The sequence below is a fragment of the Carassius auratus genome, chromosome 9 (assembly GCF_003368295.1).
Source record: "Carassius auratus strain Wakin chromosome 9, ASM336829v1, whole genome shotgun sequence".
NCBI lineage: Eukaryota > Metazoa > Chordata > Actinopteri > Cypriniformes > Cyprinidae > Carassius > Carassius auratus.
Genome location: NC_039251.1, coordinates 7,618,408 through 7,690,496, shown reverse-complemented (window position 1 = coordinate 7,690,496; position 72,089 = coordinate 7,618,408). Strand labels below are relative to the sequence as shown.

General features: G+C 35.7%; 2 protein-coding genes across 4 annotated transcripts in view; both read right to left on the bottom strand.

Moving 5' to 3' along the window:
• Nucleotides 1-18,040, bottom strand: part of LOC113108264 (beta-1,3-galactosyltransferase 1-like) — a 144,410-nt gene extending 126,370 nt beyond the window's left edge. For all 3 annotated transcript variants that reach the window (XM_026271193.1, XM_026271190.1, XM_026271191.1), the window contains exon 1: nt 17,991-18,040. The gene's annotated coding sequence lies outside the window, so the exon portion shown is untranslated. The remainder of the gene's footprint in view (nt 1-17,990) is intronic.
• Nucleotides 18,041-25,521: 7,481 nt separating this feature from the next.
• LOC113108263 (xin actin-binding repeat-containing protein 2-like) lies at nt 25,522-62,251 on the bottom strand. The gene is made up of 9 exons (XM_026271189.1): nt 62,088-62,251; nt 52,149-52,279; nt 47,564-47,692; nt 40,904-40,990; nt 39,399-39,468; nt 39,183-39,277; nt 28,803-38,001; nt 27,299-27,429; nt 25,522-26,214 (listed from the first exon to the last, which is right to left on the bottom strand). Exons 2-8 carry the CDS (start codon nt 52,203-52,205, stop codon nt 27,338-27,340), a joined length of 9,729 nt encoding a protein of 3,242 aa, XP_026126974.1. The 5' UTR covers nt 52,206-52,279; nt 62,088-62,251; the 3' UTR covers nt 25,522-26,214; nt 27,299-27,337.
• Nucleotides 62,252-72,089: the final 9,838 nt, after the last annotated feature.

Genomic DNA, 72,089 nt, shown 5'->3' with positions numbered 1-72,089 from the left:
GCACACACAAACACGCACACACAAACACACACACACACACACACTCATGCTAATCCGCTAGATGTGTCACTTTATGCTTTCCATGGTGACGCGTCATTGCTTGTCACGTGACATACCGCAGCAACAACAGAGCTGAATGAATGATCTGCTTTTGTCATTTTTCCTTTTTTATTCAAAATATTAACAAATTTGTTAGATATGGCATGAAATAGCTGATATTCCGATTGTCAAATATATGCAAGTAGAAGTGTTTTGTCATTTAAACACCTTTATAACGATCGCGTTAGTTGAGCTGTATGCGCGATGGACGCCGCCATCTTAGTTTGTGCCGCAGACGCAGTTCAGAGAATCAGATCTGTTGGATTTACAACACGTGAATGCATCCACTTCTCCCGAAATACATAAAAGTAAGTGGCTGGTGAACTGGGAGAATAATGGAGTAAACTTTAAAGTTACTTACACAATGTGTATCTGATATGAATAAAATGTGTCTAATTATAATGAAAAAGATTATTATTGCCTCTTCCTTTGACATCAGTGTGTATTTTACAAACTCTAAATGTATTGTTTTTTCTAGTACTTATATGTCTGAAACCTAAAATAAACATTATGTGGTTGAAAACACTGAAAAGTTGTGATGACAGCTCTGAGCGCACTTGTCTCTGGCTCAGCGCCAGCCAACTCGCGAGAGCACATTTGAATTTCACGTCATGCACTGACCGGTGTGGTCGTACACTCCAGGGACTAGCCTATACTGATCACACCGGTGTGATCGTACGTGCGATGCGAAAGAGTTAAATTAATTGAAACAAAAATATATAAAGCCTATATCGAAATCATCTCGCGACCCCTGCGCCGGGGTCCCGCGACCCACCGTGTGGTCGCGACCCCTACTTTGGGAACCACTGGTCTAGACCTCAATCCTTTAGAAAATCTATGGAAGGATCTACAACTTTGAGTTGACAAATGACAGCCAAGAAACCTTAAGTATTTAGAGAGGATATGTAACGAGGAGTGGATCAAAAGGGGAGCAAACTTACAAAATCAGCAGGGGATGATCAAATAAATATTTTCCCCAATGTATATACTGATAAAAAGGTAACCAAGGCAACCAAAATGTCTATTGGATCGAAAATCATATACATTTATGCATTTAGCAGATGCTTTTATCCAGAGTGACTTACTTTGCATACTTTTTATAATCAGTTCATGCATTTCCTGAATTGAACCCGGGACCTTGGAACTGAGCTACAGGAACAAATAAAGAAATATTAACCATATAAAGCCTGATGAATCATAGTTTATACATAATTTTCTGAGTCCTCTAAATGTGCATGAATAATAGTTTACTGAAACACCTGTTACACACAAACTACTCAGTGCCTTCATATGTTTTAAGTGAGTAAAAGGCCTTTTAATATAGGCCCAGTGGTACAAAGGTCTTAAGCTTGTGGTTCATGTGTCTTAAACATACGCATAGCATTTATATTTACATTTACTTGATTATTTTTATGTATATACTTTTTTTTTGAAAAAGCATGTTCAAACTTAATTATCAAATATGATAATTGTACTGAATGGCATTACTGTATATGTCTTGGTCATAAAACTAAGCATTTAAAGATCATCTTATAAGACATATTATTGGGAGATATAGAGTGAAAACTGATATTTATATAATTGTAAGTAGTCTGTGACTCTAGTCTGTTATAAAGATTTCACTGATTTACGTTACAAGCACCAAAATTAGTTTCACTTTTCGGCCGTTTAACTATCAGCATCTGCAAAAAGAAATTGGATATTTTTGTTCAGTTTAGGAATTAAAGGAGTTGTTTTTTCCTCTACAGGTATGAGCACTGTATTCTCACTATTTCACACTATATGAGCCATAAAAGCCTGATGTATCAAATACGATACATCATAAAGCACATATAAATATATTTAAAAATATATATATATATATATTTTGGCTAAAGTTTCAATGAACTGCTCCATTTAAAAAAAATAATAATAATAAATGCCAGGCTTGCTTTAGAGGGTTACGGTTTAAGATAAAGCTTGTCTACAGAGTCCCTTTTACTTCACAATTGAACCTTTTCAGTAACTTTAATCTTTTTTTATGCTCAATTTGCCAGACCAAATCATTTTTTGCCCCAAACTACAGCAGAGCCATTCTGAGACCCCTTCCTTATGGAAGAAAGACCCCCTGAAGGTACATGTCGGGCCACAGTACGAATCAGGAACTAAGGATCGTCTCATTTAAGAACATTTTAGTTTCTCCCACAGGAAATCAGCTGATGCCGCGGATGGTTTTTGAACTCAGTTATGGCGGACTGGGGAACAGTAAAGGAAGAGCTGGACCCTCACATCCAGAAACCAGTAGTTGACCCTTTTTTATATTCATCGCCTGTTTTACGAGCAGAAGCACCTTGTGCACATAATGTAGTTAAGAAGGACACGAGCAAAAAAAAAAAAAAAAAACTCAGACAAGCTGCTAATAATCGCCTCTGCCTTGGGAAATAGGCAACCTGAATTTCTGGGGCCTTAGCTGAAATGGCTTCTGTATTATTGAATAGAGAGGAGCAATGGTGTCTGTGAGAGCGATCACCTGATGTGAGGAGTGATAGCCAACTGGCTCTGGTGTTTAACTGCTCGCAGCCACAAATTGCAAGACTGTTAAATGAGACAAGTGCAATGGATTTACGCACAGACTTTGTGATATATCTGAGGTATCCATGCATCGATCACCCTGACGCCAGATCCATGCCACTGAAACAAAATGCAAAGAGTCTTAATGAGTCTTATACAACAGATTCAGCACAAACACTCACTGACTGATGACAATGAGCTTTCATTAGCAAAGAATACAGAAGTCATTTCAGATATTTGAAGTCAAAGTGAAATTGTGTTTGCAACTGTATTTTTCTTGTGTAATGAGATGAATTTCAGAAAGTTTTCTTCATCCATCAGCAAATGATCTGACTGTGAAAAGCTACAAAATGGTTTGCAAAAATAAACTAAAATTGTAAAGAAAAGAAAAAATCTCACTGAAGCTATGCATGAACCAAGATTGTGCAAAATTGAAGAACCAACCATTAAAGGGATAGTTCACCCAAAAATCATAATTATGTCATTAATAACTCACCCTCATGTCGTTCCAAACCAGTAAGACCTCCATTTATCTTGGGAACACAGTTTAAGATATTTCAGATTTAGTCCGAGTGCTCTCAGTCCCTCCATTGAAGCTGTGTGTACGGTCTACTGTCCATGTCAAGAAAAGTAAGAAAAACATCATCAAAGTAGTCCATGTGACATCAGAGGGTCAATTAGAATATTTTGAAGCATTGAAAATACATTTTGGTCCAAAAATAGCAAAAACTACGACTTGATTCAGCATTGTCTTCTCTTCCCTGTCTGTTGTGAGAGAGAGTTCAAAACAAGGCAGTTTTGTGATATCCGGTTCGCGAACGAATCATTCGATGTAACCGGATCTTCTTGAACCAGTTCAACAGATTAAACTGAATCGTTTGAAACAGGTTCGCATTTCCAATATGCATTAATCCACAAATGACTTAAGCTGTTAACTTTTTTAATGTGGCTGACCCTCCGAGTTCAAACAAACCAATATCCCGGAGTAATTCATTTACTCAAACAGTACACTGAATGAACTGTTGTGAAGAGAGAGATGAAGATGAACATTGAGCCGAGCCAGATAATGTCTGACAGAAACGGTTCATGACTCATGAACGAGTCAGTCTGTTGTTCGTTATCTGGCTCGGCTCGGTGGTCATCTTCAGTTAACAGCTTAAGTCATTTGTGGATTAATGCATATTGGAAATGCGAACCTGTTTCAAACTATTCAGTTTGATTTGGTGAACTGGTTCAAAAAGATCCGGTTACATCGAATGATTCGTTCGCGAACTGTATATCACAAACTGCTTTGTTTTGAACTCTCTCTCACACAGACACAGAAGAGAAGACAATGCTGAATAAAGTCATAGTTTTTGCTATTTTTGGACCAAAATGTATTTTCGATGCTCAACAAATTCTAACCGACCCTCGGATGTCACATGGACTACTTTGATGATGTTTTTCTTACCTTTCTGGACATGGACAGTATACCGTACACACAGCTTCAATGGAGGGACTGAGAGCTCTCGGACTAAATCTAAAATATCTTAAACTGTGTTCCAAAGATGAACGGAGGTCTCACGGGTTTGGAACGACATGAGGGAGAGTTACTAATGACATAATTATGATTTTTGGGTGAACTATCCCTTTAATGACTTGTGGTTTGAATTGGAAAGAAAGAGAAGAGAAATTTACAAGAAATTCAACACAGCAAAAAATTATGTATTAATTAAGATGGAATATATCAATTAAAACCAATTTTGAAAAAATAAGTTATTGATATAAAAAAAATAACATTTGTTGTATGCAAATAAATTTAATTACATTTGCATCCTGTTTGTTACTGCAATTCAAATGGAAGGAATTCAGAACACATTTTCCACTCAATTCTGAACAGTGCAAAACTACTTTTTTGGTAATTCAAGTTTTCCAGATTTAAAATTTTCACCTGAAATAGAACAAAATATAAAAATGAAAAACTTAACATTAAATTTTTTTAAAACAAAATAAAATAACATTAAATGTAAAATCTACAAATAAAATATAAACAAATCTAAAAAGAAAAACAAATTCAAAATTATAATAATAAATTATACTAAAATAACATACTGAAACACATACAAGCATTTAACCACTCCACAACCTTAATCCAATGCATTAAAAAAAAAACTCACCTCTCGCTTTCTATTCTATCTTTTAATAAACCTGACATTGTATACTATGAAAATTGTCAGTTCTGTGACAAATAGTTTGTTCCTCAGTCACTCTGCATACAAGCGTCTGCTAAATGAATAAACGTAAATATGCAAACTGTTCACAGTAAATATACATCACACACAGAGACAGGGTCACTCGAGTTCATTGTTTACGTCCATTTATTTTCCAGGGTTTCTCATTGATTTGCTTCCAGATTGCAGTGTTACAATACTGTACTTGACAGGAAAGGTCAGCGGCAGTCGTGTAGTCTGTCACCACGATCTGTTTTTATCGTCAGGCTTGCAACTCAAGAGGGTGTGATTTCCGTGAAAACTGTCTTTAGATGTGACATCTCAGACTCAAAACGAGCAGTTTCAACTAGCAGGCAGCTTGAGAAAGACCATATTTCATGAAGTCTGGGTCTGTGTTGATGTGTCACTCCCTGCTCATTAGTATGCCAAGGACAGACCACCTGCTGTTGAGGTTTACACTCCAGAGGTTCGTTTGATTACAAATGTCTTTTCAGATGGCGTGTTAAAGAACAAAGAAGAGAAGGACTGGTAAAGAAGGGGAGGAGAGATGAAAAGGGAAGGCGTGAATTGATAAGACGGGTTGTGTTGTTTGACATGCTTGTGATCTGAATACTGCTGTACTATTACAAGCTAATCAAAGACCTAGTTAGCATTTAACGATTAGTGTGGAGACGATGCAGTACAGTTCAAACCACTGTAATTTGAGCCTAAAGTCTAGATGACATCAAACCCTACTCTATTTACTGGCTATTTATTAACTGTTACTATTATGCATGGTTAAAATATGGGGATTTATCATTTCAGTCCTGCTGTCCATTATAGTGGACATGAAAAAAAAATCTAATAAAAAAATGAGGTGGCACAAATCTTGATTTTTACAAATATCAAGTGAATAATAAAAATGAAAAAAATTTGTTCAGTGAAAGAGAAAAATCAGGTCTGAAGGGGTTAATACATGTTTCTACTCTTATTGTGCATTAATTCATTGGTGCAAAAAAATCTTTGTAATCTTTTCTTAATATACAACTGTGTACTTTACCTCGAAAATGACTTTCAACTTTTTTGCAAATTCCTCCTTGTAAGCAACATTAATATTTAGGGATATAAACAGTTCCCACCCAAGGAAGTGTTATCATGGACTCATAATTTGGCCAGAAGCAGTAAAAACGGCTTTATGGATTTGTTTCTTACAAACACTCGGTTTACGAGATGTAAACTGAAGGACTGGAGGAATACATGTGGATGATTGTAATGTTTTTATCAGCTGTTGTAATGCAGTTTCTCCAAATCTGTTCCAATGACACAGCAAACTCATCTACATCCATTATTTCTTTTAAATTTATGAATGTTAGCTACTTCATTAAGCACAAGTACAAACTGCAGTCAAATTCTGCCTAATCTTTTCTCAGAATTACAGTAAATTCAGTTTGATTAATATTTACTCAATGTTTGTTATTTTCTTCTCTAATGCAATGACATCAAGAGATGTTTTAGTGTGGATCAAGCATACAAATACTGTTTCGGCTCACCGTAAATCGAATTACATACGACAAACATGAACAGTCACATCTAAACTCTTCTACATGAAGGAAACACAGCTGTCAGCAGCAGATCTTCATTCGGTTAAGCACTCAGGTAGGTGTTCTGCAGCATTTGAGTCGGATGCTAAAGGGTTGAGGTAAATCTCAAGAGCTGTGAAAGATCTCGTGGCTGATTCTGGAACTCAGTGAGTTATTGCTTTTATTCTAGGAGCAGTCAGGCTCTCATTGTAATAAATCGTGGTGCTCAATACCCGATGCGTGAGGTGTCAGTTATGAGGACTGAACTTGGCACAGAATTTGTTTTCCATCGCTTAAGCGGCCAGGCTGCAGCCTCTCCATGAACGCTGATAGCCCTTTTCCTTCCCCTCATACCTAGCAGATACAGTAGTGTGGATGTTACTGGTAATAAAAGAAAAAAAACAGGGCACTTTAGCCTTGAAAATGTCTGTTAATAACTTTGAGGTCAGTCCGTCTGAAACCTGCCGGAGTGTGGAGCAGTGTACAAGGATGAATCTGTGAACCTAGCCTTGCAGAGTCAGACTCACACTATCAGCATAAAGCTCATTCTGACTAACAACTCCCGTTTGGACAGAAAAAGATGTGTAGCGCAAACTACACATGCAAGTTTTCACAAAAAAAAATAAAAATAAAATAAAAATTACCACATTTGGCTCATAAAATATAAATGAGCTACTTCACTTAATTAATATTCATGTTTCATTAATATTGATTAGGTGAAGTAGCTTCCGCTAATCATTGTTACTGACTATTAAATACATTTTTCATTAATTGAAATAAAGCTAAAATGTAATTATTAAATGAAAAAAAAAACTTAAACTAAAACAAAAATAAAAGCTTAATAATAAGAAATTACACTAGCGCATAATAAAATGAGTAAATAGTAAAACTATTAACTATGAACATGTTCCACTTTTTGACGTCTTTATGAATTACAGTATATTTATTGTTTTTCCTATTTCAAACTGTACAGATGTTTTGGTAAATGATGTGTAGACTATTAAAAAGCATTTTCATTAAATGGAAAAAGGAAAGAAATACAAATATTAGATTAAAAAAAACTTGCAGAAACTAAAATAGAAGTAAATAGAAGCTAAATAAAATAAAATAGAAATAAAAATGACAAAAGCACATAATAAAATGATTACAAAAATAACTAAAATAAATAACTGAAATAAATGAAAACTGAGAACATAAAAGCCAATTCAAAACATGAATAATACTATACTAGCATTTAGTATTAATACTAAAACAACACAGTTCTGAACTGCTGTGATAAGCTTTATAATGTGTCAGCAACACATCTAAGTTAGACGGCACGTCCACGAACCGCCCACCGTCTGTTCACGACCGTCTCGAGGCTTAAACGACCCTGTGCTTGTCATAGCCATTAGTCAATGATAATGTAATGGCAGAATTTGATTGTAGAGCTATATCATCTGTTTATTAAAAGTGACTGAAGAGGAGGGACAGTAAAATTGAGCGGCTCTCATTGATCCTCTGGCTGATTTTAAAACTAGACTATGAGCTCATCAAGTAAAGGCAAATAAAGTGTTGCTTTAAAAGGTTAAGATGTACCACAACAGTGACTGATGGAGCTAGAATTTGTGGACAACGTGCTCTTTAGTTGTTACTAAACAGAAATGATCTGCCTGTCATTCACATGCCATCTCATTTAATCACAGATAGTTCCCTCAAAAAATGAAAACTGTCATTATATACCAGCATGACTTTCATTGTATGGAAAGAAGCAGCTGAGATTTTCTGCTATTTAGCAACATCTTTTGTGTTCCACAGAACAAAGGAAGTCATACAGGTTTGTAACAACATGGAGGACAGTAAATGGTGACAGAATTTTAATTACAGCCATGAGGATGTCTTTAGTGATCATTGTAAATGCAGTATTTCTAAGGGTTTTCTTTACATATAGGGTTTGTTGTAACTGGAAGCATTTTTACCCGGATACCGCCCAGCAATCTCATCTGACAGCCTTCCCATAATGCTCTACAGAAACCCATTCCCCACTGCACTCATGCTGACCGAATGTCAGACTCTATTTCTAATATCTCAGTTCAATCTACACTGCATTACAGACGTGTTAAACGCACCAGAAGCCACACACTTCACAAAGAGACCAGAGCCCGTAAGCTGCTCTATTCAGGACTATTTTCTATTTCCCTGTGCATTTATAATGCAGAATGACAACCATTTGGACTTTTCCTCCTTTGTTTCAGACGTTTCTCCTAAAATTCCTTGGGAAAAATACAAAATAGACACAACTAAGTCAACATCTGTAATGAAATAAGAGTATAGAGCTAAAAACACAATGTGCATAGCAGATCTTCTTTGGTTTAAGGAGAATCTGCAGGACAATGTTTGACTTGGAAAATCATGTGAAACTCCAGAGGAGACTTGTGTCTTTTTCTTTAGAGAAACATCTGAAAAGAAGACAAGTCTTAATTTAATATCTTGTAACAAACTCCAGTCAGCCGCTTTTGTTAATGTGGGTAATCAATTATTTGGGCTGTTGGTTTGTATGAATTAAATCAAAACATTGTTTTTGCACTTCTGGAAATGCCACTAAGCTGCACCAATAATCCAAATGTTAACCAGCATTAGTATTCAGTTACAGAGCCATGAAATTGCCACTAGTAATGACTCCTGAAAAACTTCATAGCTAAAGCTGCTCATTTAGCACTTATGCAAGCTTGTGCGCAAAATAAAGGCTGAAAAAGACAGTTTTCTCAGTGATGTCACCCAAAAAAATAATTGCATCATTTTCTCACCAATGGATGCTCTGCAGTGAATGAGTGCCATCAGAATGACAGTACAAACAGCTGATAAAAACATCACAATAATCCACAAGTAATCCTAACTCCAGTGCATCAGTTAACATCTTGTGAAGAGAAAAGCTGAGTGTTTTTAAGAAAAAAAATCCTTCCAGAAATGATTACTATTAAATAAAAAATGAAGTCCTCTATGCATAATATTGCTTTCTCCAGTAATAAAAAAGGCATTTTAGAGGAGAGAAATTTGCACAGATCAAGCACCGTTTACAAGTGAAAACAGGCCCAAACAGTTAAAACTGTATGTTGGTGGATTTCAATGTGAGTTGACAAAGGGGCATGGATTTTTTCACTGGAGGACGCGTTATGAATTATGGACTCATATTTTGTCCAGAAGTGATGGTTTAAAAATAAAAAAGACTTGATGAATTTGTTTCTGAACAGTTTTTCACCATTTTTTTAATAAACTGATCGACTGGAGGATTATTGTGATGTTTTTATCAGCTGTTTGGACTCTCATTCTGACGGCACCCATTCACTGCAGAGCATCCATTGGTGAGAAAATGATGCAATGCCAAATTTCTCCAAATTGGTTCCCATGAAGAACCAAACTCATCTACATCTTAAATGGTAAATTTTCAGCAAAATTACGTTTTTGGGTATACTATTTGTTTAAGGCTTCTTCATGGACCCACAGACGCCAGAAAAGAACCTTCATTTTTAAGTGTACAGCAAAAGAGAGACTAAGAGTCAGTTTCTATTAAACTTCACTCACACTTTTTACCAGTGGTCTCAGACTTTTGGCCTCCTTCATACTTCGAAAATCCCATCTTCGTTGCTCAGACTTAGAAAACCGCCCCACCGGGGGAACATGAGATTAGAGATATCACAGCCGCTTTTATCCGATAACATCAAATCAGAATTGCAACCTGGAGATTATCACCGCTACACCAGCAGGCAAAATATGGTGTGACAAGTTGGTTTTTATTTTTCCGTTATACAAACCCTAACTGGATTAGGACAGCCGTGTCTCTTTGTCCTTTATCTCTCATCTCCGCCTGCCTCGTCATTATTTTATTTCATGTATTTTTAGCGGTTATGTTTCAAAGGCAGCATGCTGACACAACTGTCATCGCTCACATCCGTTAGAGGGAAACAAAGTGACACCATTCCTCCATCAGGAATCCGGGACGGAAGCAGAAAGCTTTCTGCAGCACCCACCTGCAAGATCATCCAGGCAGAACATGTGTTTGATCAGAGGCAGAATTGCTCTCCTACCTTTGCACCATCTCGTAACGCGATAGCGGCTCGGTGACCTGCTTCGTGCTCCGGCTCTCTGGATAAATAATCTGCCTCCTCTCCTCCGGTGCACACTCCGCACATTTAACAGCACACCCACATCAACGAGCCCTCAAAGAGCCTCTGTTTAGAAGGTCGGCGTTCTGGGGATTTGCTCTGCAGAGAAGAAAACGGCGGTATTCTCCACGTGGGATGTTTCTTCTGACTGATGTGGCCAGATGCTGTCAGTTCCTGTAGCAGCAGGAAATAAAGCGGCGGATAGCGACCGCACTCAGACTGAACTGTTAGCAGCAGGAGGAAAAACAACTAGATGGAGGCAATCTAATGGAACAAATCTGTACAGAATTTAAGCAAAATCTCTGAGGGACTGTAAGCTACATTAGTCAGGGAATACTCAGACAGATGGCAACAAAACTGATTTTTTTTTTCTCCTGAAATGTGCTCAGATTTGAGCTGTCGTGAAGCTGAAAGGTAAAAGAAAATCTTTCCCAGTCGTGGGATAAAACCTTCTTGTCTTGCATCGTTTGCGGGACGTTTTGAGATGTTGCTATGTGTCAGATAACTTAACCGTGAGAGGATGTTGTTTCTTCTTCCATGATACGCTGTATCTGTCACAGACGGTGAATCACCTTCTTTCAAGGTGAATCACACAAAAACCTGTCAGGAACATGTCTGGATTATATCTCAAAATCAAGAAAAAGGAAGAAGAAATGATATTGTGCATGCAGAAAAATTGGAAAATAAAGAAAAATGTTTTCATGACCATGAATATTTTATTTGCTGGTTTTGTGGCATTATTTACATGAAAAATAAGTGCATTTCCTTCATTACTGAAAGGTATTCAGTAATTCAGGCAAAATATGGTGCGATAAGTTTGTCTTTTAGCTCTGCATCCTATATTCAGTCCTGTATTTTGTACATTTACATTTTTATTTTATTTTTTACAATTACTGTAACAGTAAAACTACTGTTACACAATGGTTTTTAACCAAAATCAGAGCAATTTGAGAAAAACATGCTAAACTGTTCAGAAAATAATGTCACAATGCAATAAGATATCCACATATAGCTAAAAATAGGCTTTATTGTATGCAATATAGATATCTTAGGTCATAATATTACCCAATTTTACATTGGTTAGTTTTTTTTCCCTTCTCAATGTAAATTAATAACAAATAAATAAATATATATTTTAAATTTTTTGTTTTCTAAAAAAAAACAATTTTTATCTTGCATCATGTTAATCTAAATAAATAAATAACATTTTATAATAAATAAATACATTTCTAAGTAAATCATTCTGGCAATTGTTTTTCTTAACATCTTGTAAATCTAAAGAAAGAAATCTGGATATGCTCAAGATGAGTTCACATGTAGAGCTGAAGTCATTATTTTCAACATTATAATACTTTCTCATATGACAATGTATTTTGCAACTACAAATAAGCAAATAGTGTGTTAATTTCCTAGAAATTCAGTTTGTCTAAAATTACTGTTTGTTTGAGCATCCTAACCTGGAACAACCAATCACTCAATGAATTGTGTTTGCTGGGGGTGGGACTATCTGTGCACCCACCTAATAGCAGATAAACTGAGGGTCCATGAAACCTGTTCGAAAACAGTCATTACTGTTACAATTTAGTGAAAAAATGACACACTCCAGCTTTAGCTAAATGTAGTAAAACAGAACTGTTTCTCGTTCAGGTGGCATTAAAAGCATCAAAGTCTTTTCAAATCGCCAGAACATTTTCCCAGAGCGGCTGTGAATTGATTTAGACCACAGTGCTTGATACAGGCCTATCCGATATTTTTGTTAGGTGACGCTCTGCAGAAAAAAGAGCATAGAGGGGTTAGTGGTTCAAATCCTGGCTGTGAAATATTATTGACGTAGCCTGTAGCAAACAAGGCGTTTAATCTGAACTGCTTCAGTAGATATCCATTTACATAAATGGGCAAAAATGTAATCCTTTGCCTTGGATAAGAGCTTCACTGACTTGGGGGGGTTGACGTGAAAGTAAAAACTGCATTATGCTCTGAGTGTGTGGTCCTGACATTGTAAAAAGCCTCTCATGCATTCAGGTATAGTTTTGCTTGCTGACGGAGGCTGGTGTGACTTAGTTCGGATGGGTCACATCGCTTGGATGCATTTACAGCAGACACATCTGAATAGATGAATCTCATTTGGCTCAGAGAAGACTTTTTATGCAATCATTTCTATGCAACTGTTGGCACAAAATGGTATTACAATCTGTTTTTTGGAGTGGCAATGTCATAACATTGGCAACATTTGTAAGTGATATACTGTTCAAATGTTTGTGGCCTGTAAGATTTTTTAATAAATTTATACTTTTATTCAGCAAAGATGCATGAAACTGATCAAAAGTGACATTAAAACATTTAAAATGTTCTAAAAGATTTCAAATAAATGCTGTTCTTTTGAACTTTCTACTGATCAATCCTGAATAAAAAAATGTAACACACAATGTTTCCACAAAAACATTAAACAGCACAACTGACATTGATAATAATAATAACATTTCTTGAGCAGGAAATCAGTATATCAGAATGATTTCTGAAGGATCATGTGACACTGAAGACCGGAGTAATATCTGCTTTTCATCACAGAAATAAATCACAATTGACAATATATTCAAAAATTGCAATTAATAAATGTTTCACCAGAGCCTGTTTTTAGCAGAATCTCATGATATTTTCCTGACTACTGCATAACAGTGTGCATCAGCAAGTCATGATGTCATTTCTCATGTTTCTGGAGTGATTAGTCACATGACACGGTCTGAAATTTCACAAGTGGTGCAGATTTTTTATATCCACTCTCTTGACTAGAGCAAAGCTTGAAATAAGCCATACCAACTATATGATCTTGGTTGTAAACATATGACACCGGTAAGACTATTATGAGATTTGTAATTGATAATTAAGAGATTATTAGTGCTACATGTTTCCTATCCCAAAAATGCTGTCAGGAGAATCCCTCAGATGAGCAAATATAATAACGGCGACCTGTGTTTTATTTGCAGATCATTAGAAGCAACTTTCAGTAGTCAGAGAGATGATCATTATCGGCTGCCCTCCGCTTAACATCCTCTCTGTCTGCTGCTGAAGTTTTCCCCGGAGAACACCTTTAAAAGGAGATGGCCTGTCTAACAGAACAAATTAAAGAAGACTGGAAATACAGCAGCATAATGAGCTGATTTAACACACAGGAGAAGGTTCAAAACCAAAAGCCCGATAACAAGTGCAAAAGCTGCCAATGGGTTTTGGCTGGGGAGTCTAATTTCCTCAAACGCGATATCCCAAACAAAACAAAAAACAACAACGGAAAATTGCTCGAGCTATTTCATTAGAACAGTAACACAACAAGCTCGAATAAGTGAAAGTCATTCCTCGCTCATGCTTGGAATTCATTTCACACATCAATATTCCCAGTCTGCGCTCGTGGTGAGGCATAATGCCCCTGAATGTCAATGAAGAGTAATCAATTAGATCTGCCTGTTATTGAGGCTTTTCTAAGACCTGATCAATACGTCAATGTCAAGCAACCAGACTCCAAACAGCAATTAAAACATGAGCAAAGCACATCTAAATATGCTTCGGGTGACTGTACGCTCACGTTTAGGTGTGTGTCAGACTTCCATTTGGGAACCAGAGCTCGTCTAATCATAAAGAGATTACATTTTCCAATGACAGAAACGAGTGCATCGAGGCTACAAGTCAAGCATAAAACTGCATTTATTTGCTTCAAAGAAAAATCAGCCCTGTAGGGAATACAGGAGACCACAGAGACTATTTCAACATCCGTGGCAGAAGCATAAAGTGCTAAAAGACACCTGGGACATAAAGACAAACCTCTGATATGCAGACTTCCCCTCCGGGAGTCGACTTACAGAACACGTTTTAAACAATACGACACTGTCTTGGCCGAGAAAATGCTGCCAAGGTCACAAAAGCAAAGTCAAAGCGTCAGCACAAGTCATATTGGATTTCAAATAAACCCGAGAGAAAGCGTGAGCTAGCACCCATTCCTCACAACAAGACAAGTGACTTACTGCCTTTGATTTGCCCGGAAGAAAAACGCAGAGGAGGAACGATCCTCATCAAACACCTATTTTGCTTTCCCAACTGTGACTTGAGAACCACAGTAAAGAGAACAAAAGCAAAATGAAGGAGATGTTTGAGCCATTACTGTCAGACTGTATGCATGCCAAACGCCCACCGAAACAGGTGATGCTACTGAAACTAACATGTGGCTGCATAATGCACCATGGCATATGGGCCATTCTTCAAAACTGGTGCCATAAGCCCATCGCACACAAGTGCATACAAAAATACTGAAGCATGAACAATGTGCTAATACAGACATTTTATATTCTTTCATCTTGACCTTGGATTTTTTGCATCCTGCCATCTTCACAGTCCTTGCAGCAAATATTTACATTAAAGTTGACATTTTGCCTCTTTATATATCTTTTCATTTTAGTCAACATAATTGTTTTTCTTCCATTTATTTCCCAATGCATCATATGTGTTTGTGTTACATTCCATTTGTAGACTTTTCCATAAATGCCATGACATTATCACCCTCTTTAAGGACAAGGTAAAGTCTCTTAATTGAAATGGTTGGTCTGGTGCCTGTTGAAAGGGTTATTTCTAAACCACTGATGTTTGAAAAGATTATTGGTTTTATAGTATTAATTAATTATTAGTTAACTAATAAAAACATTTTGTAAATTATAATTTTTTTGTTCCATAGTACTGATTTTAGACTTAAAAAATGTATGATCAAACATAGAATTTAACATCGTTTACTAAATGCTGTAGAAGTATTTTTCATTGTTCATGTCAACTAATGTTATTAACTAATGCTACCAAATGAGACCTTATTGTAAAGTGTTAGCAGGATAAATTCTCTTCTGAAGAAGCACCAGTTTTATAACTTTGAGGTTTGCAATGACAAACTAAACAGTAAAATTTTATCAACTAACTATTCTGAAGGCAAAATTATGTCCCAATATATATTAAAATGCATTAAATTAGCTGAAGATGGTGAAGTGCATTTCTATAACACATTATATAACTGCTAAAATTTGTATATTTTTTTTAAGCCACAATGAAATCAAAAATGACAATTTTTATTTCTTTACTGAATATTACAGTGTTTATTATAAGCGATTTGTTTCTTTTCTGCTGACATCATTATATTTTTTTTATTATGTGCTCTTATTTTATTCAGTTTGTTTCCACAGGTTATGCATCAGACATGTTATTATTATATTCTTCCATTTGTAGACCAATGACCTTTTCCATTGATCCTAAAAACTTTCCCATAATGACATTATCATCCTTTCAATAAATGGACTCTTCAAGGACAAGTCTTTTATGTTATTTTATGCTTCAATTTTGTCAGTACAGACCAATCTGTTTTACATCCTCGAACCCTGTTACTATGGTTATTTATTGAAAACAACTGATATTTATAAAAAATAATGATAAAAATGTCAGCATTAAATTCTCTTCTTAAGAAGCATCGATTTCATGACATTGAACAAAATGATTTTTAAGTTGAAATAAACTTTAAAGTAATGTAATAAATAAATGAACTACTGAACTGTAATGTAACAGATTATTTAACTATTTAAAAGGCAAAATTATATCCCAGCAGATATTACAAATATATTTAGCTAGAGATGGCACAATGCCATATTAACACATTATATACTGTAGGCTGCCTGATAAAATGTTTAAATTCTTATTATCTTTCAGATTATACTCTTATATTCTTTTCAGTTGAATATTGCGGTGTTAATTATAAATATTTTTTATGTGCACATAATTATTAACTCTTAAGCTTAAATCAAAAACATTAACTTTCTCTCTCCTCCACAACAACATCTCTTCTCTGATGACGTGTGCAATGAAGTGCTGGGCAAAAATCACTTCCCTCCAGCAACCTGTCACTCACATGAGATCACAGCAATTAAAAACAACATCAATCCAACCAAATCCCAAATCCCTACATTTCCTCTTGTTCAAGAAGCCATTTCACTCACATATATCACAATAGAGAAGAAAAAGCGACTGCAATTTCCATTTCATGCTGACTTCTAATCTAGTTGGAAAGGCACCCATTTCGTACTAATGACCCATTTTATGTTCTGCCAGATGTTTAGGCACAGAGAGCTTATTTCACCTTAAACTGCTTATTTATATAAAAATTTCACTATCAAGGAGTATTTCCCTTAAAGAAAGTTTTCTAAGTTCAGGTTGAGAAATGACTTGTATCAGTTAAAAGTGTTGAAAAAGAAAGATCTGGTCAATTCTGCATGCAAAGATGCAACATAGTGTTTAAAAGACACGTAAAAAAAAATATACATGCACAAAGAAAATGGTCTTTTTATGTCTTCAACAGCAAACAAAACACAGCCAGACGATTCGGAATATCAATTAACTTTGAGAACAAGGGAAGTAATTGAGAAAGAAAACATCATCTTGGGGACTAAAACTTTATCTCAAAAGTCAGATTTCTTTCAGAAACTCCATATTTATATTTCAAAGTTAACATAGCAATCAAGCTAAGATTTCACAAGCTAATGATTATTTATTTCCAGCCAGTGTGAAAATACAATGCAAAATACTTATGAGTAATTACAAGAGCAATTAGATGCAATTATCAGGAAAAAAGTATTTTCAAAAATGCAATTTTTATCATAATGATTTGTTTGTACTTGATCCTATCCATAAAAATGCTTATATACCAACCTAGTTGTTACTGTCAAATCTACTGCCATCGATACAAGTTACATAATAAAAGGCCACATTAATTACTTAAAGTTCAACCAACCAAACACAACCAGGGTAACACACCATACTATAATAAAGCTACAAACAGCAAATAAACAACCCAACATGCATGCCAATAATCATACACAATAATTAAATCTAAACAAACGTGCTAGTTTGCATAGACAGAGCTGGAGTCTAGACGAGTAAAAAAAAAAAAAAATCCCCCAAAGTATAAGGATAATTAACATTTTTGTTCATTAAAACACCACAAAAGATTATTTTACAACAAAATTATACTCAATGCATTATTAAATATAATATAAATCGCATCGTCAAATTGTAAGGAAATTTTAAAAAAATCTATATAATGCGATTTTTAAAATGAAAATAGCCCATCTACATACTAATTTAAAATAGAGATGGAAAACACTGTTCTCAAAAGTGCTATGTTTTACAGTGGAAGCTCTACTCACTTTAAGCACCTCGGACAGCGTCTGTCCCTCCATCAATAATACTCGAGCTTTTGACCCGGCAAACACTTCAGCGCACTAAACCGCTCTGTACAAACTCCAAGACTCACGACAAAACCACAGAACCCGTCACAGCTCACTGTTCCTCCAGCAGACAGGACTGAGCAGATAACCGCTCTTCAGATTGAAGTAAGAGAGACGCGATTGACTTACCGCTTCAGCCGCCTCCATCCTCCGAGCTCTCGCTGCTGTGAGTGAGTGTGAGAGAATGAGCCTCAATCCTCTGCGCCACGAAACCTGATGGTAGGAGCCGTCACGCGACAGGCGCTCCCTCCAATCACGTCGCGCTCTGGTGGACTCACAGCCAATCAGCAGTAAGACATGTTGCTCTGTTTTGCATAGCAAGGTTGATTGACGTTGTGAAAAAATTCGAAGGCGGGAACTCGCTGTCATACAACTTTAGTGAATTAAAAGCAGTACACAACATACTGCATTGGGCAAAATAAATAAAAATTAGAATGTGAAAATATATCTCACTGATTCTTGAGATATAAGGCATAACATTAGTTAACACAACACAACGTACGTTTGTATTACAACACATTCCCTGGACCGTTCATGAATGCTAATATTACATATGATTTCATTTTTTTTAAAACCATATTATCACTCACCATTTTGAAAGAAATTGAGTTTTATAAATCATCTGAAAGCTGAATAAATAGGCTTTTCATTGATGTATGTATTTGGCCGAGATGCATCTATTTGAAAATCTGGAATCTGAGGGTGCCAAAATTTTTTTATATATATATATATATATATATATATATATATATATATATATATATATATATATATATATATATATATATATATATATATAATATATATATATATATATATATATATATATATATATATATATATAATATAAAATCTCTGTTTGTGCTTTTTGACAACAAATTCTATATTTTTTTAATCCTTCATAGAAACATGTTAAATCAAAGCCAGCCTTCATTATTTTAATTATTTAATTCTCTTAATTATTTAATGGAACAGATTATTTTACCAACCTGTGACTTCCATAAAAAATATGCAGTTGTCACCTTCCCATCCTAAACATCTGCTGGAGATTTCTTCTTGGAAGGCATGTTCTCTAGAGACACTGAATGGGTGATTTCTGTAAATCTGCTTTGAAACAATATGTCTACGTAAGTATTATACAAAATAAATTGACTTGAATTACTCTATGGAGTTATTTTGAGCCGTTCTGGCCCTTATCATATGCATTTATTCAACTTAATTTCCCCATCTCTGAGCAGATGGATGTCCAGTCAGGTGCAGCAGAGGTCTGTCAGGTGTAGCTGCTTTAACACCACTAATCTAATAGAGTTAACGCCTGAGAGACACTGACTATCTGCTGCACACGCTCAGACCCAACAACACTGCATCTATAGCTCCAGAAACAATAGGCCTACTTTTGAATATATAAGCTACACTACACAATACATTAAGACATAAGAAAAAGGTTGTACATGTGTGGGTATTATCCATCCTCATGATAATGCTTAGCATTTCCAGCTCATCCATCTAAGAGCGGTATTAGTCAGCGCTTTATTCATCTGGGGTAGGAAGGACAAGTGGATTAGGCCTTCTCCTGAGTTTATTGCCTCTGAGGATGTCATTATTGCAAGAGTATTATTCTAATTTTCTGTTTAATGCTTGAGAAAAGTTTTTAGATGACGCTAATGCACAAAGCCTATCTTGGAGGGAGTCATTTGCAGTATTTAAAGTTTAAACATTTTTTTTTTTTTTTTAAGTAATAGTTCACCCAAACATGAACATCTGCTGAAATGTAATGCACCCTCAGGTTATCCGAGATGTAGATGAGTTTGTATATTCATCAAGATTTGGCATTAGATCTTGCCCACCAATGGATGCTCTGCAGTGAATGGGTGCCGTCAGAATGAAAGCCCAAACAGCTGATAAAAACATCACAATAATTCACAAGTAATGCATACCACTCCAGTCCTTTTTATTAAGTAAAAGGCTGTGTTTGTATTTAAAAAAAGATGTTTTGTGACTTCAAACATTGAAAACACTTTAAAAAAAAAAAAAGGTATGTGGGAGGATTTAGATGTGAGATGACAACAGAAGATAGACTTTTTTACTGAAGTCAAGTGGATTACTTGTGGATTATTGTGATGTTTTTATCAGCTGTTTGGATTCTCATTTTGACGGCACCCATTCACTGCAGAGCATCCATTGGTGAGCTATTCATGTAAAGCAAAATTTCTCCAAATTTGAAACAAACTCATCTATATCTCAGATGGCCTGATGGTACAATTTTCAGCAAAATTGAATTTGTCATTGAACTATACCTTGCATGAATTTGAGCAGACAGCGAAGGGAAAGCATCAGGTGTCTGGTGTTCATGTGAACTCCTTCAGACATGTCTGAAAGCATCCCAGCATGCACCTCAGGATGCTGGCTGAAGAATGTCAGAGTGAGCAGAGCTGGAGTCTAGACGAGGAAAAAGCTCTAATATAAGAGTTTTAATATGTGAAACATAGTTTTGATCATTGCACCATTCACACATACTGTAATCCCAGAGTTTGAATTAAATGCATGAGTAGGTGTCAAACTCCGACTGCCAGTGTAATTGAGTTGCCCTTTTTAACAACTGATGGCAAAAAAGATTCTATTTTTATGTTAAATGATTTTAACTAGGTCAAAGCATAATAAATGATTGTTGAATTAAAGTCATTGTTCACAATCTCCATGGTAACAATCAGCCATACACTGCCATGCTTAGTTCTGTTTTCTTCTTCTTTTAAAGGAACAGTTCACCATTAAAATCTAAATCTGTCATCAAGACTTTTTATCTGGTTGAAATTTTAATAATGTACTGCTCACTCTTTCCGATACAATAACAATCAATTTCGGACTGGAGCTTTGAAGCATTAAACAAAGTAAAAATAATAATACATATTACTCATGAACTATATTCAAGTTGGTTATAATCAATATTGCACGATGGCTTTGAAGAAGACAAGACATAAAAAAATCATTCTTAGAAAAGGTGGAATCTTCTCTAGTTTAATAAAAAAAAAACGTTAATAAAAACAGCAATGTCTGATCTGTGAACACATCTATGAGTGTTATATTTGCACTGATATACTATTATAGTTTTTAATTTCAGTTTTTCTCTTTTTCTTTGAGTTTTTAATTTTATATTTAGTTTTCGTTTTAATTTTAGTAAAAAAAAATTATATTTCGTTTTTTTAATGTCTATATAGTCTTGTTAAATTTTAAATAATAAGTAGTTTCTATTTTAATGTTATATTTTTGCTCTCGTTTTAATTTTTGCTCTTATTAACCTTATTATTATTTAGTTTGCCTTATTTAAGTATTCCAAGTTAAACTTAATAAAAATAAGAAAAGTTGTCTTTTAAGTTTAAGCTTTTTTCTTTTAATAATTGATTTTATTTCAATTAACAGTTACCTATATCGGTGCAAGGTTTTGAGTATGAACAACTTTTCTGATACCACTGAATTCTTTTAAAAGCCTGAAACTCCTGTAGTGCATTTGAAAAACGACCAGGATATCTATATAAAAATCACATGAAAACTCACCATGAGGATAAGTAAATGGTAATACAGTTTCTTCTTTTGCCTGAACTATTCCTTTAAAGTTATTTCAGTAAAACATAGTCTGAGATGCCTGAGAAGGAAAGGTGAGCTCCATCCCTTCTCTCTGTATCGTCTGACAGCATCTCTGTGGAAGATGGGCTTTGCTCAATGATTCATGTGATCCTGGAGGTTTTATAAAAGCACAAAAACAGACAGATGCATCATATTTATCCAGCAAGACAAGTGTGTGCGAGATGAGAGTAACTAACTTTAAACACAAATGGAAGCTGAAGAGTGAAGCTTTCCATCTTTCTTTCTTTCTCTTCTCTTTGGGTTTCTCCACTCGTGTTTGCCGATTAGCTCACACCCTGCAGAGACGAGAGGCCAAAGGATTTCACAGCATTAAACCACTTGCTCCAGCATAGCCTATATATGAGAGAGCTTAGTAATTGAGATAAATGATCTAGCGACAGTTTCAGACGTCTGCAGCAGATGGACTGCTCTCTGTATGAACACACTTATTTGAGATGTTCCTGAGTGAACCCTGAGAAGTATGTGAAGAAATAATCCCAGCATCATATTTAAGGTGAAAACGTGATACGTCCACATCAGTGAGAAACCATGGATAATTCAGACCAAGAGCTGGTGAGACATGTTCTGCTCTTCCAGAATTCATTCATTTTTAAAGGGAATGTGTTTCACTCTGACATGATAGTTTTATATCTAAATGTACTGTAGGTTTCTTTGGACCTTTAGGCAATTTATGTATGAATGGAGCATGCTATAAAAATCAGATGCCGTAAACAATGCTGAAAATATATGCTTAATAAAATTATTATATTTAAAACTTCCAATTAGAAAATTATTAAATGCATAATATCATGAACTTATTTTTTTTCTTATTTTTTTATTTCTTAGTAAATAAAATAAACTCCACACGCTTTCCACTAAAACCATTTATTTTTCATTCAGAAATCTTAGTTTTGTTACAAAACACCATTTTAAATGGAAACAAAAAATTACTTTGTTGGATAGATCTCTGAAATACAACATATATTTTCAAAAGTAAAAAAAAAAAAAAGCCTAATGTAATTAAAAAAAAAAAAAACTGAAAAGCTTTGGAATTTTATGTTTTTGAAAGAAGTCACCCGTGGCTTACCAAGGCGGTATTTATTTGATCAAAATTACAGGAAAAACTAAAATTGTGAAATATAATTACAATTTGAAAGAACTAGTTTCAAGTGTATTATGTTTTAAAATTTAATTTATTACAGTGATGATTACTCCAGTCTCCAGTATTACATGATCCTTCAGAAATCATTCTAAAATACAGATTCACTGTTCAAGAAAGATTTCTTATTATTAGCAATGCTGAAAACAGTTGTGCTCCTTCATATTTCATTTATATATAGAAAAAAAAACAGCATTTATTTATTGAATCAGGAATCTTTTGCATTATTATGATTAGTGGTCGACCAATATGTGTTTTTTGACAGCCGATGCCGATATCTTGGAAAGCAGGTGTGCGTGATAGCCGATGATGATTTTTTACAATATTACTATTAATATGAAATATTGAAATCATTATAACCACCAGGGAAATCAGTATTCTGGGATGTTTGTGTGCACTGAATAATATTTTTCAAATAAAGCCAGGGTAACCTTCATTTTACATACAGCATACAGTGAGAATGACATGAATATTACAGTGGGAAAATGCATAAAGCACAGCATGAGTTTAACGTTTAAAGCATTCAATTCACACTGACCAATCGTCACACAGAGAACACGTGACCATGCTGGATAAAACTGCACACTTCACAAGATTCCACAGCTGGATTCGACCGAGTTTGCAAGGTTTGTGAAATTAGTAATTCAAAGATTTGTTTAAATTATATAAATGTGTATTTGCTTAATGCTGACGGCAAACAAGAAAGCAATCGTTTTAATACTTTCTGTATACATAAATTCCCTAGTTTAACCGTTTTATCTGATTATTATCCGTGTTAGACAGAACTGTTAATGACAACGACAAACAAGAGAGAGAGAGTGTGAGCACTATGTGCCTCTCTCATTGAACACATCGGGCAAGCAGAAAAACGTATCGGCCAATGCCGATATTTGAAAAATTACAAATATCGACCGATATATCGGCCTTTAGCGATATATCGGTCGACCACTAATTACGATGCTTGACTGTGACTTCTGGTCAACTTAATGTATCCTTGCTGACTACACATATTCATTTCTTTAAAGAAATTACTGAATGCTAGTGTACATTATTATTTACTCATTTATCCATAATACAAATAAGATCATAGGCATGCCAGAAGAATCAAAAGAGTTCACATACCCTTTTTTGACCCTTCCTTAACGTCCTGCTGGTGCTGATGAGTGTATTTTGAGGTCTTGAAGCTGCTGCTGCTGTAAAAGAGCACTGAGTGTTCCAGCTTCCATCAATCTAACACTTCTCCCTAAGGCGACTCTACAGCAAGAGCTATTGATTTACAACAGTCTTACGGGTTTGCTTAAACACTACACCTTGAAATTCTCACTGTGAGTGATGCTAAGGGATTCCAGTTAAAGCGCGATAACAGCAGAAGTGCAGTTGACCAGCAGTTCATGTGATCACGTGTCAGTTCAAAAGTCTCTCGTCGTTGATGCTCAGACGAGGAAGGTTATGCTTGATAAAGTAAAACACTACACTCTGCAAAAAATAAAAATAGCCTCAATGCACTAAAGTGCAAACTCTGAACACATCCAGACAAGCAATTTTTAAGAAATATAAAGAGCATGCAGGTTTTAAACCACATGAGTAAAGAATTTTCATATACTCATTCATATAAAATGAAGAAATTAACCTGAATGCATAAATGGTGATATCAAGACGCCTTTATTGTAATTGCTTCAATACATTAGCAAGACCTCTTTGTGAACCAGCCCGACTTAATTTAACCATCAGGGATTGTCCAGTACAAATCACAGAAGACAACTCTAAAAAGATCATTTTCTGTTTAGAGAGAGAAGGACATACACTTCTATTATAAACAAGACAAGAGATTTACAAATATGTGTTTTGTTCATCTTCCTCCCACACAACACTCCAGGTGCTGCACAAGAAGAAGTAAAAAAGAAAAAGGTTGAAATGTGAAAAGACTCCACATGATGCAGTATAGCCTTATAAAGAATACAAAAATATAGGGATGTAAATCTAAAGAGTTCAATTTAGTGACAAATTGTCTTCTCTCCATGGACACAGAAAAAGCATTGCAGAAAATATACACTGTGACTAATTTGAAAAAGAATTCCACCATTCTCGAATTGAAGCAAACAGAACGTTTGTAAAAATAGAGCCTTATATTTGGCACCCAATAGGTGAATATCAATTATTTTTATATTAAAATTTTGAACTTGAACACTGAAATAACTGATTGCTGCTTTGCAAATATAACATTTTAATAGACTTCCCCAAAAATTCCCAGTAACTGCACGAGCGCTAACCATAAAATCATGACCAGGTCAAAATAAAAACATAAAAACAAATGAATTACATCCTGCAAAAATAAAGAAAATAAAGCCAATAAATGTATTTGCACTGTGATTTGAATAATTATTAAGCACTCTAAGGAAATACAATAAATAATTTACTATAACAGACAATACATACAATTCTAATGTACTGGATTGCTGCTAAAATATTATTGGTGCTCAGCTATTAATAATGGTTTTCTTACAATTATCAAAGGTTAAAAACTTTTCTCTTTTTTTTGTGATTCTTTGATTAATATTTGAATAGAAAGGTTTTGCCCCCCTCCCACATTACTTTTTAACATTACAGCAATGACGATGGGATTTTATGTATGTATGTATTTATGTATATATGTATGTATTTACTGAATTATTGTCATGACAATTGGAAGTTATTAAGACTAGGCTTTATTTCCTTGATGCTAAATTTATCATTTGCTTATAGAGTAAAACATAACCTTAAATGATTTCTATGTCTCTTCACTTTCTTTCAGTCTTTCTTTCAACATAACACACAAACCATCTGAACCTGCACCTACTTTATATATATATATATATATATATATATATATATATATATATATATATATATATATATATATAAACATATTTATCATTTCCCGAAATCCTTATCAACTTCCTGTTACCTTTTTACCTCCACCGTCTCTCTCTCTCCACCCTTCCTCACCCATCTGACGGTGAGATTTCCACCTTGCATCCGAAGCTCTTCATCATCGTGATGTGTCCTCGTGTTTCTAAAGTTCCCACAATACTTCATGCTGTTGTGGCATGCTGTGTGTGTTGCTGATCGATGAGATGTCTCCCTCGCTCTCCCCGTTCCCCCGAGGCATTGTTGCACTCCTCCTAAAGTGTGGTCCTCTGAGTTGCCTTCCGACGCTGATACTTAGGAGACTTTGAAGTTTCACTCTTTGGGGGCCAAACGGGTTTGACTAAATTCACATCCTGATCCAGAGAGAACGTCTTTTTGGGAGAGACTGTTTGCGGAGGCCACACTGCAGAAATTTTGTTAGGGCTTTGATCAGGTTTATTTGCTTCTTTTTCAAACCCGTCTGAGAGAGAACACATACTACTTTGCGAAAGTGAATATCTCCAATCCGATCCGTCATGGTCTGTATTGCCTGCATCTCGGATGCCCAGTAATTCCCTTTGCGATCCTTGTACAAATACATCCTTGAAATTCCCTTTAGACTTGAAGAGTTGTTTATAATGTGGCTGGCAGTATAAATGTCCATGGAGAGAGACAAAGTTTCCAAGGCTGTCAGACAACAGAGTTTCATAATTCATAAGTCACAGAAAATATATAGAGCTGTCTGCATTCGCACAGTTTGTAAATGAGAACTGCACTGCAAGCTCTCCATTTGAATGGATTTATGCAGAATACTTTATCTTATAGTTATAGATAATGGTACTTTATGCAAAAAAAAAAAAAAAAATCATTTTAGAATTATGTTGGAATACTTACATTGTTAGACCTACTAGAATATTTATGTTAATGTCAAATATGATAAATTGTCTGTTTATGCTAATTTTTCAACACAACCATACATACTATTAACTCGATGCTATGAAAACGATGCTAGGGTGTTGCACAGTTGCTATGTGGTTGCTAGCTTCTTCATGGGTACTTCTTCACTTGCTCACCAATGGATCCTCTGCAGTGAATGGGTGCCGTCAGAATGAGAGAACAAACAGCTGATAAAAAAATCACAGTAATACACAAGACTCCACAGCCCATCAAGTCTCATGAAGTGAAAAGCTGCATGTTTGCAAGAAACAAATTGATCATTAAGATGTTTAACCTCAAAGTAAAATATGAGTCCTCTATTCATAATATTGTTTTCTTCAGTGAAACAGGTGCCCTGTCTGAATCATAAGGCAAATATGCACAGATCAAGCACCGTGTACAATTGAAAACCGTTTTAAACAAATATTAATGTCAGTAGATTTTGATGTGAGAGGAAAACAGGTGATGGAAGCATTATTATTGATTATGTATTCATATTTTAGTCAAAAGTAATGGTCTGAAGTTAACATCAAGACATAAAAGCATCTTCATAATCGGTTTGTTTTATACAAACATGCAGCTTTTTACTTCACAAGATGTTAATTTATGGACTGGAGTGGTGTGGATTACTTGTGGATTATTGTTTTTTCAGCTCTTATTCTAACGGCACCCATTCACTGCAGAGGATCCACTGGTGAACAAGTGATGCAATGCTACATTTCTACAAATATTTTCTAATAAAGAGACAAACTCGGATGGCTGAGGATGAGTAAATGTTTTTATATGGAGTACAAACTCCATATAAAATATCATATTACAATATTTTATAACATACCTCAATTTGTTTTTGCAGTGCTCACATAAAAAACAGGATTTATGGAACTTCTTTTTGTCGGCTATCAGGCCTTCCATGGGGTAAACCCTCTTCTTGCACACTGCACACATCTCCGACTTTGGTACTCGAATCTGGCAATATGGTAAAGATATTCCGGTTTTAGTCAGTTCAGGTTTGTGCACAATCAACATTCCCACTTTGCCAGACACTCAGTCAACGCAGCCAAATCACATCCAACATCTACTACTGCAATGTGAGGTTACTGAAAGCTTTGTTAAAAACAGCATTAGTGAAAGACATGTTCAGACACAATAAAACATTAAAACATTAATTCTTCTCAAACCAGGAGATGAAAATGACACAGGCATATCAAAATCATATATATATTTTTTCTTTTAATTATAGCCAAAGATGTACTGTTCAATATCCACCCAATGCTGGGTTACCATTTGTTTTTTAATCTAGCCTTTCATTTATTTTCCCCAGCTGAATGTATAGAAGTCTGAATAACCATTGGTTTATAATTTGTAGAGTTATTTTGGGAAATGTAATGATCCGGCAATCTTGCAGCCTCTAAAAAGAAACAAACCAACCAACCAAACACACACACACACACACAGCCAAGTTGCTGTTTCTGAGGTCACACAGAGGCAAAATTTTAAACTCAATTTTTGTTTTCCTTCAGTCTGTGTTCAGTATCAATCCCTAAAACATTCTGCTTTTAAAGTACATTTGATTCTTGCAGCACTCTCAAATGCAAATGAGACAGAGATGAATGGCAATTATGGAAAAAGCACTCAGTGCTATTGAGATATTTAAAATTCTAAGCTGATAAACTGTCTTTTTTGATTCCTTGATGGTGCTGCAAGCGAGAGTAGGCATAGAGCATTTCTAAGTGGCCAAAAACAGTGTAGGCTGCTCCCCAGACTGTGATTTCCCAGGACACTAAGTTCAGTTATATGTGTCAGATAGTATGAACAAATGCATGTGTGGTATTCCAAAATAAATAATTATAAAATAATAATACAATTTAAATAAATAAATACATAGAGTAATGAATTATTAAATGTGCGACATAATATTTATTTTTTATTAAATGTTCAAAAAAGGAAATCTGTCACATTGTATATATTCTTTTTTTTAATGAAATGTAAATTTAAAAAAATAAATAAATATATGTATTTATTTAAAACTTTAAACTCAAACTTAATTTGAAACTTAAACTTCAAACTCTTTTAAACTCAAGCATAAATTTCAGCTATTAACATGCAAATAACTGCGATGAGTCACATTTGTTCCATGACTGTCACAGTCACATACACGTTTACTCATCTAAATGTGGACTTGTCGGAAAAGACAAAAGTTAGAAACACTCAGTTTGACCCAGTAATGACGTTTTGCAGTAGCTTGCTGATAAATTTCATTCCCATCATGCACTGCAGGCATATTTACTCGGCACAGCAGTCTCGGTTTGATGCACTAGTACGTGGCTTGGCTCTCTCACCTGTGACACCTAAGCTTTTGAACACACTCTCACTTTCTGTCCACGCTTTATGGAAGTTCTTCATCAGTTCCTCTGCAGAGACCTCAGGTGACACCGTCACCTCTGACGTCTTTTTCTTCACAGCATCAGCATAGGAAAAAGGCACCCGTTGCGTTGTAATGCTTTGAGACTGTGTGGAAACCGCCATGGTGCTTCTTGATCCGATAATTCTAGTGCCAAACTCGTCAACAGAAGAATAATGTTCAGTGACTGTTTTTGTCTCTGAAAATCCTGTTGGATCGACAGACTTGTCTTCTTTCACATCTTTGCGCACAAGCATAGGAGAGCTCAGCTGGGAGCATTGTTCCCTCTCTGGAGGAAGCTCAGGCTTTGAACCTTCAGATGCAATTTCACTCAGTCTTGACTCCTGTTCCTCCTGTTTGTTTTGTAGCTCTTTGATGGGGGAACTTTGCTCACTCATTTCAAAAACATTTTTAATATCCTTGATGTTGAAAGCAGCCATATCCTCTTGTTGTCTTGCTTTCTTCTCCGTATCAAGCTCCAGGCCGTCAGTTTCCCTGCCAGGCTTCTCTGTATTGTCAATTGGGTCTTTTCTAATACCAACTTTCCCTTCTGACGTCTCAATTGTTTTGGCTCGTCCAGACAGGTTATCCTTAGAGATATTTTTCTTCTTTTTCACTGCACTCTCAGTCTCGGTGTTGGGGCCTAAACGCTCTGGGATAATAATGGCATCTCCACTTACGTTAGCGATATTCAATTCAACCACTTGTGTTTCAGAAGACCCAAGAGTCTCCTCTTTAACCGGTTTAGAATCAATTTTGATCTGACGTTGGAACATGGCGGGAAATTCCACAATTTCGGACTTCTTTCCAGGGGCCACCACCAGGTGAGGCACCGGATCCGGCGAAGCACCACGAGAGAGCGTAGCTGTGGCATTTCTGAGCCGTGTCAGACTATCTGCCCGGTTCGAGGAGGGTGAAGGGGAGGTTCTGCTTAAGCGAGAGCTTGGAGTTTCAGACCTCCGTGGAGGAGGCGTCGGTGGAGTTGGGGAAGGTGAAGGTGCTGCCCTCTGTGGCGAGTCGGTTCTCTTTGTGGACTCAATGGTGATGAACGTAGGTGAGGAAGAGCGCAGCCGTAACAATGGAGATGGAGCTCTGGGGTCAAGGGTTGTAACGCTCATTTGTTGCTTTCGACTCTTGCGTGTTGTCTTCATCTCCTCTTTGACCACCTTCCGTGTTTCACACTTTGTTGAACCAATGGAAATCTTTGAAATTCTTTGAATGGCTCCACTAGAGACTAATTTTTCAGAGGTGGCCTCACATTCATGCTTTTCAATTGTGCCGTCAAAGTGCATTAGCTTAGCTTGAACAAGATTTTTAACATGAGCGAGAATTTCTTTAAGCTTCTTTTCGTTGTGTTCAGCAGCTGCCCCTTCCAAATCACTCTTCTCCTCTGGCCCCAGAAGCCAGGAGGGCATTTCATTGAGCAGTGTTTTCACAGCCTTAGAGTCTATTTTTCCTGCAACCCCCTGTAACTCTGAGATACGAGACAACATCTTCTGCGCTTCAGCTTGTCTTAGAGATGTACTGGTGCTCTCTGCTGAGCACTCAGCAGTCTTCTTTTGTGCAGATTTGTCTGTCATTTTTATTGGAACATTTCTGCTTTCATCTTTTGATTCCTCAGGAATCCGCTGGCTTCCACTGGCCTGCTTCTGAAGTTTTACAGTCGCACCCTCCTCCTGGAAACTCTGCTGTTGGAATGTACTTTCGGTTTTGATGACCTCCTTGTAAACTTCAGTGTTTCCCATTTGAATAGTGTGCTGTGTTTGCACTAGGGAGATTTCTTCTTGTTTTTCATCAGATGTCAGGACTGGCCACTTAGGCTCAGCAGGCTTGGCCTCTGTGGGTGACATGGATGCGGTGTTATTGCTTTGAACGGCTTCTTTGTCTTTCTTGCTCTTGCTCCTCCTTTTCTTTTTCGGAGTGGCAGGGAGCCCCTCTACAGGTTTCTCTTTGGCCTCTTTCTCCACTTTATTCTCTGTTTCTGTGGGGCTTTTTTCTCTGCTTTCTTTCACCTGAACATTCTCCTGCTCCGCTGTGGCTTTCTCCTTGCTTTCCAGTTTAGCGCTCTTACTAACTTTCTTAGCCTTTTGACTGTCGACCTTTTGGGGCTTCTGCTCAGCATCCTTAATTTGAATCTCTTTGATTGGTAGGGAGCGATCAGGGGAGTTTTTTTCTTGATTTTTCTTCGGAGAGCTTTCCTCTTTTGTTTTGTCCTCTGATATGCTGCACACATCTTTTCCAACATTCTCAGATTTATTTTTAGAGACACTTTGAGGTTTGTCTGATTTGACAGAGGCATTTATTTCTTCTTTGGTTGTGTTTTTAATAACCGTCTTCGTCACCTGTTGTATACTGGTCGTCACAGATCTCTTCTTTTTCTTTTTAGCTGAAGTGGAGGTGGTCTGCTGCTGACCCGAAGAGCCCTGCGATGACTGATTAGAGATAATGTTCTGTTTAACTAAGGAAATACCAGGAGATTTTGGAGGAGATTTCTCATTTGTGGCAGCGATCAAAGCCTTGCTTGGGGGAGCGTTTGGGAGAGCCGTGTGCTTGGATGAATCATATGAGTCTGTGGTTAATTCAAATTTGGTCACACTCTTTTGAGCTCTCTCTTGAGTGAAATCAAATGATATGCTTGCCTCTGATTGCACCGTGTCTGTGCTCTCTGAAGAAAGCATTTCAAGGGCTGCACTGACTGACTCGTGCATGCAGATTTCAAAGGCTGGGGAGCGCGGCGGTGGCGGTGTGCAGCTTTCCTCCCTCTGCTGTCTGAACTTCTGTTCGGCTTGTATTAGTGGGGTTTTGAATTTGCTTACCGGAGATTTGGACGGCGGAGGAGGAGAAGCGGGTGGGGTGAGCATCAAGGGGGCGAAAACTTTCTTGGGAGGCCGCGGAGACTCCGGTGGCTGTTTTGTGAACACGGACTGAATTCCAGAGGATATCATGGAGGACTTAACTGATTTTGTGCTGACATTTTTTCTACTCTTGGTCTCCCGTGTAGCCTGCACATCCATTTGCTCAAATGAAATTCCTGGCTCAAGCTTGGGTACTTTGCACAATGTTGGTGCTTTGACGGGTTTGACAGTCATTTTAGTGGGTTTGGATGGTGTTATGTTGGGCAGTGGAAGGAGGTCTAACTCCTGTACTGTGGGAGGCGGAGGGAGAAGGTCAAGATCAGCCATTGCAAGAGGAGGAAGTGGTGGGGTTGGTGGAGGAGGGAAATGGTCAAGTTCTGTCTTCACTGGATCACATGGAGGAGGAGTAGGGGGAGGGGGAAGATCGTGATCACCCCTAATGCTCGGAGGAGGAGTGGGGAATGAGATGCTTTCATAATCCGGGGGGGGCGTTGGAGGGGGAGGCAGAGGGGGTTCGGGGTCAGGTGGTGGAGGTGGCATATGGATTTCCTGCTGTTTTCTTTTTTCCAGTCGAATCAACCCCTTACAGCCACTTTTTTTCAGGTTACGGAAGTCAGTCTTCAATGTTTTGATGCCGTGTGTTTGAACAATTGTTTTGTGCTCCAGCACTGTGGTTTTTGTTTCCTGGCTACATTCTGTGGTGTGAGTGGTGATTGCAGTGCTGTCTTGAGAGGTGTATTTGTTTTGTATTGATTGCTTGTGAGCGCTTCTCTTTGATTCACTGTTCATATCAAGATTTTTAACTGCAGGGGTGGGCTTCTCTGCAAGGATCTTGTTCACTGATGGAGATGGGGTCTTTGCAGGAACTTTGACCTTTCTTATAGGCTGCCTTCGGGGAATCGTTGGGCTGGCTCTCTGTGCCGTTTCCATTAAGGATTTTATTGTGCTCTTAACGTCTCCTTTTATCACTTCTTCTTTCTCTGATAGCACTTGCTCTTGGGTGTCATAGAGGGATTTTATGGAAAGCTTCACGTCGCCCTCTGTGCTCGCCCTGCGCTGCATTCTGGGAGATGGAGGAGGCTCAAGTAAGAGCTGAATCTTGCCTTTCACATCTCCCTGGACACCAATCTCCTGCTGGCAAACCTTTCTCTCATTTGACGCTTCTTGTAGACTCTGTATTGCTGTGTGAATGTCACCCTTTACAATCACCTCCTTCTCCACCTCTTTCACTGCATGTTTGGCCTCCTCCAGCGATTTCAACGTACCTTTGATGTCACCTGGCACCAAGTCTTCTAGGACAATTTCCACCTTGGTGGAAGTCAAGTCTTTTAGCGATTTCAGCGTTCCTTTGATGTTACCAGGAATGATTTCGGGCTTTTCCACCTCTCTGGGCTGATTTTGGGCCTCCTCTAGAGACCTCAGTGTTGTAGGTAAATCAGCTCGAATTACTTCTTCTTTCTCCAAAACAACTGCCTGGTTTACAGACTGCGTCAGAGAATTCATCACTGCTTGTAGGTCTCCTCTCACAATCTCTTCTCTCTGTAAATGTTCAAATGAGACTGGAGGCTCGGTCATGAAAACCTTAACCGTGTTATGAACATCGCCTGGGACTATATCTTCCCTGTCCACCAGACGACCGATTTGAGCTTGATTGCATGTCAAGCTGAGTTTCGTTCCCTTAATATCACCACCGATGATTTCCTCTTTTTCAATTTTACCCGGGTCAGCCTCATCTGGCTCTACCTGCAGCTTTTTGAGGTAATCCAGTGCACCCGACTCAATACATGTAGAATAAAAGCTCACCTTTCCCCTCTCTGCTTCATCCACTTCAATTCTCACAATTTCCTCTGTGTCTGGATTGCAAAGTCTCTCAAGGCACCCTTTCACATTACCTCCGACGATATTTTCTTTCTGAGTGCTCGATTCTTCAGGAGAATTGAATAAAGAGTATATTGTCATACGAACATCTCCCTTTTCGTCTTCTTGAATGAGAATGCCCCGTTTGCCAGTGCTCTCCTCTTTCAGCAGGTTGTTTATGGCTTCCTGAATGTCACCTCTTATTATCTCCTCTTTCTCCACAGAGGCGCTGCTGTGCTCTTGGAGCAGCTGTTGTACGGCGCCGCTGATGTCTCCCCTCTCCTCTGCATTTATAATGATTCCCCTCTCGGTTTTCTCCTGTCTGTTGAGGAGGTTCATCATGATGTTTTGCAGATCTCCTTTAATGATTTCTTCTCTCTGGATCTGGGGAGCTTCTTTACTCATGAGGTTGTACTTAGCCATGCGAACGTCTCCAATTTCATCGGCCTCTATGATAATACCTTTGTTGTCTACCATTCTTTGGGTGAACAGTTCGTCGAGAGTGGCTTTAACACTCTTACCAATGATTTCTGTCTTCTCCAAGCTGCTCTCATTAAATTCAGCGAATGGCGTCGTTTCAAAAAGCCATGTTGTGGTTTTGACATCTGCTTTGGGGATTTCTTCACAAATTACCCTTTTACTTTCGTCACTTTCGTTAACATGATCAAGAGGATTCTTCTCAAATAGCCATACAGACTGTTTGACATCCCCCCTCAGCTGTTCCTCCATAACAACAGTTTTCATCTCATCCTCTGACTTTTCAGCATGTATCTGATCAAATGTGTGAGTTTCAAACATCCATTTTGCTGTCCTAACATCCCCTTTATGAATCTCACTCATACTGACAGTACGCACCAACTTTTGAGACAATGCATCAGATTCAAAACGCTGCTTGTTTGTCTTTACATCACCTCCCTGAATGTCCTCGACAGTTTTGATAGATATTTTGTCATCTTCTGCAATCTTATCAAGGGGCTGGGTTTCAAACCTCCATCTTGCTGAGCTGACATCACCTTTTTGGATATCTTCCTCTGTAACGGCTTTTAAAAGATAGACCTCATCTGTCTCTCTAATTGAGTCCAGAGGCTTTGTTTCAAACAGCCAACGGGCTCCTACTACATCACCTCTATGTATGTCTTCTTTTGTAAGTGTTGTCACTTCATGATAATGGCCTTCTTTGTCTTGGATGGCATAGAGAGGCTGAGTCTCAAACATCATTGCGAATGTTTTCACATCTCCTTTCTCCTCATCCTCTCTGATGACTTTCTGCAGCTTTGTCATTTCAGATTCAGAGGACACATCTTGAATCTTATCTAACGTGTAGGTCTCAAAAATGAATCTGCCTTTATCAACATTGCCTCCCTGAACATCTTGTACCGTACGAGCTCCTTTTAGCTCACCGGGGGTCTCTGTGATTTTATCTATGGGTTGGTTTTCAAATAACCATTTGCAGTTTCCAACATTTCCTTTCTGAATATCCTCAGATTGAGCACTCCTCAGCTGTCTCATGAAATCCTCAGAGGTTGAGCTCATAACGTCAGCAGATTGGGTCTCAAATATGTATTTCATCCGAGACACGTCCCCGGATTGTATGTCTATTTCAGTAACAGTCTTAAAATCTTCTCGCTGTCCTCCAGTAATGTTCTCCAGGTTCTCTGTCTCAAACAGGAAACGTGCCATGCAGACGTCTTTTCCATAAATGTCTTCTTGTTTCACAGTGTGAGTTTGCAACACCGTCTCTGAGTTATGATGTATGGCATCAAGAGTTTGAGTTTCAAAAAGCCAAGTGCATGTTTTTACATCTCCTTTTTGAACTTCACCAGAATCTTTTGTACTCTTAAGCTCTTCCCTTTCATAAAGCATGTCTATAGGTTTGGTTTCAAAAAGCCACTTGCAGGTTTTAACATCACCCTTGACTATGTCTGCTGTCTCCCTAGTAACACACTCCTCATCTTCAATATTGCTAAAATATTTAATAGCATCAAGAGGCTGGGTTTCAAAGAGCCATTTGGCCGTTTTGACATCTCCAGATTCTATCTCTTGTTGTGTTATGCCCTTTATGATTTGGAATTTAGTGATGCTCTCATCGAATTGGTCAATAGGGTGAGTTTCAAACATCCACTGGCAGCTTCTGACATCTCCTTTGACGATTTCCTCCCGCCGTACAGTTCTGACCTCGTGATAATGCCCAGAACTGTCTTGCAGTGCGTATAATGGCATGGACTCAAAAAGATTTTTATTTGATCTAACAGAGCCAGTGGTGACACCCTCAACTTGAATCTTCTGACTTTCGTCATATTGGCTTAAATCATATGTTTCAAAAATTTGCCTGTAGTTGCGCACATCTACATTTTCTATATCCTCCAAATTCACCGTTCTTGTTACATCCTTTCTCTCCTCTCTGATCTGCTCCAGCGGCTGGCTCTCAAACAGCCACTTCTGGTGTCGAACGTCTCCTTTCTCCTCAGATGTCATCATTCTTTTGAGCTTCCCCACCTCTGAAAGCTCTTTCATCTCATCTTTTGGAACGGTCTCAAAAAAGTGTCTGGCAGACTGAACGTCACCTCCTAGAATTTCTTCTGCACTTACTGGCCTGGCATTGGAATCATCCTTTAACATTTCCATCGGTTGCGTCTCAAACACCTTACAATTTCTGCGGACATCACCCTTGTAACTTCTATCTATTTGTTCTGAATCAACTGTCTTCACAAACTCTCTCTTTTCCTCTTGAATATCTTCCAAACGTTGGTTCTCAAACAGCCATTTTTGATATCTCACATCACCTCTTTCTTCATCAGATGCTATGGTTTTCTTAAGTCGGTTTACCTCAACATCCTCATCTTTAATGTTCTCCAGAGGTTTATTCTCAAACATCCATTTTTGGTGTCTCACATCACCTCTTCCTTCCTCAAAGACTGCTTTTTTATTCAGTTTTCCGACTTCCGGAAGCTCTTTGAGTTCATCCTGTGGAGCATTTTCAAACAAGTGTCTCACAGAGCGAACGTTACCTCCAATGATCTGTTCTGAGGTAACAGGTCTGGAGTTGGCATCATCTTTAAGCGTGTCCATAGGCTGCGTCTCAAACACCATGCAGTGTTTGCGTACATCAGCCCCAAGAATCTCTTCTTTCTGCTTTTGCATTCTCTCCCATTGGGCATTTATGGTGTCAAGCCTCTTTGTCTCAAACAGCCACCTTCCCCTTTTCGCATCACCTAGCTGGTTGTCTTCCAAGGATATACTGGAGATTAGCCTGACTTGAGAAAGGTCCATGTCAATGTCATTCAATGGCTGTGTTTCGAAGAGCCATCTTGATGTTTTGACATCACCTTTCTCTGTCTCCTCTCGGCGGACAGAAGTAATCAAAACCATCTCACCGGAGTGTTCCCTCATTACACACATGCACTGCGTCTCAAACATCCATATGACTTTCTTCACTTCTGATTTGATCTCCTCCAGTACAGACTTCAGGCTCAGCACCTGCTTCTCATCCATGGTTTCAGTGTCGCCCAGAGAGTCCATTTCTTGGTTTTCAAACATGTACCTCACAGACTTCACATCTCCTTCGGTGGCTTCTTGTGTAAAGATGACTTCTTTGGTTTGCTCATCATCAGTGTGAATTTTATTTAACGTATCCATTGGCTTTGTCTCAAACAACCAGGCGGCCGCCCGAACATCTCGTTTCCCTACTTCATTCACTAGATAGTTCCGTTTAGCTGAATCACATTGCAATCCCAGTGTATCCATGGGATGCGTCTCAAACATCAAAGCCCTGTTCTTAACATCTCCTCCAGGAATGATTTCCTGCTGAATTATCTTTTTGCCATCCTCTTCATTTTCCGAATCATCCTTAATGCAGTCCAAGGGTTTGTTCTCAAACATCCAGCGCATGGACTGCACTTCACCTCTCATAACCTCGTCCCACTCCAAATATTCGTGATCTGGGCTTCCATTTGAATTGGTGCCGGTGTGTTCAAACTGGTATGCTGCCTCTTGAACTTCCCCTACTGCTTCAATGCCCTCGTCGTCGTAAAAATCTCTTTCCAGGTCTTTCCTGACATCAGGGTGAATGTGTTTGCAGAGACGTTTCAGCTCTGATAGTTCCCTCTGTCTGTAGTATTGCTGTCTGTTCACTGTGTGTTTCACTGGAGGTTCAGGAAAGTTTTCTGCAACATCTGAAGGTTCCTCTAATAAGTCCGGTGGGGGCGGTGGCAGATATTCCAGATCATAATCGTCGTTTTCATCATCATCATCATCTTCATCATCATCATCTTCATCATCATCAAAAGTAAACTCATAACTTGGTTCGCCTTCTTCCACTTTGTGTGAGGCAACACTGTTCAGAGTACTTGATATTTCACTCTTCACAGTTTGATGGGACGTGTTCACTTCTGATAGCAGCTGTGAACGGCTTTTGTCAAGTTCAATCTTTTTTAGAGAGAGAATAATGAACATGAAATGGCTTATAAGCTGGATCAGAAAAGTAATTTCTTTTTTTTAAACTAAATGTCCAAATCTGGGCAGTTATTTTAAAGACCTCTCCAGTATGTTTATGTTCTTATTGTGCATTCAAAAAAGACAAGCAAAAAGCATTTAAAAAGGTTCTGCTTGAGTGTCTTAAAATAAATAAAGAGCACCACCTTACACAATTACAAGAGGAAGTTATCTGATTTTTGTAACTGCTCAGCCACAGCACTATACATGCCTTCTGCATTTGAAAGAGTTATCCATTTACTAAACAAATGCTTTTTCTAACCCAATGCATTGTTATATTTAAAAAAAAGCTTCATGAATATATTAGACACACTTCCCTAAAACCATCAATATCATGTACTACACTTGAAAATTACAGCACACTGCAGAAATGTCTATTTAATGAGTTTTAATTAGTCTTTTTGACATCTTCCAAGTAAAATATGTAAAAATCTCTAAAGCAAGAACACTTATCTGAGAAGCAAAACTACATTAGACAGTAAAACATGCTTTTTATAGACTGTTTTTTTTAATGCAGTGTATTTTCATATATTTTTTTTCTGTATTAATGTGTTCATATGTGAACAAAAACTAATTACACTCATATCTAAGACACGGTCTTTAAAAATGAGCCTGAATAACTTATGCAGTGTTGATATTATCCATTCTTCTGTTGTTGTATGCTGATGGTGGTAGTATTGTACTCTTAACTGTGTGTATTTTAATGTAAGTTTAAATGTCATTGATATATTTCTGTTCGGAGAAGTCGAAGACAACTTTCCACTAAGGTGGACAATAAAGTCTAATGAATGAATGAATATTCAAGTAAACAGATTTCTCAAGCAAAAATACAAGTGTTGAGAGCAAGACTTGTAGTCAGAACCACCAGTGGTTTGCATTGCTGTTTAGATGCACAATAAAGACACAAAAATAACTCATATCAGATGTAAAGTGAATTTACAATAACACATGCTCTCAAGTCTTATGAAGCCCAATACAACTACACTGTTGGAAGTGGAGAGACTCATGGAAACGTGTAAAAAAGATGGTAAGCAGTGTCTGGTTATGCACTGAATCCTATTAAAGTATAATACATTCATGTGTCAGAGTAGAGATGTAGGCAAAAAAAGACTTACCTTAATTTTCTTGCTGGGGGCTGCCTCCTCGATAGTCTTTTCAAAATGCTGTGCCAGTTCTTTAGTCGAGAGCCTCGGATAGTACTCTTCCTCCTCTGGAAGCAAAAGTTCAAATTAAATACATCTAGTGAGCCTCTGTAAAATACACTGCAAACCAAAGAAAGAAATTGTGTGATATAGAACATATTATCTATAAATTACTGCTGGTAAACTTACCCGTGTCATTGTGATGATTCTCATAACCAGAAATAACCTCCCTGTTATGTGCGATTTGATCACGTGCAGCCTGTAATATGGCAAAATAAATACAACAACTTCAGTTTAGTGGCATAGGCAATAATGAAATTGAATGCATCCCAAAGGATCTAAATGAACAGTTCTGGCATGAATTTACATTTGTGCATTTGGCAGATGTTTTTATAAGCATTGTGTTTTAGAAGTATGTGGAGTCAAACCACTGGTAACATGGCAACATGGTGTTGCTTTAGCAGCTGAGTTTATAATATTATACTGAGTAAACACATTTTCAAAACTCTCAACACGGAAATGTGGGCAGTAAGGTATCCCTGTAACACTGTCTCACACATACACCCAGTTTAAAGCAATCAAGGTCTTTTCACGTGACTTACATTACCGTATTAAATGCAAAAATTGTGTCATTTACGGAAATGTAAAAATAAGATAGAAAATAAATAAAGAACCTTGTTTCTTAATTGATCTTGTAATGTTATTTTAATAATGGATAAAAGTAGCGCATAAACACAATGGATTACTTTATAAATGAAATAGACGTGGAAATGCATTTTTTTTTTATAATCTATTGAATGAAATTTTTGAAATGAAACATTTTATTTGAAAGTTCATGGATGCAAACCAAAAGATAAAATGAATAATAAAAGTGGCATTAGTCCAAAAACAACTACATTATGCTACACTTAAATATTCCAAACTAAATTCTAATCAGATGAGCCTCATATAAAAAGGTAAAATATTTTTATATAATATTTGTATAAATTTCATCATAAAAATATTTTCACAAAATCATATTTTAATATTTTAAAATACAGCGAATTATCATGATTTTTTTTTTATGCGACTTCGACATGACACAAGCCTTTGAAACACATTCAATCTTATCAAATGCAATGTTTCAGGGTTTTAGTGTTTTATTTTTACTCTACTCAACAGACACGGATCTGCTCCCTCAGTTTAACAATCAATATTCCATGATTTATTTTACTGGACTATACTCTCATGTCTATTTTCACAGAGTTTCTTCAAACCTTTATTTATTCCACTTTCACTATCCTTTACCATGAGATTATTATATTTATAAAGAGGGCAAAGTTATGGGTTTGATTCTCCGGCAGTGCATAAACTGAAACAATATATACGTTATATATAAAATATATCCATTAAATGCATTGCAGATCACTTAGGATAAAATCACCCACCAAATGAATGAATGTAGATGCAAGTGTTTATGTTGAGATGATGATGCTAAAACCTTTAGCTTCTAAATGATATTTTCACATTATTGAAAACTGATCAGTTACAGTAACATTTCATAAACAGAAAAGAGGCACTATAGAGACTGTAAATTAAGAGCCGTGTGATTGTCAGTGTAGCTCCTGTTGGCGAGATTCAATACTGTGAGTGTCTGAGGGTTTTTTTGTGGAATGGAGCGTTATTAGTAGCAGGGCTGTGGGAAATGTCCGTACCCTTTCATCCTGGAGGAAGACCTGCTGTGAGACTTGTCGACCCCCGCTGCTGCTCGCCACACTCATGGCTGATGAATTTGACACCTCCTGCGTGACAGGAGACAAGGGTTGTTAGAGGATGAGACGTAGAAAAACACACAAAAACACACACACAAAATACCTTATCTGCACTCCCTTGGCTTAGTCACAAACAAATATATTTTCTGATGTAATGTGTTTCTGAATCTCTCTATTGTGCACAAAAATATACACGAAAAGTGATGAGTATTTAGAAAACTATTTAACATTCGAAAAATATACTACTGGTCAAAATTAAGAATTTTAAATGTTTAGAAAAAAGACTCTTCTGCTCACGAAGGCTGCATTTATTTAACTAAAAATACTGTAAAAACAGCAATGTTGTGAAATATTTTTACAATTTCAAATAACTCTTTTCTTTTCGGGTGTACTTTAAAAAGTAATTTATTCTTGTGATTTAAAGCTGAATTTTTTTGAGCATCATTACTCCAGTCTTCAGTGTCACATGACCCTTCAGAAATCATTCTAAAATGCTGATTTGCTGCTCAAGAAACATTATAATTATATTATAATGCATGCTGAAGACCATTTTGCTACATAATATTTTTTAGATACATGATATCTTTAAAAAAAATAAAAACTTTTATTCAGCAAAGGATACATTAATCAAAAGTAACAGTAAAGATATCTATAATGTTACAAAAGAACTCTATTTCAAATAAATACTGTTCTTTTGAACTTCCTACTCATCAAAAACACTGATAATAAGACGATCAAAGACACTAACAACAACTGATAACAATTAAGCATCAAATCATCATATTAGAGTGATTTCTGAAGGATCACATGACACTGAAGACTGGAGTAATGATGCTGAAAATACAGCTTTGATCACAGGAATTAATTATATTTTACTATATAGTCAAATAGAAAACAGTTATTTTAAATTGGAATAATATTTCACAATATTACTGTTTTTATTGTAATTTTGATTAAATAAATACAGCTTAAGTGAGCAGAAGAGACTAAAATAGAAAAAAAGAGCATTGTGTTAAGAAGCGCAAGGTTGCGGGTTTGAATCCCCGGGAACACATGAAAAATTGATAGCCTGAATTCACTTTGGATAAAAGTGTCTGCTAAATGCATAAATTTTAATTTAATTTAATTTTTTTATTGATTTCAACTTTATGTATTGCATTAGAAAGCTAGATATCAAACCAACAGGCATCAAATGCTGAAGGTTCTTTTCTCAAAACTACATGAATTCTCAAAATAATAGTGACAAATGTATTAACATTTTGAAATAAAAGCCACATACTTAACCTATCTCAGTCTTTTACACATTCTGTAATACACATATGCTTTGTCAAAATAATTTCAAGGAAACCACATTATAATAAAATCAAAAATCCATTTCTGCATATTTGCATGAAATCTGCATTAGCAAAGCTTGGAATTAATCTGTACATTTTCGTCTTCCATTTCAGGATTACGATAAGTCAGTGTCAATTACTGTTAAACAGCAGGTTTAATGGTTTCACCCCTCGGATGAACAGATTTTGAATGATGTTCCAACTCCCACTCCCACACACAAACACATGCAGCTGTGCATAAACAAGTGTGATATCATCAACAGGGATGAAATCAATACCAATCCATAAAAACAGCCCAAAAACACACGCTCATCGTTGAAAGAGATACGACTGATATATACTGATGCAGATTGCATCATTAAAACCAAAGGTGACTGAGAATCAGACTTAAAAACATTCATCAAAGCAACAGCGCAACAGTGACCGCCTACTGCTTCAGATGCTTGGCTTCTGGTGAAGTACTTTTCATTTTCTCCAGAGAGACTTCAAAAAACACTTTAATAAAGAGTTCCAAGTCATTAACCAAACCAACCGGCTCTGAGATGAATCACAACACTACAAACTTTGATTCAAAGCAAAAAAAAGCATTTGAAAATGGGAATAAAGGACTAAGTTTATTGATTACACTCAGAAGGGAACTGTTCAATGATATCTTCCAACTTGATGGACACAAGGATTAAAAAAGCTGCACTGAGAAAAAAAAAAAAATATGTATTTAAAAAAAAATAATAATAATTTCAATTCAGTTTTGATCTTGATTCAGTTTAATAGTTTTTGCATTAATGCACTGATATACATCTCATTAACATATTACCATGTTAAAAAAATAAGGCTCTTTCAAAAGATTCTTATTTATAGATTAAATGTAAAAACTGGCATTTACTGAATAAGATAAAATGTATAAAAAATATCTAGTGATATCAATGTCACTTAAAAATGTAACCTTTTACTGAAGGAGAAAAATAGTGCATGACAAAACAGCTAAAATTAAGTAAATAAATGAAGATAAATATTTTTTATATAATATATTAATGATTTTATAATATAAAAATTGTAACAATCGTATTTTATTTTATTTCTTTTTGTAATATTTATATTTTAAAATACAGTAAATGATTGGGCATTTTCATTGTGAATTTTGACATTTTTGACACAAGGTTTATTTATTTTTTATATTTATTTTTTAATTAATATACTGATTATTGACTCTTTGTTCATTTGATTTTAAGAGGAGCGTCTAGTTCTCCATTTATTCTTGCTTAAATTAAGCAAATCAGTTTTGGATAATAAACTGAAAGTCCATGACTGTGGTTGAAAAGAAACTTGTTTTAAACATGTTTTGTTTAAAAAGTCTTAAAGAAAGCTTTTTAAAATAAATAAATAAATAAATCACACCCATCTAAAATATAAAAGATAAACACATATCTCATTATCCAGAAAAAGAATAAAAAACAAGCTCAAAAATACATCCTACATCCCAAACACACACATAATATTACACAAGTTATAGTTTAAATATACACACTCCTCCTTCCCAAAATGCACACACAAACAAGTTTAATAAATGAGTGTCACCACGAGCAACAGAAAGCACAGATAATGAGATGACCTGCTGTAGCAGAATGCTTTGATCCTTCTCTCAAATAACGGCTGCATGATACATAATGTCAGCTTATGCTCTCATCTGTCTACTCCGTGCTTATCATTTATAACACGCTTCTCTTTGTGAGCTGTGGATAACTGCCAAACTTTAGCTATTTTATGTGGTAATTCCATTTAATGTTCAGTAAACTACACTTTGTCTGCATACATTTGCACCTTGATTGAATAAAAAGCTACAAAAATAGAGAAACATTTAAAGCAGTGGTTCTCAAAATGAAATATTTACAGCATATCTGTAGTAAATGTACCTAATTTGGTCACACTTTAGTTTGGGGAAAAATAATACTTTTCTCTGAAATCCTGGCCAGAAATGGAAGTTCAGAGATTGGTCTATAGCTGCAAGAACGCTCTTATCCAGATTTTCTTTTTTTAAACAAGAGCTTTTATTTATTATAGAAATTGTATATCGACCGATCAATTCAACGATTTGCCTTAATTCAATTCAACTCAAGTTTATTTGAATAGTGCTTTTCATGATACAAATCATTAAAAAGCAACTTTACACATTTTTTTTTTTCTACAATATATTTAATGTCAGAATAATGTCTTGAGGAGCAGATGTAGGATTCAGCTCAAAAACAATGTCATTAAAAGTGGATATGGAGATAAGCTCAAATAGCAAGGGGTTTCTGGTGCGGTCAAAGCCACATATGTATACTGATGTATATTATTTTGAACCTCTGATATTCAACGACAAAGAATTGGAAAAAGCTTTAACATAATTCAACAGCCATATCGGCAGGCGTCTCTAATTTAGGGTTCAAAACAAGAGTCAATTGTTGAAAAAAAGAACTCTGATTTTGGTGATTTTTCTCAATAACATTTGCAAAGTAGCTTGTCCTAGCAAACTTCACAGCTCGAAGTGTCCTGGATTAGCATCTCACATGCATTTCACATTTAAAACTGGATGAAGCACACTTTAAATTGCACATCAATCAGAAATTAGAAATAATGCATTTTAAATAAATGAGTGAAAAAATGTTTAAATGTATGCTTCATAATATTTAACATTTCTTGATTCACGTCAGCTAGCACAGTTTGAGAGGCACAGCTTTAGAGCACTTGAACCCTGATGTGCTGGCAGACGAGATGAGAGCACATCTCCCACTTTCTCCTGTCATTCTGTATTCAGTTTGATTTTTTTTTTTTCTCTATCACTGAGCTGGAGCCACCTCGTCCCTGCAGGGCGAACAGAGCACGCTCAGACCCACTGGTATGGATGGGTGGACTGGATTCAGTTTGGATCGGCAGAGCTGCTTTGCACAGACTGTGACCAAAATTGATCTCCATTCTGCTTCTCTCAATGCGAGCAGTATCTGATTTTTTTTTTCCGAGGCAGGCGCTGCATGCATAATATAAGCATGTGCCAATGCTAATGGGCTTCAGAGGCTTGAGAGAATCTATGCAGATCTGAGAGGGTACAGATGGGTAGAGATTTGACTTGTTATTGTATTAGATTTTTCGGGTTTTGGTGTAAGGTCAGCTGTGAGAGAATTAATCTTATTCTGAAAATCCATGCACACACTCTCTTTTCTACACCAGAAGTCGTTTTGCTCATGTGGAAGTTGCATGCATGCTTATAGTGTAGTTATACTGTACCAGAACTAAAACTAGTGGTGATTAGGGTTGCCAAGCATACTAAAAGATACACAGGTGTCTTCTATTTAAGGAAACAGAAGTGCATTTGACTGAGACAAACGTGGAACACATTTTTTGTGTATTTTACCATCTCACACCCATATGCATCATTGCATGTGAACTAGTTTTGCATCCAAGCCTTGATTTTACAATTGAAGATTAGAATAAAAACAAAAGCTAGATGTGAGACACCTTTAGGATTAGTTTTGGGACTTTAAAATGTACAAAAGCACTAAAAAGATTAACAAAATAAGAGTGTGTTCTTAATGTTCAGTCACGATTCTCTTGTGCCATAAATCGCCTGGGTAGAAGCTAAACTGATATGTGTGTAATGATGCGTGACACTTTAGTATGACATTAACATTCATTTATTTTTGAACAGATTCTGTATGTCAGTGTGTCAAAATCAAAGTAACGGCATTTCAAATGCATTTTAGCACTTAAATCTTTTTAATACATATACATAGCAGTATGCATATACTGTACGCCATTCCGATGATTTGCTGAAATATAATTAAACATTTACAAAATATATTTAATAATATATTTATTATTATTATTATTATTATTATTATTATTTTTTTTTTTAGTTTGGTTTGGCCTGTAATATTTAAATATAAAAAAGCCTGCATGTTCATATTCATCGAAAATATTTTGTTGCAGATGTATGTGACTGCAGTGCAACATAACAAGGCTGCCTATTTGATTTTAGATTCACTAGTTAGAATTTTGATTCACTAGTTCAAAATTGTTAACTATTTTAATGTTTTTGAAAGAAGTTTCTTCTGCTCATCAAGCCTGCATTTATTTGATCAAAAATACAGAAAAAAATTAATATTGAGAAATATCATTACAATTTAAAATATTTTTTTTTTAAATGTATTATACTTTAAATTATCATTTATTTCTGTGATGCAAAGCTGAATTTTTAGGATCATTATCACATGATCCTTTAGAAATCATTCTAATATGATGATTCATTATCAAAGTTGGAAACAGTTCTGCTGCTTAATATTTTTTCAGAACATGTGATACTTTTTTAGGATACTTTGATGAATAAAAAGTAAAAAATATAATATTTTGTAATAACAATATACACTACTGGTCAGTAATTTGGGGTCAGTAATTATTTTTTCTTTCTTTTTAAAAAAAATCAATACTTTTATTCAGCAAGGATGTGTTAAATTGATAAAAAGTGATAGTAAAATATATTATTAGAATATTTATTATTAGAAATGTTTTTTTTATTTTGAATAAATGCAGTTCTTTTTAACCTTTTCTAAAATCAAATATATTAGACAGCAGAACTGTTTCCAACACTCATAATAAATCAGAATATTAGAATGATTTCTAATATTTCAACTATATAAATATACCAACATATGTCTGATATTTTAACCATTACAAATCAAAAAGGCTAATTTTTTATTAAATAGTTTTAGATCTATGTATTTTTTTAATGTACTGTATATTATGTCATATATACACAACCGTTGACAACATTTTGGGATCTCTGATATTTTTTAATGCTCGTGAAAAAAGTCGCACGAAAAAGTTGCTCAGCATGGCAGCATTTATTTAATAATAAAAAAATAATAAAGAATTGTAAAAACAAGAATATACTGTGAAATATTATTAAGATTTAAAATAACTGTTTTCTATTTGAATACATTCTTAAATTGTTATTGATTCATGCAATGAAATAGCTGAGCATCATTACTCCAGTAATGGTCTTCAGTGTCACATGATCCTTCAGAAATCATTCTAATATGCTGCTTTGCTGCTCAAGAAATATTTCTTATTATAAAAGTTTTTCCTATTATTATGAACAGTTTTGATGCTTCATATTTTTGAAAGAGAGAGAGAGAAAAAAAAAACACACATACTGACCCCAAGCTTTTAAACAGTAGTGTATATTACGAGTTTGATCAGTTTGAGAAGCGGTTTCCAAGTATCCTCCAACACTGACCTGCACAGATCTGTGTGTGTGTTGAATCTGGGTGACCGTGTGAGATGATGACATGCACTCATTCTCGAACTGTCTGCGGACACTGGCCAGACCCCCAGGCAGGGAACAAACCTCGGCTTCCTCCATGACCTGTAGAAAAAAAGAGACAAAAACAGAGAGACCGCCCGCATTGAAAATCATGCAAAGCAGATTTATGCTTTTACAAGAGCTGCAAGATTATGGGAGTGAAAGTGTGATCACTTGTCTCTTGCCTTCATCCACCATCAAACAAAAATATTCATATATTCATGAGACAATGTGGCTTACACACACAGATTCCAGCCCTCATCTCATTATCTCTGTGGCTTTACAAAATCACATTTTAAGATTTTGCATGAGAGTCTTATTTGCATGGCATAGTATTGTGAGGCCCTGATACTGTGAGGTTTCATTTACTCAGCAATCCTGTTAACCCTTCCATGCTGTCGCCTTCTGGAAATGTTATTTATCTGCACACGCTGTCTCCTGTGTTTCAAAGCTTCATTTCTTAATTTTCCTAATTAATTTCATCTACGAAATTAATGAATGCAGTTTGCATCATGCCATTCTATATTGCAAATGAGCTCTAAATATCAGAAGTAGAATACAGAACTTTTCAGATTTGACATACTGTAGTGTGCGACCCAGACACCTGAATCAGCTCTTTAAACTGATGAAAGTGTGCTTGACTACACTGCATCTGGATATATGCCCGGTTATAACGCTCTTCTCCATCATTTGATGTATAACTGCTGCCATGACCAATAAAAATATGAAAGAAAAAAAACATTCATACATATCAATAGATAGTCTGACAGCTACAGTTAAAGGAATAGTTCACCCCAAAATCAAAATATATATATAAAAAAAAAAAAAAATAATTACGATTCCTTTAACATTAATTCAGGTAAATAATGCTTTTTGTGAACAAACACGTTCTGTGAATATAAGCATCATCTATTATAAGTCTAATTTGCATAGAAAATAGGCATGTTTGTACTTGCTGTATTTTCAAAGCAAAACGCTATTTTTACCTGTTACAATTTTACTCAGAGTACATATTTCATAGGTCATCGTGTCTTAAAAAATGCTCTTAAATTACAGCAGTCACCACAACTCTTGCTTTAAATAACACACAGATGCATTTAAACCATTACTCTAACTTAAAGGAATGTTCCAGGTTTAACACAAGTAAAGCTCTATCAACAAGATAAAAACATATAGCATGAACAAATTTTATATTTTAATTTTCATATTGGACTTGTAAGTGACGAAACTCTGTCGGCAACATTAAAACACAGATGGATGAGCCGACATTATGCCACTAATACTACTGGCAGATTTGAACTTGTACTGAAGCAGAAACAGTAACTTCTCTGTACTGTCCCCCTCTTGTAGGGATCTGACCTCCACTGGCGCAGAGTGGACATGTAATGCTGTTTTCAGCAGCCGGCCAAAGAGAAAATAAGAGAGCGAGACACAGGGAATTGGGTTTCTGGAGAGGTTTCTGAACTCCCACTGGTCAGCCATCATCACATTTCACTCTCACACTATGACAAAGCCATAGAAAACAATGAAAGTCACCGCACACACACATGACCTCTCTACTGTGGGGTCCAAAGAGGCATTCGGCCCTTCACCTCATTCTGGCTTTGGAGTGTTGTAAAGACTAAAGTCTCAAATCCAAAGAGACAATCTTTATCAAAGTAAAGACCCTGCCACAGCCCCCTAAAACTTTTCGTTCTAACAAGCCCCACATGTCTACATCACTAGGTGGAAATATTTGCGTAATGCCGCTCAAAGGAGAAAGCAAAAGCACTTTATTCGACCTTCGGAAAGAAGATGCATTTAGGAATATTTAAGATTACTTACAACAAAACTGCAATGCATTTTATGGATGACCGCTTCATGAACCTAGGAGAGGAGGTCCTTCTGACTTTGCTACGACAATCTTGTGCTTCTGAATCAGCTATTCTAAGTTATGTTTTCTCATTTGTTTAAGTGTTTGGCATGGATTGTTCAAATGCGGAGATTTGCTCATCGTGTGTGTGTGCACTCGCATGTGTGTGTGTGTGAGAGAGAGACAGGGTCACACAATGGAGTCAGCAGTCTTAACCGTCCGTGGCTTGTGTACTGCAAACACATACAAGCTTCATCACTGTGTATGTCACATGACTCTGTTCACCTTTTGGGCTTGAACTGATGGTAAAACTAAGGACATTACATTACATTTATTTGGAATAATGAAGCTCGCAATTATGGAAGAGGTGTTACATTTCCGACGAGTGCTTGCGGTATTCGGCCAATCACAATGCACTGGGTCAGTTGGCCAATCAGAGCAGACTGCGCTTAACAGAAGGAGGGACTTTGTAGATAATGACACGTTTGAGAGAGGCGGGGCATAGAGGACCCACAGTAATGTACAGTATTTGGAAAATAATGTATTTTTTGAACATTTAAGAATGTCAACATATTCTATTACACCAAATAATGATCTTTAATAAAGTATCATATGACCCCTTTAACACGTTAAGAATCCTTCTTCAGAGAATATAAAACATAAACTATTGAACGGTAATATATATTCTTATTCTTAACAAGTCTTATGCTACTTCATTTGGCTTCTTAATGAAATGTTTCTTGTTTTATCAATGTTTAGATGTTTTATTGGAAATCAAAAACAAATACTGTTGAAGAAAATGATTTCATTCCCGTGTAATACGGGTGATTGTGTTGTTCTCATGTCTCAGCTAATGCACCTGAATCAAAGCCACCACTGATGTCACTTAATTCTGTTTCTAAGAAACCTTTTTTTAGGAGATTTCTCCAGAACTGCCAAATCCTTGGAGACCTGGGGTTTCTGCATAATGTACTGCCTGCTGAAGTCCACTGCTTGTGTAATTCATTTGGTCTCCCTCTCTGTCCTCATCACTGCGTTTGTCTGTCAAACGTTCTGTCTCCATTACGGCGATGAGGGGCGCAAATCAAACGCACACTGCTTTCTTTTGTGATTTGATGTATCAAGGCAGCAATTACTGTATAAATCAATGAGTTAGGAATTATACATGAATTTGACATGAGCGTTTGGTCCTCACACAGTGTTTAAACGCAGAACAGTCAGAATTTATCAGCCTTGAACGTTTGCCCTAATGAGACGTTGACATAAGTTTGCGTTCCGCGCGAGATTTGCCTCATTGAAATTATATTGGCTGATCAATCTGATGGCACTCAGACAGCCAGATATGAACTGCTGAGTAAATAGCGTTAGTCTGCTCAACAGAAGATATTAAGTCTAAATGTGACTGATGCCTGATGAAGCAGGATCACATAATCCTTGTTTACACCTGGAATTAAAGGGACAGTTCACCCAAAAATGAAAGTTTGCTGGTAATTTATTCTCTCTCAGGCCATCCAAGATGTAGGTGGCTTTTTTCTTGAGTAGAACAGTAAAGGAGATTTCAAGCTAAAAACCCGTAGTCCTCTGTGATTCATAAAATGCAAGTCAGCAGTTGCCAGTTTTTGAGAAAAAATAAATAAATAAAATACCTGCACCTCTTGATTTATTAAGGTCTTGTGAAGCGAAACAATCAATCTGTGAAAGAAACTGAATGTTATTTAAAACATTATTGCCTTTAATCTATAGCATCTGGCAATGGGGAAATCTGATTTGTTTCCTCTAACTGGTTCTTTTGGATAGTTTGTTTCTGGTTCAAATAACTTATTCACACGTTTAGGTAATCACACAGTGTTGCAATGAATACGCAATTATTAATGAACCCAAAAATGTTTTACATGTCTACAGCATGTAAATTCAACAAACTAGTGTTCAACAGCTCACCTTTTTACATAAACAATTTGAAACCATAAAACATTGATTTCATCCCTTCATTCAAGTGCTTAGTTTATGCATGTGCATGTCATTGGCTCTGCCTGCAAAGTGAGTTTCGATTGAGTAACTTGTAGATCTGTGTGGCTCAAGCCACACACAAACGTTTTCAGGTGGTTCAGTCTGATTTGTTGAACTGATTCATTTGGTTAATAATAAAAAAATAAAAAAAACGGTTCAAAAGAATGATTCGTTCGTGAACCAGACATCACTTCAGACCGAGTACCTGAAGCTCTGGATTACAGGTAATAATGTTATAAATAATGTTTTTCTTGCACAGACCTATCATTTCGCTTCATAAGACCTCAATCTATCATCAGGAGCTATGGGTATTCTTTTTTAGTTATGTTTTTCAGAAACTGGTAGCCATTGACTTGCATTTTAGGAATCACCAAAGACCACAGTTTCAACTAAAAATATTTTCAGCTGTTCTTTTCATAAAAATAAAAAAAAGTCACCTACATCCTGGATGGCCTGAGGGTGAGAAAATTAACAGAAATTTAAAATTTTGGGGTGAACTATCCCTTTAAAAACCCTTTTGGGCAATTCATTCAAAAGTGGTCAGACTGCTGTTTACACCTATCACACTTGGTATTTCCATTCCAAATGAGTTTCCTATGATCAGATCAGTTTCACCTGTGTGTGTGTGTGTGTGTGTGTGTGTGTGTGTGTAAAGCATACCGAACTGGAGAAGCTTGTACTGTCCTGTTTGGAAACCGCCGCCTGGTACACAGCCATGCGGTTTTTCAGCGGGACAGGTTCGGCGTGAGCACTCTCCTCCAGCGTGCCTGTTCTGGATGCTGCGACGCTATCTGCAGATGGAAAGAAATCGACAGACAAAAAAAAAAAACAATTAGATTTGAGTATTTCAGAAGAAAAAAGAGTGGTGCTTGCCCATGCAATTAAAAAAACATATCTACAATGCTAGGATGGTTTCTAGGGTGCTCTATATGATTGCTTTGGATGCCTGGTCAATTTATTTTAGGGTATGCTGGGTGTATTTTAGGGTCTTAGAAGTGGCTAGGTGGGTACTAAGGAGTTGCTAGACAGTTTTGAGTGGTTGCTGTTTTAGACCCCGATCACACAGAATGCATTTTATGCAGTGAGAGGTGCCTTTTTAAAATTGTTTTCAGTTGGCATTGAGCGTTCTGCGTGCTGTTTATGCACCCTGTGCACCTCGCATGTTCGCCTGCCTGCTGCGCCTCTTGTTAATGCAGGAGTTTCTGCAACAGAAGATGGGTAAAAAAGTAACTCTGAGTAGAAAAAGCACCCTACGTCATTCACGTTTTTTCCATTGTCCAATCGAATGAACAGGGAAGCGGTTCTTACATTGTGATGATGAAAGTACCGTTGCTTAGAAAGTCCAGAGACTGCCGCAGGTTACCAAGAGCAGTATTTTTTTTTAGGAATTCTGTTAATATGATAGTTTACTTGAAAGCAAAATCCAACGATTTTATAGCGCTCACGCTGTAATACTTTGATTAGACTGAGACTGACAGGACAGCTGGTGAGGTGGTTGCCTTAGCAATACTAAAAAATGGAGCGCATTGCACCAAGTGTAAACATGAACAATAATATCAGCGATGCTTGACTTGGCAAATACTTCCAAATTAAACCAGGTCATTAGTGCATACAAGCAAGATTAACTGCAGGGCGTATTGAAAAAGAGTCAAAAGAGTGTTCCACAATTTACCCCTTGATGAACATATAAATCTGCATTACTATTTGAATGTTTTACCCACAGATTTATAGGTCCTCGCTTTGTAAAAACAACCCTTAGATTAATGCACCAGGTTTTAAGGTGGAACGTGACTCTAAAAACTTCAATAAAGACTGATTACAGCAATCTGGGAGTCATACAGCGGCTTCATTAAGACTTGAATTGTGTTGCTCATTAAAAAAAGGAGATGAATTGCTTTATCAACAACAAATGACAGTTCACTAATGACTCGACAATAAAATGACATAACATTCTGCGCTCAACAGCCGGAGCTAAATTGAATAATCAGGAATCCTGCTCAGTATTCAGCCGAGCACCTTACAAGGAGTTCATATTCTTGGATGCAGAGCAGATAAGGGATTAATATCGCATGCGACCACAGGTCATGTTTGCAAAGGTCAAATGGCTAGTTCTACATTTAACTGCGAGTTTGCATAGCTACCCAGGTTGCAATTCCACCTAGGACAACAGGCTATCCATCACCGCAGTCTCAAAGCCAGACACCTCTGAGTCGTTCTAAGGTGAAGTCACACTGTATTTCTAACAAGTCTAAACATAGCCGGAGGTGAGACCTTAATGGGAAAACGTTGCAAGGTTGTGGAGGAACTTTGTTGACCGAAGGCTTTCTCGTTTCATCCAGGAGCTTCACTGAGATCAATTGCACTGTCAGCTTATCACTAACCCAATTAGACATTGTCGAATATGAAGACGCGTCTCTCCGGCTGCTGTAAAACCTCATTAAGGTAATGAGCTGTTGGCAGCTCGAACAGAGCATCCAATCCCACCCTTGGTGTTCGCGTGTGTTTATATTGACGTATAGTTGAAGAAATGCACTAATGTGGGTGTGAAACTACCCAGTTTCTTTAAAGGACTCACATTTGAGATGTATAACAGCCTGTCACATGTGATTGAACATGTTTCTGACATGCAACACAGCTAATATAATTTTGAAGTGCTTGTTAAGACATTTCTTTCTCTCCTCTATGAAGTCTGTGCCAAAAGCTAGCAAGCTACCTATCTAGACAACAATTTAGGACGCTACTGTTTTCATGCAGAATGCAATCCCATTATGCACTGCAATGAGCATTAAGAAAAAAATCCACCAAACATTGCATGCGAATGGTCAATTATTAATGGAATACAAAATAAATCAATATTAAAGGGCACCTATCATGCCCCTTTTTGCAAGATGTATCATGCATTTCATGTGTTTGAGAATGTGTTTGTGAAGTTTCAGGTCAAAATACCTGACAGAAATTTAATTATATCATTTTGAAAATGCCTGTTTTGAGTGGAAGCAGATGAAGGCTGTTTTGGTCTGTTCTCTTTAAATGTAAATGAGCTGCTGCTTCTCCCCGCCCTCTTTCTGAGGACAGGGCTGGGCAATTTTAACTCCTATCTCACATCTCTGTCAAAAAAGGGAGCAGTAGGATTTCTATCATTATAGTGTGTTTGTGTACAAACACTGCCAACACACATTTATGTTCAAACAACATGTAAAAGTTAATTTTGCATAATAGGTACCCTTTAAATGACACATGTACACCATAAATAAATAACAGTTTACAAGTTGCAACTAAAACAACAAGTACTGAAGAATTTACAAGAAAATATTGTCAGACTTTTAACTTCAAAATGTCATGTTTAATTTGTGTTATTTGCCATTGCTTTGTAATTATTTGTGAGTGATTTCTGAGTGAAAATTGTTTGTAAGCCAGTTTATTTCAGTGTACAATTTTCATTAAGAAATTGCTAGTCAATTTCACAATTTATTACAAAGAAAAAGCAAGTAACATTGAATTAAACATGAATTGTTTAAGTAGAAAGACTTAAGTAGTATTTTTGTAGAACGTCTTACAATAATCTTTATTTACAACTTCAACTTTTTTTAAATACAGTGTAGAGTTCAAATCAATTAAAAGGCTTTATTTATGATGCATTATAAAGGTATTCATGATATTTGATGTAATGCATTATACATTTTCATAATAATTGTAACTACATTAAAGATGCATTAATATAACTGAAGGTTTGTTTGTCATATTTCAATTCATTATTAAATGTGCAACAATGAATAGTTAAATATTATAATGTATTATAAATATGTTTATGAAATCATATAAATACATTATAAGATGCATTACAAGGTAATTGATGCCTTAAAACTATTTTTATAATGCATTATATATAAAGCCTTTAAGGTAAGTGTTACCAAATAGTCGTACACGATATTATTAGTATTTGTTACATTAAAAAAAACGTATGTGCATTTTTGTGTGGCAGTTGAGTTGGTTTTGAATCAGAGCTTTTTTTTCAGCATTGACTTTTTAAATAGATCAGACATGGTTAGAAATAGAAGAATCAGTTGCTCTAACAAGCACTTTTGACTAAAAAGAAGAAAGCAATTAAAATAAATGATTGTGCTCTGGATGTGTTAGCAAATGCAGGAATATGAAATGCGGCATGGGGTTTATTTGTGTTTCGTTATTAAGAAAAGCATTCACACACTGACAGCAGCATTGTGGGGAAGGCTTCAGTGTTTTCATTAAAGTGACAGTCTAAGCCGGGATCTGATTACACGCCAGTAAACGAAACACATTCAGGATAAGTGCAAGAATCTGCTGCTGGCTTATGATGTTGAATTATTCATATCAAACACAATCATTTGTTCAAACCAAAGCTTTTAAACTAAAAAGCATCTACAAAACAGTTGTTTAAATCAATTCCCAGAAACAATATAAGCATACTGGACTATTTAAAAAGTTCAATAATAATGGTTTAATAAACAGCATCTGTCTCCTAGTAATTTTTCACCCCAACAACAAAATGAAAAGACACTATATTAATATTTATTTAGTAGAATGATTTAGATTTTTTTCTAATTGCTTAATTTTCCAAAATATATAAATTTACCCATTTTATTCCCAATACACATTGATATACAACATAAATGTTAAGTTACAACTGAAATAAAATAACTGAAAAAATAGATTTTTTTTGACATGAAGCTAAATCTCTCTCTCTATATATATATATATGTGTGTGTGTGTGTGTGTGTGTGTGTGTGTGTATAAGTAAATATAAGTGAATTCAAATGTATAACTATAAAATAATTAAATAATTCATTTAATATTTTTCGACAAAGCTATTTATATATATATATATATATATATATATATATATATATATATATATATATATATATATATATATATATATATATATATATATATATATATATATATATATATATATATATATAATAAGTTTAATTCATAACTAAAATAAATCAAAATAAAACGAAAATTATGAAAATATAAAGTAAAAAGCAGAATAAAGAATAGAAATTAATAGAATATACTGTGTGTGTGTGTGTGTGTATATATATATATATATATATATATATATATATATATATATATATATATATATATATATATATATATATATATATATATATATATATATATATATATATATATATTCTATTAAATGTACATATAAAAAATACTATAATATATGTATGTATAAGACAGTTATGAGAATGTGCTTAATTGTCAAAAGATTCAGCCAAATATGTCTGTAATATATCCTTCAACTTCTGTATGCAAAACATAATTTCTAACTTTTTTCTTTAATTTTTGGACTGAAAACCTGAAACATTTTCTCGTCAGGTTTTGTAAGATTCACCCAGTTATAATCGCACTAATGGCCGGCCGCTGTGTGCAGTTGCAGTAAAAGCAGCGAGGCTTACATTATAATGATATAAAACCCTGTACTGCAGCACGATCAGCAAAACGGACTCTTCATTAACTTTTAATGATTTCGTTCCATTTAAAGACTTATTTATGGCACTGAAGCATTTATTAAATAGGTACATGAAGATGAATCAGGTGTGGTGTTTTGGGTTCACTTCTGCAGTCGTGTAGAAACATGCTGGAGGCTCAGTGCTCTAAATCATCAGTAAATGAAATATACGCTTTAATGGCTCCGAATGCTGCAATGTTTGGTCAGGCATTACCATGTGCTCATATAAGTTATTCCAGTGTCACATCTGCTAATTTCATTTACTTACTTAACTATTTGTCAAGTGGCAGAAGCTTTTATCTAGAGCTTAAAGCACACTTATTATCTCCCTCCAGAAACCTGGGGTTAAGTGCTTTGCTCAAGGGCACTGTGGAGTTTCATGCATCATATCCTAGGTTTTGATTCTTGCAGTTTCCAGCAAGATGCTTTAGCATTATGCTGCACCTCCTCTGAATCACACGCTTTACTTCAGTAGTGTGGCATATTTCTGTGAAACGGGGTTTTCATCATAGCCAGAGCGGAAGGCAGAGTTTGATTTTATCGATCAGGAATCTATGTGATCATGAAAAGTGAGCATTACATGCTAGAATAGAGTCACATGGTTGCAGGAGAAGTGTTGAACTAAAGCCTGATCGAATCAAGTCTCTGATCTGTTGGTTTCTTAGAGGAGTTCCTACTTTTTCAGGTGGTGGTTCAATATTTTCATTCCTACTGGGAGTCACTTTGCTTTTCATTTGATTATCACAAAGACAAAACGTTTTTTGTCAAAGATCATATAATAATATGTTTAACTAAAAAAAAAAACATACAACAAATATAGTAGAAAATAGTATATTATCTTTGTATTCTCAATTAACAAGAAAAAAATATTATTATTATTATTATTATTATTATTATTATTAATATTATATTGTCAGCAGCATATCATATAGTAAATCCTATGCACATGAGTTTATAATAATAATAATAATAATAATATTAATTATTATTATTATTATGAACAACATTTAAATAAATTGCCTATATAACAACAATTAGTAGTAGTAGATTTTTTTGTATTATATAGGCTACTTATTCAAATGTTTAATGTTACTTAATATTATTTATATATATATATATAATTATAAAATATACACGTATGAAAAAAAATGTTTGCTCCATTTCAAAGAAAAGGCATAAATACTGTTATACTGATGCAAGTACTGAAAATATGAATAGATAAGATAAACATTTGGAGCTATATTATCCAAATGGGTAAAAAAAAACAAAAAAAACCTAGCCCTGAAGCCAGAAACCATTTTTTAAAAGTCCCATGATGCATGATCATGTGTGGTGGTACATAACATCAGTGGGTAAAGAGTGCTCTATTTTAACCGTGCTGCATTGCTGTAAACCCATCAACCTGTCAAGAAGGATGAGCAACCACAGACATCCACCACCCAAAATAAGCCTGGTAACAGCTACTCTTGCGCTTCAGATGCATTTAAATGCAGCTCTGTGTTAAAGAAGATGATGGAACATCCTTGTTCCTCATATTTAGCGCAGCGCTCTATAAGGCAGCTTTAGTTTACTATTGAGTTGGTGCTGGTTGAAAGCTTTCACCTTGATGTGGTGCAAATCCTCACGTCCGAAGCATGTCAACAATCTGAGGCTATCTTGTAATGAGTTATGTACAGACCCGAGCTCACATGACAGGAAAGTGAAGTAATCTAGGCGCCAAGTAGCCGCAAAAATAAATCTAACTTATTTTAAACCGGGGTTGGCTGGTGGAGTCAGGTTTCCGAGAGCGCAGAAGATCAACGACCTGCTCCACTAAATGTCTGATTAAACTCATGAAAGATGGAGAAATGTCAACAATACCGTGTTTATATTACTGGGAATGAACTACATATATTTCAGTGCTTGTGAGACTACCTTGAAACGGCAGCTTCCCAAGAGCTACTTAGGCTTGGTTAAAGTCAAGCTGAACTTTTGGAAAAGTAATGCATTGCACTATACAGAAGCAATCAGAGAAGTATTTATCTGGTACAAAACAAAAAAAAAACATTGTAAAATGTGATTTTTTTGAAGCAGTAAATGAAGCAAATATGTACAGATTTACTGGAAAATTTCAGTTTTTCTATGTCAAAATTTCACGTTTAATTCAATGTTAATTCAATTCTTTGTAACTGTTAGTGAAATTTACGAACGGTTTCTGAGAAAATTGTTTCTGCACCATTTTTTTCAGTCAGAGATTGACATTTAACAGTATTTGAATTTTACTTTCACTCAATGAAAAATGTTTCACACATAAATAACTAGCCAGTTTCTCAAATAGTTATGAAGAAACAGCAAGTAACGCTGAAATAAACATGCAATTCTGAAGTAATGTTGTGAAATAAAACACTGTTGGAAGTTTGTTTTACAAGAAAATACTATTTTAGTCCTTCTACTTCAAAAGGTCATGGTTCATTCAATTTTTTGTAATTATTGTGAAATTTACAAGCAATTTCTGAGTGAAAATTGTCTCCTATACAATTTTTGGTAGCACTTTATTTTACAGTCCTGTTCCTCATGTACATACGATGTACTTATTATAGTAATTACAATATCTATGTAATAACTAGGTACTAACCCTGAACCTACCCCTAAACCTAACCCTACCCCATGTAGTTACCTTGTATTACCAGAACTTTCTTAGATCAATACACTGTAAGTACACTATAAGTACATGTTAGTACACGTACTGTAAAATAAAGTGCAACCCAATTTTTTTTTACAGTTTAGCTGAGCTACTACTAAAGCTACTTTTCCTAAAAAGTCATCATTACTTAAGGTTTTCTGGGTTTTTATTGAAACCAGAGCAAATATCTTTCAATGGGCTTAATTTAAAGGGAAAACAAGTATCGATTCCCCATGTTTTTGTTTTAAGCATAAACTCACTCAATTTTGTTCAACTTTTAAAGACTTCATTTTAGATCTGCATCTGAAGTAATCTCAAGCATCTCAAGTTTCTTGATGATTATAATTTGAATCTTGATGCTTAGAATTTGTATCAGAAAAATACTGATTTTGGATTTTGTTTTTGTTGTTGTTCATGCTATGAATTTATGATTTTAAGACTTTCTGCTTTGATTTAAGACTTTAAGGCCTTAATTTTGAAGGCCAAATTAAGACTTTTTAAGATGAATGGCTTCTTTATTCATTAGTGCACAATTTTAATTTTTAAATAAAAAGAAAAAATACATTTTTGCAGTTTCTCTCCATTTCTAAAACTACTTTCCTTTAAGGCTGATGTCACAAATCCTCCAAACATGTTGAAACACCCACTTTTTATCATTCATTCAATTCCTGTCCCACACTACATTTGTCTCGTTTGTTGTTGAATATCTATTTTTCACATGGAAGTTAACTAGATTATGAACCGCATTTGTCTTCTGCATTACTTAGCTTGTCTCCAACACTGATACCTACATAAGAATTCTGTTGACATTGTAATTATCATATACTGTCATCGTTTTGCTTTAGCAATTAATTAAATTAGCATTCAATATGTCTTTATTAACAGTGTAATCATAATATTTCAATGCCTCTAAAAATGAAAAAGGGATCACCTCAAAATGCCTTCTTTTAAAACAAAACAATCACTAAAGTTTGTCACGGTTTTCTAAGAATGAGTGAAATTAAATTTGTGCAGTCAATTTTGTTATTTGTTGCAGAAGAAGAGAAGGTAAAAGAGAGGGGGGGCGGAAACAAATTTACAGGCAATTTCAGGACAGTGACAGAATTGATCAGGAGAAAAAGAAACAAACAACTTCTTAATGAGAAGCTTGTGTTCTCAGTCATTTAGATGGAGCCCAGAGTCTGACATCAGTCTGGAGGAAGATTGCTGGCGGTTCAAGCAAAGCAGGTTTATGGCCGATTCAATAAACGGCTCAATATGGGATTTCACAGCAAAATGAAAAAGCTTTTATTACCAAACACTGCAGAAACAGCACAAAACTAGATCTGCCCTAGCAAAACTCACTGAAACGATACTAGAGTTGTTGCCAAGCGGTTTGCGAAGGTGGTTTACTTCCTACTCGAGGCCCTCCTTCAATGCAGTCTGTGGGACTTTCTTAATCTATTTTATCATCCACCAGGTAAAAATCAATCAGATTATTGTGAAAGAAACACCAAAGATCTCCTGAACCAGCCGCAGAATTTCAGTGTTCCCAGCACAAACAAGCTAGTGGAGGTTAGTGGAAACAAGTTTAACGCATGGTGGTTTGTTATCCAAAACATGTGCAATATTTATTTTAATTATCAAGAGCACAAGTGTTGGGAACCAAACAGAAAGAAAGAAAGAAATAAAGAAAGAAAGAAAGAAAGGAAAAAAGAAAGAAAGAAAGAAATTTAATTATTTTCTTACCAGTTTTGTAACAGTTCTTGGATCTCTGGTGACTGGTATAATAATAATAATAATAATAATAATAATAATAATAATAATAATAATAATAATAATAATAATAATAAACATAACATAAATAACTTTAAGAATAATTAACATATATATATATATATATATATATATATATATATATATATATATATATATATATATATATATATATATTTATGCTACTAATAATATTAATAATAATGATAACAATATTAACAATTATTATTTTTTATAATATAAACTCTATGCCTTATTATAGCATATTGATACATATAGTAGATGTGTATATAATATTTTATCAAATGACAAATATTTATAATAACAATAATAATAAATTAGATAAAAAATACTCAAAATATATAGAAGCAAAACAAAAACAGTAGCAGTAGGCATCTAGTTAGGAACAGTTATTATATAAATCATTATGGTGTTCATACAATAATCATTAACAGAATCACTTTACTTTCATCCCTAAACAGCAAACACCTGTAAATCTCCTATTTATCATCACAAAGCACAAGCTCATTGTCAGAGTAAAGTTTCAATCGCCACAGTGTCTTCCAGTCACTAACAATGACTACAAAACTCCCTGTGAAGTCATCCTTTATTTCCTTAAAAATACAATTACAAGCCAAACGTCCGATCGATCGGTCCAGGCAGTCGTCACACTCACCGACTGCGTGTCAGTCCGGAGGAAGAGGAGGGTTAGAGATCCACAGATTGGGCCAGTAGTTTCCTGCCTGTCCTGCAGGTGGTCAGACTCGCCAGCAGTCTGGTTTGCTTCGGAGACCAGCTCCAGCGGCACCCATAAACATAACGCGTATTCAGCAAGCCTTGGGGAACAGCTGCTTTTATTTCAGACCATCTTCTTCTCCCCCCTCCCCTCGTTCTGGCCTGCGCACTGCCAGCGGGGCTTTTTTTGGAGGTCTTCATGCCTTTGGTGGCATGCTGGGGAAGCAACAGTCAGTGTTTCCCTCTCAAATCAATATTATGTTCAGTCGTTAAAATTCACGGGTTAATGCTGCACTATGGGATTATTACAACTGCATCCAATCTGCAGGTTTAAAGGGTTAGTTCTGAAGGTTTAAAGGGTTAGTTCACCCAAAAATGCATTTGACTCACCCCTAAAGCATCCGCTGTGTATACGACTTTCTTCTTTTCAGACTAATTCAGTCGGAGTTATATTAAAAATTGTCTTTGATATTTCAAGCGGTTTAATGCCACTCAGTGGGTGTTGCATTGCATCAGTCCAAAAGGACTTAAATGAAAAGCATGCATCTATAAAAATAAAAATTGTCTCACATGGCACTGGGGTGAACAAAGGCCTCCTGTAGCAAATCAATGCATTTTTGTAAGAAAAATATCTGTATTCAAAATGTAATAATAACTTTAATCTAGCTTACTGTTGTAAACAGAAGCAGTTCTGGGGGAATGACGCATGAAGGTCAGCTCTGTACACGCGCTGCTCAAAAGTGACACACAGAAATGTAGCGGAGAGATCAAAGAAAAACAACAGTCACTAATTAGAAGTACAAAACGATGATTTGTAAAGAAATATGTTGGAGGATTTAAATATAAGCCAAAAGGAGACTGGTTTTCCTTTGCTAAACTAAGGAAACTTTGCTTCCTTTGATGCTGTTAACAAATGTTGGTTTTCACGAGACTCACCTGTGCATGTGCAACACTGACTTTATACGTCATCCTCCCAGAACTGCTTCTTTGTACAGCTATTAGAGCAAGCTACATTAAAGTGATTATTACGTTTTGAATATGGTTATTTTTCTTACAAAAACGCATTGATTTGTTCACCCCCTGGGGCCATGTGAGACCCTTTTTATTATTAAGGATGGGCACTTTTTATTTAACTTCTTTTGGACTGAAGGAATGCAGCACATGCTGAGTGGCATTAAACGGCTTGAAAGATCAAAGACAATTTTTAATAAAACTCCGACTGGATTCATCTGAAAGAAGAAAGTCATATACAGTACACATAGAATGCCTCGGAGGTGAGTAAAACACTAATTTTACACCTAATTTTTTATTTTATTTGGGAGAGCTAACCCTTTTAAACCCTCTAAACTGATTGAAACTTTGCTGAAAAACCTATTGCACGCAATATTTTCTTGATTATACATAATAGTTTTTGCAAAATCTTGTTAAAACAGGATTTTGAGGAACGTTTTTTTGTTTATCTCTCAATCATCATTGTATTGTACTGCATTATATGTTTTGAAACTATAGAGCTTGGATCCTCACACTTAGCATTTAAATGTCATCTTTCAACAAATTATTGGGAGATATAGAGTGACAACCGATAATCATATGCATTGTATCTAATTAGTCTGATATACTGTTACAAAGGTCACATTAATTTGCATTCTAAGCTATTATACTTGCACCAAATTACACACACACACACACACACACACACACACACACACACACACACACACACATATATATATATATATATATATATATATATATATATATATATATATATATATATAAATACATTTCTTTTTTCTGACATTTATTTTATATGCTTTGCAAGTTTCATTTTATGCATTCTCCATTGGTTCCACTGGCTCTGGCATCCACTGACTCAACACTTTTGTTCAGGGCTCACACCTATCGACTTTTTCAGTTGAATTCTGACACTTTTCTGTCTGTCACACTCACAGATTAAATAAGGAACAGAGGTGACAGAAAAAATGACATTTCTCTCTGAATTTCAATCAGCGTTTGCACATTTTCTGACCAGTTTGCATGATTTGTTTAATGATATTTTCAGCAGTTTGTAGTGAGTGACTGCAAAATGAAAATTATATTTATAAAGACTGCATGACAAAGACATGCATTTTTTTTATTTTATTTTTTATTTTTTTAAGGTTTTTAATCATTTCCATGACTTTTCTAGGCCTTTAAATAAGTGTTTTAAAATCCCTGGTATTTACAGGGTTTTTTTCTGGATCATGGGACTCTATTTGGGCAGGAAATCAATCGGAAGCTTATTCGAAATCTCTGGAGTGCTGCATAAACGAAAACAATTGTAATATAATGAATTCACTTCAATAATACATTGAATAATTACAAAGTGCTGCCTCCACTTTCTAGTTTTATTAGTCAGTTGAGTGCAGGAGGGAAAAATGTTCATGCATAAGATATTTGAGAGATATGTGGCTTTGTGTTTGCTGAGGAAAATTAGTTTGGATCAGATTTGAAGAGGACAACAGCTTGCCAGTTCTTTAGAGAAAAACTCATTGACTGAAACTGGTCATTGCCAAAGCAAGGAGAGTCCATCACAACGACTGATATCAAATATGCTTGATGTTGTTGAAATTTGGCAGAGCCAACATTTTGCATTTGGCAGACAATTTTATCTTAAGCGACTGAAAATCAAACCCATGACCTTGGCACTGCCAGTGCCATGCACTAAAACTGCGTGGCTTTCAAATGAACTTTAAGATAAAGGAACAAGTTCACCCAAAAATGAAGCTGACGAAAATATACCCACCCTCAGCTCATCCAAAATGCAGATGTGTTTGTTTCTTCAACAGGTTTGGAGAAATTTAGGTACATCACTTGCTCACCAATTGATCCTTTGTAGCGAATGGGTGCCGCCAGAATGAGAGTTCATTACACTGTAAAAAATTTCTTGTTGTTTTTACAAAAACTTTTTGGCAGCTGTGGTTGCCAGAATAATTTTGTAAAAATACAGAAAACTGTAAACACATTTACGTCAAAAACTGTTAATTTTACAATATAAAGCTGTAATTTACAGACAAGAAAATGTGAATATAAACCAGTAAATTCAACAACACACAAAATTAAATCTGTTTTGTACCTTGAAAATACTGACAACCACCATAATAATAAAGATGGTACTGTATAAGAGAAAGCCACATGAAGTATCAAAGCTCATCACAAGTAGCTTCACCACAAGCAGAAGCATATATTAACATATAGAAGGTGCACATTTATGGAAACACAAAACACCATCATGGTAACACACGTGATACTTAAATAATACAAAAAACTTTCATTAAGCAACAGAAGATGTAACATAAAGCTCAAATGTACATAACTGATAACAAGAACTATTTAAAAACATGATTATTTAAACAAAATACTTTCAAACGTGGAGTGTCACGCAGGGAATTCTGGGAATATCAGTTTACAGTTTTAGACTGTAAATTATACATTGATTTGTTCTTTTTTTACTTCTAAAAGCTGTATAATTAACAGAATTTTACTGTAAATTTACATTAAATGCTTTGTTAGATCTTTTACAGTTTTTCCCTGTATATAGTACGGGAACTTACTGTTAACCTATTATCAGTTTTTTTCCGTAGCGTTTTTTCCAAAATTTTACAGTTAAAATTACACTTATTTTTTACAGTGTAGTTCATTAAATAATATCTTATGAAGTGAAAAGATGCATATTTGTAAGAAACAAATCCATCATTAAGATGTTTCCGACAAAAATATGAGTCCACTATCTGTTTAAAAGTAAAAACAGTTAAAAACAGTTCTAAAACAAGTATGTTTTCATCAGCTGTTAGAACTCTCATTCTGGCGGCACCCATTCACTCCAGAAGATCCACTGGTAAGCAAGTGATGTAATGCTACATTGCTCCAATCTGTTCTGATGAAGAAACAAACTCATCTACCTTAAATGGCCTGCGGGTGATTAATTTTCAGGAAATTGTCATAATTGGATACGCTATTCCTTTACGTCTGATGCACTATACAGACTGAGCTCAGATGCACTAAAAACCAGCTAAAAAACTGAGATGCTCTCTTACAAGCCGAAAACAATGTGCAAATACTAAGTGTCCAGCATCAAACCAAGCTCTGTGGGTCAGAGTTCTGCAAACTGTGATGTAATAGAGAGGCCCCAGAGACACAAACAGCACAGCAGACACCGGAGACCCACAGAGACACGGAGGGACAGATGTGGGGGCAGATATATGAGAGACCCTGTCTCTCCACTCCCAGCAGGGCGCCAGCCCGCCTGAACCGTCCTCTCTAGCCAAACGAAATTAGAGTGATCAGCGTTGGGGAGCGACTAACTAAAAGTAGCGATGCTGCTAGCTTCAATGCAATTTTCAGAAGCGTGACAGTAGTACAACTAAAATAGTGCAGCTTTTCCATTAACAAGCCACTTTTACCCCCACAAGTTATATAACAAATATTTTCTAGCTTGTAAATCAGCGTAAATCTTTCTCAAAAAAAAAAAAAAAAGTCATTTACAGCATAAAAAAAACTTTTAATTCATGTTTAAAATATAGTTAAATGTAAATGTAAATCACAAATAATGGTAAGAAGTTGAATTAGACTATAAAACAATACACTGTTCAATGTTATGTTTTTCATCTCATCTGGCAAACACAAAAAGAAAAGCTTTTGGCAAAAGGATAAAGAAAAGCAAATGGGTCATTCTGAACCAAAGTCAACTCAACCAAAGGTCCCCAACTGAAATTTAGATTTTGACCTTTTTTTACTGGATGAATGTTTACTGCATAATCCACTAACCCACAAATTGTGTAGAGGGGCAGGGGGTCAAATAGCAATTGAACAAACATAATTTACATTGGAATAAATAATAATTTACACTGTATGGACTACAGTGAAATATGCAAATTATACAAAAATATGCCACAACCGGCCAATCAGAATGAAGTATTCCGGAGAACATTGTAATAAAATCTGATTAACAGATTCAAATACATATTTCCCCCTAAAAAAAGGTGTTGTTTTTAATATAATGAGCTATTTTTTAACAAACTTGGTAGTACATTTTCACCATTTCCTCTTTTTTTATGATTGCTTGACTAAATAGAAATAGCTTGTAGTTTGGAAATCTCCTCAACCCTGAAGCCATCATTAACCAACACGAATCTGACAGCAGTGTGACTGGTTTGTCCAGTTCACCATCAAGGGAAACGACACCTCAGCATCCTGTCACCTGTCTGCAGAAATGTGTGGCCACATCTACATCCATACCAGGAGCTCCACAGAGAAAGAGGATCCCGGACTCTCCATCATGCCCTGCGCAGTCACAGCAGGACGGAGAGACATGAAGGCTGACAGCAGACAGTCCACCAGAGACAGCATGAAACCACAACACAGCACTGCAGAATTCAATAGCTTAAAATAAAGTCCCTGCAGAACGACAACGATCAAGTGTCACAACAACAATAACGTCATTCAGGGAGATTGTCGAGATTCAACCATTCCAAACATGGCAGGTATATATAGGCCTCACCCTATGGAAACAAATGCTATTTTTGGGTGATAATGATTTACCAACTTGTCATGATGAGCTAGTTGTCAACGCTAAACTAAAGTTCAGTTAAAGTGCTAAAACTCTGACTATTATATGTATCTAACATATATAATCAGTAAGATTTTTTTGAAAGAAGTCTTTCATGCTCACAAAGGCTGCTTTTATTTGTTTATTAAATACAATAAAAACTGTAATATGGTGAAATATTACTATGATTTCAAAGAAATGTTTTCTATTTCAATATATTTTAAATTGTATTTTATTCCTGTGATGCAAAGCTGTATTTTCAGCATCATTACTCCAGTCTTCAGTGTCACATGATCCTTCAGAAATCAGAATAAAAAAAACCCATTTATTTCATTCTCACTTTCCCTCTGCATTGACAGCTGATAAACAGTGAGTTTTAAACACTCTTTCCAATCTGATACATCTCACTGCACGCATGAAAAAACAGAAGAGAAACAGTGAGACTCAGTGATTACAGTCTAGCTACGGAAAAAAGACTGTGCTCACTGTTGGACTGGTGAGGTACAGTATAATCAGTTTAAAGATAAATGCTTTCTAATCCTCTGACAATGAAACTGGAACTGACAGAAACTTTAAATACAGCTGCATTTGTTTCAAAATAAATGAATGTTACTAGCTTAATTAACAGTTCACCCATAAATGATAATTTGCTGAAAATCTACTTACCCTCAGGCCAATCAAGATGTGAATGAGTCTGTTTCTTCATCAGATTTGGAGAATTACAGCATTGCATCACTCACTCACCAATGGATGCTCTGCAGTGAATGGGTGCCGTCAGAATGAGAGTCCAAACAGCTGATAAAAACATCACAATAATCTCTGAAGCGAAAAGCTGTTTTTGTTTTTTGTTTTTTCATCCCATTTCTTTCAGGTTTAAGCGAGTCTTCTATCAATAATATTGCTTTCTCCGCTGAAAAAGATGACTTGTCTGAATCAGGAGAGAAATACGCACAGATCAAGCTCAGTTAAGTTGAATCAAAACACCTCAATAATAGATTAATTTCTTTATAAATGCAAAGCTTTTGGCTTCACACGATATTAAGTGATGGACTGGAGTGCTCTGGATTACTTGTGGATTATTGTGATGTTTTTATCAGCTGTTTGAACTCTCATTCTGACGGCACCCATTCACTGCAGAGCATCCATTGGTGAGCGAGTGATGCAATGCTGTAATTTCTCCAATCTGTTCCGATGAAGAAACAAACTCATCTAGATCTTCGATAGCCTGAGGGCGAGTATATTTTCAGTTTATGTTAATTTGTTGGGTGATCTATTCCTTTAAATCACATATTGTTTCAGCTCATTGTGAATGTGTTGTACGTGCAACGGTTAAGAACAGTTCTATTCACTTACACTAATGTGATTCGCTGTAATCACTTTCAAATGAGGTGTCCCTCTCTTCAGTGACTGCGAGAAGAGCTCGATTCGACTCTGATTCACGCTCTCTAATCACGTTACTGGAAAACGGAAGAAAAACGACTGACAGAGACTCTTTACAATGGCCGTTAAAATAACATGCGATCGATTTGACCACTTTCTAAACACATTTTACTGTAATTCACACCGTTCACAGAAATGGCGAGCTTATTTTTCAATCACTAAACGTAAGAAATTGACAGAGCTATCACACAGCTATCAAATAATACTCTTTCTGTTCTTTAAAACCTTGCAGTTAGTCCACAGGACAACGGTTTACACACATGTACCTCGTTCAGAGTCGGTCCTCTCAAAGAGTCAAGGTAGTTGAACCCATCAGGGTGAAAGAATGCAGGGCAGTGAGGGCTGAACCTTTGCTATCCCTTCTGTTGTGTCTAGCATGTAATTCACCCTCACAGTGTTTTTGATACAGACACGCAAAGGTGCTGGGTTTAATATTTCTCACAGTGGTTGACGGACTCAGCAAGGTGTCACCAACATAATCTCTTGTTTTATTATCAGAGCCGTGTGATCTGTAAGTGTCATTCTAAATACTTGCTGAAAGAATGAAAAGACACTTCGGACTAAGAAGAATGACTAACATGGTTTTGTAAGGGCATCATGCATGTGTTTTGGAAGAGACACTAGTCACTAGTCCTGGCCAAATTTATGCCCTGGGTGAGATTAAATAAAGTACACAAAAACATGACACATACTGCAAATGTGTAGGACAGTCTAGCACAGAGTTTCCTAACACTACGGCTGCAGAAGATTTCAATGAACTGCAACTTATTAATGGCATATTTGTTTATTTAATTTTAATGAATTGCCGCAGGTTAAATCAATTTATGAAATAAACAGCTTCTCTTGCGCTTTAAATATTACATGAAATGGCTATATTAGGCTACATTCAAGGATTAAAAACAACTTATATTTCCTTTTGGCTGTTTCTGAGCAGAACAGACACCTAACGAGTGAAGTTCATGTATGTTGGACTTCCAAAAGGTAAGTATGCACAATAACTAAAATAATATTAATATATATACTAGTGCTGTCAAAGCATTAAATTAATATTTTTTATTTAGAGAATATACAGCATATATTTTATATGTATTTACGTGCATATATTTATATAATAGACAGGACAATAATTCAACATATAACAAACAAAAACTCTAATATATAGATAACTAATAAATCTAATATATATTTTATATAGAAAATATATAAATATATAAAATATAATATGTTTATTAATTCATTTATTATAATATTTAACATTATATGCTGAATTATTTTGCAAGTTTGTCAAATTATAGAAATGTTTATGCATGTATTTATATTATATTTGTAAATCAAATTACAAGAAATAAAATATTTTTTTTAGTTATTCCATTTGGATTATGTATTGTGTAAACCATTTGGAATTTATTTAATTGCTGACTTTCTGTCGAATCGATTAATCGTGATTGATAGCATCCAAAATACAATTTCTTAAATATATACATGTGTTTGTATTTATAAACACATTTTTATTTTGAATGCAATTAATCATGATACATTGATTTGACAGCCCTAATTTATTTATTAAAAATTATTTATTAAAAAAGTTTAAGAAGATGCATTGTAAGTCCACTTTTAGATCCAGACAAATCTATATAAATAGGCAGGGTTCTTTTGCATATATATGAATCAAAAACATTTTCACAACAGCCCATACTATTTCGGTTCTAGGCATTGGGATGGTCGTGACAACAATACCACTGTCATGATATAACACCTGTAATGAGGTGCTGTGTCGAAAAAGAGATATACAGCCATTTGCATTATCTGAGACACATGGCGAAAAATCATTACCAGGTGTTCGTACCAACAAAATGTCTCAGCAATATCAAACACAATTCACAACGGGTGTCAAATTCACAGCAGGCGCCTGCTCTGAATGGCATATCATAAAACCCATGTCTTTTTCTGAATGTGTCTATAACCCATGCCACAAAAGTCATCTAAAATCCACAGCAACATTTCAAAAGGTACGTTAGGAGGAACAAATAGAAAACAAGAAGCCTTTTTCCAATGGAAAGTGCATGTGGCAGCATTTCCCCGTGTTTGTAATGGCTCTAATGATTCCTCGCTCCATAATTGGATCTGTGCTAATAAAATCGCATTTGTCTGTTTAATATACATGAATAAACGTTTGCTGCTTTGTATTCAAAGTTAATGTTCTCCTGCAATCCAAATTACCCGAAATGTTTTTTCCTCAACATAATGGTAATGATTGTACTGTTGTTTATCATTGTACAATCATACAGGTTGCATCTATTGTTAATTCATAACTTGAAACCAGGAGCCACTGCACTCACATTATTTCCCCGCTAATGACTTTGTGTCATGGTTTCTCTGCTAATAGCAGTTAGATAACAACCCAAGGCCTTTTTCAATTTATCTGCAGCTAATTAATTTTGAGTGAAATGGAAATTTGATCATTTATGTACCTAATCCTGCGCCAACATCTTAGCGGTCTGCCATCAAACAAAACACCTCAGCTTCACCTGTAGGAAAGAACAATCACAATCATTTTTTTTTTCTTCTCTTCTCCTAAACAGCAGTGAAAGCAAAAGTTTTAGCAAAAGACCCCAATAATCAAATTGTGCTCAGATCAGTCTAGATAAAAAAAGTCAACAATTAAAATTCTTCTCACTTCTGTCTATTTACAATATAAGCAAATTAACTAGCAATATCCGGGATAAAAACACAGCTAAAGCCCTATTTGAATGATAATTGTCTAATGTGGACATCTGTAATAATACATTTAAATGGCACCTCAGTAATGAAACTCATGAATTCAGATGAGTATTTATTCACAGTCTAATGAATACAACTTTATATATAATATCATGTGTATTATTTGATTATAAATAGTGCTGTCAAATGATTAAT

What these genes read in the sequence shown, in the direction of transcription:
- LOC113108263 (XM_026271189.1), bottom strand. Translation starts at nt 52,205, where the DNA reads ATGGCTGTGTACCAGGCGGCGGTTTCCAAACAGGACAGTACAAGCTTC. An exon ending in GAATCATCACAATGACACGG is followed by an intron (nt 39,278 to 39,398) that starts GTAAGTTTACCA and finishes TTTTGCTTCCAG; the next exon opens with AGGAGGAAGAGTACTATCCG. An exon ending in CCCCCAGCAAGAAAATTAAG is followed by an intron (nt 38,002 to 39,182) that starts GTAAGTCTTTTT and finishes TCTCTAAAAAAG; the next exon opens with ATTGAACTTGACAAAAGCCG.